The 71,536-nt window shown below is 44.9% G+C and overlaps 2 protein-coding genes across 4 annotated transcripts; one reads left to right on the forward strand and one right to left on the reverse strand.

Moving 5' to 3' along the window:
- The first annotated feature begins 1,811 nt into the window (after positions 1-1,811).
- Positions 1,812-44,253, forward strand: Trim55 (tripartite motif containing 55). 3 transcript variants are annotated; one of them, XM_057790748.1, is made up of 10 exons: positions 1,812-2,111; positions 2,620-2,792; positions 8,657-8,822; positions 10,935-11,030; positions 22,599-22,832; positions 23,067-23,089; positions 23,191-23,315; positions 24,429-24,670; positions 25,827-26,120; positions 44,093-44,253. In XM_057790748.1, exons 1-10 carry the CDS (start codon positions 1,944-1,946, stop codon positions 44,213-44,215), a joined length of 1,644 nt encoding a protein of 547 aa, XP_057646731.1. In that variant the 5' UTR covers positions 1,812-1,943; the 3' UTR covers positions 44,216-44,253. The 3 variants fall into 3 exon arrangements, with proteins under 3 accessions (XP_057646731.1, XP_057646732.1, XP_057646733.1); XM_057790749.1 differs by having other exon boundaries at positions 24,432-24,670; XM_057790750.1 differs by having other exon boundaries at positions 25,827-26,085; positions 44,093-44,157.
- A 1,958-nt stretch (positions 44,254-46,211) lies between these two features.
- Positions 46,212-49,490, reverse strand: Crh (corticotropin releasing hormone). The gene is made up of 3 exons (XM_057791023.1): positions 49,356-49,490; positions 47,986-48,280; positions 46,212-47,288 (listed from the first exon to the last, which is right to left on the reverse strand). Exon 3 carries the CDS (start codon positions 47,272-47,274, stop codon positions 46,711-46,713), a length of 564 nt encoding a protein of 187 aa, XP_057647006.1. The 5' UTR covers positions 47,275-47,288; positions 47,986-48,280; positions 49,356-49,490; the 3' UTR covers positions 46,212-46,710.
- Positions 49,491-71,536: the final 22,046 nt, after the last annotated feature.

The raw sequence follows: 71,536 nt of genomic DNA on the forward strand, positions 1-71,536 counted from the left end.
CTTCAAAGATTCCCACCCCCAATGTCTATGAATTTGCATAATTTATTAGATAACCGAGTTTACAAATTGCAAATAAGCTGCCCATGCATCTAGAACAAGACTGTGCACGGCCAGCCACAATGACCTGCCCTTTATTGTAATTAACAACACACTGGCTGGGCGGTGGTGGCGCACACCTTTAATCCCAGCACTTGGGAGGCAGAGGCAGGCGGATCTCTGTGAGTTCGAGACCAGCCTGGTCTACAAGAGCTAGTTCCAAGACAGGCTCCAAAACCACAGAGAAACCCTGTCTCGAAAAACCAAAAACCAAAACAAAACAAAACAAAACAAAAAACAAAAAAAACCCACACTGGAAATTTTTGTGCTTTGTTTGGAACTTTTGAAATCATAGAGAAATGAGATTAAAAATTCATCACTTAAAAAAATGACATGAATTTCTCTTTCACCTTCTGTCTGACTTAAAAGTTTTATGTGCAGTCCATATCAATTACAGCCTTCACAGATCCCTGGCAAATGTCAGAATCTGTGTTTATGATGCAAGAGCAGAGCAAGAATATCAGAAATTATCAGGGATACTATTATTTTAGAAAAGAACCTTGGATGAAGGGGGAAATACACAGGCACTTTAGGAGCAGACTGGGCAGTGGATAGGATTCTATCTTCCTCTAACACATGCTAAAATGCAATTATAACATGCAATTCATATACTGGCTGCTATTCTATTGAGGACTGCTGTCGTAAACTAAACTAGATTTTTAAAGACTGTCACAGATTTTCTTTGTGTTCTGTGCTGTATGTCAGCTGGGAGGTACAGGATAAAAGTGTGAAGGATAAAAGTAGTCAACTACTGGTTAATTTTTAAAAGAGGTCTGGGGAGACGGCTCAGTGGATAAAACGCTTGCTGCACAGTCTGATGGCTCCTGTTCAGATCCCCAGAACTCACGTAAGCATCAGCTGCATGTGGCTGCCCACCTGTAAGTCCATGGAAAAGAGAGGAAGAGGAGGCCGGACTAGTCCTGCCCACCAGCTTTAGCTTCAGCTGGGAGATCCTGTCTCTACAGAGGTGGAGAGCGATGGAGGAAGCCAGCCCCATCCCTCCCCACACATGTATGTGCGCATGTTCACCCCCACACACATGAACATGCATGCATACACATAGACATGCGCAAAAAGGAAAGGCTCTTGTAGGTGCTTTCATGGTGATAGCGTCTTGAATTCAGCTTTTAAATAGGAACTTCCCTTACAACGCAATCTTGGCAGAGACGGAAAAACTTAATATCAAGAGCGGCTTTTTACATGACTGCCCTGTGAGATCAGGATGGAGATCTGCAAACAAGCTCTGCTTTCTGTCGCCGAAAAAGTTGCCATCACCTTACTTTGGGCGGCTTGTTTCCTGAAGTCTGAAGAAACAGTGTTTCTTATACAGTTACACTGCACTGTATAAGAAACAATGTTTACATTTCTGACAGTTACACCATAGGGCTGCATTCCGAAGGAGCCTGTCACCAAGTTCTTTCTAAGCGCTCCAGGAGGGCATGGCTCTGAGACCAGGCCTGTGCCTCTTTGCATGTGTTGTGGACAGCTGTGGGCTGTAGACCGCCCTCCCTTCAGAACCCCTGCTAAATGGGACTTGTAATCCCCTCCCCACCCACGCTCTTACTCTCTAGGGCAAGAATGTTGACTCCTGCTCTCCGTCACCTGTCACAATCCATCCTCCTGTCACTGGCTTATATGGACAAGTCGGCCCAAGGTCATGTGACCTTGGGGTTGCTAAAAACAGCTCCATCACCCACTCCGAACCAGGGCCTGAAACAATGTCTTCCATAGAGAGAACCATAAAGGACACTTGATCGTACAGCCCTTGGAATTATTTCCAGGAAACACTTGCAGTCGCCGTCCGGGAGCTCCCGTCCCCTGGCAGCACCCTCAGGGACGGCCAGGAGATGAGCGCTTCTTTGAATTACAAGTCTTTCTCCAAAGAGCAGCAGACCATGGATAACTTGGAAAAGCAACTGATCTGTCCCATCTGCCTAGAGATGTTTACGAAGCCCGTGGTCATCCTCCCCTGCCAGCACAACCTGTGCAGGAAATGTGCCAGTGACATCTTCCAGGTAGGTCTGTCTGCAATTTGGAGGGTGTGGAGTGCCCTCCATCCTGCGTCAAGGGTTTGAAGTCCAAGCCGGTTCCCTTAGAGCGCTCTCTGAGGCTGCTTTCAGTGCGTTTGAATTGTTTCCCCCCGGTTTGGCTGTCAAGTCCCTTCCCACCTCCAAATCCACTTGTGTCTTAATTCTAAGAACCATATTTGTCGTTAGTAAAACAAAACAGCGGCACCGAACCTGTTTAAAAATTGAAAATGAGTTACTGGCCAGGGTATGAGTGCTGGAACGTCTGGTTGAAACTTGGGGTTATGAAAATACAGGATAAAAAACGCTTATTGCTGACGAGGGTGTACAGTAGGCTTGGCTGTGGAGCAGGGGAGGCCCCAGGTTTCAGGACCACGGGCAGGAAGCTGAGGAGTCCATATTTATTGTGCCTAGTGTCAGAGCGTGAAAATAGTCTCCAAAAGGCTCCATGTGGACATTACTCAGTTCCTTTTTTTTTCTTACTTGGCAAGAACAGGCCTCTAACCCATACTTACCCACGAGAGGAGGGACCACTGTGGCGTCAGGGGGCCGGTTCCGCTGTCCCTCCTGCAGACACGAGGTGGTGTTAGACAGACACGGGGTTTATGGACTTCAGAGAAACCTGCTCGTGGAAAACATCATCGACATCTACAAGCAGGAGTCCACCAGGTAAGAGCGGCTCCGAGAGCCAAGCCTACTGGCTGCTTGGTCTGTTTGCTTTCAGCTCAATGAATCGATGCATTACGTTGTTCTTTAAATGGCTTTTCCCTGCCAGTCCTTCCCAATGAGATAGAGGTGCTCAGGGAGGAGAGAAGGAAGCTGGTGAGCCTGCTTCTGTGCCATCAAAGGCGGTCATGTTGGAAGAGGTGTCCTGCCACCCAGAGCCTTGCATTACCTTCAGTTTAGACATATTGATACACTGTAGGCTCTTTGTAAGTCCAGATCCTATGTTACAGAAAATCTCTAGTACAAACATGTATATAAGGCCAGAAACATCAATGCCCAAATTACCCCAGGTCCCAGTTGCCTTGCCTTAAAGTTGTCTAAACAACAGCAATCTTATCAATTCAAACACTCTGACATCGTCATTTGTCCTAATATTGATTCTATGGAATGCTCAAGGCAAGAGATAATGCTGGTTTTCAGGAACTTCATCTACAGAAATGGGAGAGGAAACAAACTTCCGGCTGTTTGCCTACGACTGCGTAGACTTAGCACCCACTTGCTGAGTGATTGGCGTGTCATATGTATTCATTCACTGAAATATTTGTAAAGGCTTCTTATCATCACACCACACAAGTTACACCGTCCCTTCCCTAGAGTTTATTCCTAGAAGGCACAGTGTGAAGAGCCCTCTCTCAATCCTGCATAGGTCATTTGAGTTCAAAACCTCAGCATCCGTATGGAGATCACACAGAAATGGGGCACGTGCTTACGGAACATCTGCAGGGCTGCAGATGCCATGTGCCCTTTGCGGGAAAGTTGTTCCGTTAATCTAACGGGTAATTATTGCAATTATTGTGCCCATTAGTTTCTGCTTAAGATTCAGAGCTAAATTAGATAGCACCAGGCTATAGATGGAACTGAGGGAACTGCTGATGACATATTGTGGCCACCTGTTTCCCTTGCTTCCAAATCTTTTGACAAGAAGGAAAATGGTACCAGAGTTATGGATCTGATTCCGTGGTATTTCATTGTGTTACAATTCAATAGAGGTATCCCAATGGGTACATCCATAAAATGCTCCCATGTCTGGGGCTCAGGGAACATTGCAGAAGAAGGGGTGGAAAGACTCGAAGAGCCAGCTGATCAGGGAATTTGCTGTGAGACTGTGTCAGAAGCTACACCCATAGCTGCCCCCCCAAACATGATTGCCTAAACATGAACTGAGGAAGGACAACAAGAAGAGACAGCCAAAGTGGGAGGGGAAAGACCATGAGGCTTCAGATCACTAAGAACCACAGGCGACGAAGAGTTGTTGAGAGTGGGAGAAACAGTCTTTCTCAGCAAAGAGTGCTCAAATTGGTTACCCAATTTCAAATGGTCAGTCCTGAAAACATAATAGGAGTAATGTATAGATTGAGCAGGTTTTATTTAGAAATATATATATATATATATATATATATATATAGGCACATAATGGCAATTTAAAAGGAGCTCATCAATTTGAAAGAAAGGAGGAGTAGATAAGAGGGCTTGGAGGGAGGAAAGAAAAGGGTGAAATTATGTTATTATAATCTCAAAAATAAAAAAATGGAACTTCACATTGTCTCCTTATGAGATTACCCTGGCAACTAATAACCAGACAATTTTTAAAAGGCATTTATGTGGCTATGGTTTCAGTATCACATACAATGCCTTTCCAGAACAGGGCCTCTGCAATGCTCGCTCCTTACACAGCACAGAGAAATGCCCCGCTGACAGGCTTCTGGGTTCTATCTATTGCCATTATTTTTCTGTCTCACTGCTCACCTGGTGGGAACTCCAGACATGACTGCAACAACATTTGCTATGAAATCTAGAGGACAGGAAGTATTAAAGCTTGTTGTGTTAGACCAACTACAAGACACAGCCTGTCTCACCATAAAGTCAGCCTGATGTCCCTTGAGAGGATGGGGAACAAACTGTGCAAAAACAATGAGCCAAATCTCTACCACTAAGCAAGAGCCAACTGGAAGACTGACAGTTTTGTGATTAGAAGATTCTTACATCGTTTCTTAAACTCACGTTGCTTTGGGGTGTTTTTATGTGGTAGTAGTTGCCTAGAAGGGCTTAGTCACATCTAACTTAGTTGTTCCTGAAGTCTGGAAGTCATACCAGACTTGAACCCCAAGGCTTGGGATATATTAGATGACCTTAGAATAACCTTTGGCACACAGAATAAGCTAACCCCAGCTCTAGTCTTTGGCAGTGTCAACAGAAAGGGAAAAGGCCACCGTGATGGACTTTGAAGTATCTATCATTCGACTCTGGCCTCTTACAGAACAGCTGGGGTCTTGACAAACCCTGGTCTTAGCTAGCATTCAGCATGGTGATGCACTATCCACAGTTTGGGTTGGGCAAGAGAAAGCCACTAACATGGTTAATGTTATCATTGAAAATAGAGATTAATTTGCTGCTATTATAAGCAAAATAGCTTTGTATTGTGTGTTAGACTCTATTCAAGTGCTTTACCTATGAATCAGGTGTTCCCAATAGTCCACAGAGGAGGGTTATATTATCCCTTTAACAAAATTTTTGAATGCTTATGCATGTGTGTGTGCGCATGCGTGCACATGAGTGTGTGAGATATGCATGTGTGCATGTTCACATGTGAGCAGGTGTATGTGCACGCGTGTGTGGAGGTCAGTAGTTGATCAGACGTTCTGCTCTGTTGCACTCCACTTTATTTTTTAAGACAAGATCTGTCACTGGAACGAGAGCACAGCTGGCTGGCAAGACAGGGCTTCTCCTTGGTGTCTCCATGGTTAGGATCACAGGCACAGGCCACCACACTGTTTGTTTTTAAGGATACTTAGAATCAAATACATGGCAAGTACTCTATTGACTAAGACATTTCCCAGCCCTTTTGAACTGCGCCAATAGGAATGAAAAACATAAATACTTTAATTTTAAGAGAGTCTTAATCAGGACTACAAGGCTTCTAGTAAGGGTTGTCCCCACCTTTCTGTCACATGTCCTGAACTGTCACTCCCCAAATGCAATGACTTTTAATTCTCCCAGCTACTTCCTGGTGCTTGTCACCAGTGATAATTGTGTTACTGGTTTATTTTTGAACAACATTTTTAGATATATTTACTTTACGTGTATGACTGTTTTGCCCGCGTGCATGGATGTGTACTATGTTATGTGCCTGATACCCGTGGAGGCCAGAAGAGGGTGTCAAATCCCCTAGAACCAGAGCTACGCATGGTTAGGAGCTACCATGAGGATGCTGGGAACCAAACTCTGGTCCTCTGCAAGAGCAACAAAGTGTTCTTTTAACCACGGAGCCAATCCCACCCCGTGTGTATGCTGCTGTTACGTTTCTATCTCCTGCTTTTGTTTCCAGTGTTAGGGTTGGGGAAGCCCTCTCACTGCCGGCTCCTACTCTCTACTTGGGAATTCCTTTTTCTCCCTCTAGGGTTGAATCTCTTGGACCCACGTCTTATCTGTCAGCCTACACAGTTGCTTTTATGGATCACATTTCCATATGTAATCTCTTAAAATGTCCCCTGAGTCCCTCTTTAAAGCCACCCACCTTCACAATAGCCCTTCACTGCTAGAGATTCTGGCTGCAGTTCTCAAAGCTTCCTAAGGCTCTAGGCTTCTGATAGGCTCCTGTCCAGCAGGCCAGCAGCAGAAATGCAGCTGAAGAAAGTCACTTCCGTTTTGTCTAGACATTTCCAATTTTCAGCATTTGGCTGACCTCTCCTACTTGCCGCCATCTTACATTTGCGTATATTACTTTATATATTTTTATTTCCTTGATCTCCTTTGGGAGGTTCCCACAAAAAGCATGAATAGCTGCCTCTGCTCATTCTGACACATTGAATTAGAAGACACTTCATCTTATTCCCAAATGAATGAAAACTGGGGACAAAGGTTTAGGAATGCATTTAAGGCCATACATGCATGCATGCATCAACATGTGCAGAAGTTGAGCTGGAATTAAGTGTTCAGATCACCTTAACGACAGCAGGACTAACTGAACTTCCTCATCAGATGACCTTAATACAGTGGGACTGGCTGAACTTCCTCACCAGGACTTAATGTCCACTCCTCAGTAAACACTATGGCAGCCCCAGCAACCTAGGAGACCAGAGAGAATAAGCTGTAGGTGCCCATAGTGCTGAGCAGTGAGAGGCTACTTCCAGCCTTCAGTACTGAGCCCTGAACCAAAACCGCATGCTCAGCCACAGCCACCAGAAAGTATTTATTTTACATCCTCCATTCTCTGTGCCAAACTTGTTTCAGGTCTGTTATTTGGTGTAAGTGGTCCATAGGTTTTTCTTATTTAGAAGAGATTGGTGCCTCTAGGCCCATGCTGTTCCTACACGAAGCAAAAACAAAACAACAAAATTAATAATAAATAAAGGAAGTACTAATAAATAAAGGAAGTATTATGGAAAAAATGAGTAAATTGTATCATGAACAAAAATAAAATATAACCTTCTGGCTGTTTCCACATGTTCAATAACCGTGTTTTCTGCGTCGCCTGAGCTCTGTGATGTCATATCCCCACAAGCTGGCCATGGTGCGCTCGGGACATGGGGAGGGAAGCAAGCCTGTGCGGGGAGGTGAGGGGGGAGATTCCAGCAGATATGCACCAGACTGCTCCAGCAAAACCGCAGTTAACACCATGTGCAGGCATAGAGGCCAACTCAGAGCCGGCAGAGGCCAACTTGTGACTCCTGTTCTCAGATAACCCCCGAGTCCCAGCCGATGCTGGATTTCCCACTTTCAGTTTCTTCTGATTTTATCAGCCATTCATCGAACACCTGTTTCAGCTGTGTGGGAAGCGCTGCTCTAGGCACAGGGTGTACAACAAAAAAGACAACCACCGACTGCGGCTCACCTTCTGGTGGAGGAGGAGACAGGCCTGGGAAGGGAAGCAAATCTGGCCTTTCATGACCATGCTTTCGGACTTGAGTACCAAATAAACGGGTGAAGCGGGAGGCTGTCGATTTCATAAACGTATACAGCTTCAGGACCAGAGAAAGATTCCTCTTGCAAACACTAGGATCTTGGACCTGGAATCTCATGAAGCTTCCTTACAAGATCTAGAGCTTTCCCGACATTTATTTCTGCCAGTGTCCTGTACATGAAGTTCTACCCAGTACAGTAGCGATGTAGCACCGCGCCCCCTACCTTCTGGGTCTGGTACTGCAGCTACAGAATCCCACACACCAGCACTGGGGTGCTCCAACACTTGGAGGCATGACTCACAGGAGAGAGTGTGTTTCACATCACACACACTACATGTTTACACAGTGTGCGTATGTAATCCACACGTATACTTTCATGTGTTAATACTTGGAATTCTTTTTACAGGTAATTCCCAGTTCAGCTGCCCTACTATATTTTGATTTTTAGAAATACTATCCATTCCTTGCTAAAAGAATTCTTTGTTTAGGGGCTGGAGAGATGGCTCAGAGGTTAAGAGCAGTGCCTACTCTTCCAAAGGTCCTGAGTTCAATTCCCAGCAACCACATGGTGGCTCACAACCATCTGTAATGAGGTCTGGTGCCCTCTACTGGCCAACAGGCATACACACAGACAGAATATTGTATACATAATAAATAAATAAATAAATAAATAAATAAATAAATAAATAAATATTAAAAAAAAGAATTCTTTGTTTAGATAGCCCTGTGGGTTCTTTTAAGAAGGAGATTTCAACAGCAACTGAGAAAAAAAAAAGTAGTACCAAATGGAACACGAGAGACTCTGGTATTCTTTTGGTCAGGGCTGGGGGTAGTCAGGGCTACTGCGTTTGCAATGCTTGCCACCGATAGATGTCGATACATATTTATCTTCCTACCTCACCCCAGGCCAGAGAAAAAGTCTGAGCAGCCCATGTGTGAGGAGCACGATGAGGAACGCATCAACATCTACTGCCTGAACTGCGAGGTGCCCACCTGCTCCCTGTGCAAAGTGTTCGGCGCTCACAAGGACTGCCAGGTGGCTCCCCTCACCCATGTGTTCCAGAGGCAGAAGGTAGGAATCTCACTTCTCTGCGCCGCCCCTTCTAAGCACCCGGAGCAGCTCTGCCTCGCCGAAACAGGAGCTCAGCGGAAGGCAGGCTATACGTGGAAGGCCCCATGGGAAGGAGTCCTGTAGTTTCTCTCGTACTCAGTTCTCTCCAAGATTGAGGTGCTAGCCAGAGAGGGAGGATGCTAAGGTTTAGGAAATGGGGCAGAAGGACTGGGTGACTGTGACCTTTGGAGGTTGCTGAAGATACGTTGTGTTAAGGAGGCTGGCCAAGTGCCAGCTGCTAAAAATGACTCAGAGTTAAACTACAGCGAAGAATTCAATGGTCTTCACTTTCCCCTAGAAGAATTTTGGTCGTTCATCAATACAGTGTTCCCGTGTTCTCACCCCCGTTTCTCACCCACCCCTGGTATGGGAGAGTCACAACCGTGGCACACAGTGACAGAACACGGCTTGAGGTCTGGGCCTCCTGCTGGCCTCCAAGTCGCCTGGGCCAATGCTAAAAGGCACCCTTCGAATGTTCCTCCTCCCAGGGACCGGATCTGGGGCTCCCCATTCTGAGCCTGTGCAGTCTCCTCACCAGCTCAGGGACCCTGCTTCCTGTAGCAGCCGCCTAGAACTCATGAGTCTATGAAGATAAAGGGGTACACTCGTTGGGGGCTCAGTCACATATTCTACTTAACAGTCACTGATTTAAATTCTGTCTCAAAAGCCAGAGCTGGAATCAGTTTGGAAGCCAGACTCGTGCGACACCTGTCGCAACCAGCAACCTTAATTCTCTTTTGTTGCTGTTGTTTATTTTCAGCTTCATTTTATTATCTTTGATTCCTCCTCTCCTTGCCCCCATGGTCTAGTACAGTACAGCTGCTTGGTATCTACTTTTGACTACTTCCCTCAGAGGCCCGGGAATCCACGGGATGGGCAGAGGGACGGGAAGTAGGACTCCCACGCCTTTCCTCTTTGGTCAGCATAGCTTCACATTCACTATAGGTTTCCATGTTCGCTTCCACATGTAGAGAAGACTGCAGGTTTTTGTTGTTGGTTTTGTTATTCTCAAGACAGAATTTCTCTGTGTAACTGGAACTTGCTTTGTAGATCAGGCTGCCTCAAACTCACGTAGATTCAACTACAGTTTCAAATGCTTGACAACCAGGCTTACTAGGGTTTGGCTTAGACCCCTCCTTTAATTCAGGTTCAAATTGGTTGTATGTCCTGCTCAATAACCTGGAGGAGTTCAGGTCAGAGGGCTAGGCTTCCCAAGTCCCCACTCAGTGTGCCTTATGGCTCCATGTCCGAGCCAGAGGAGGGTTAGCAGGAAGAGAAGAATACGTGTTGGGTTAAAAGAACACAAGAATTTTAAAGTTGTAATATCCTTGCTAAAGCTGGCTTCATGTTACAGTCTAAGTTTGTGCAACAGTTTATGAACATTTCTGCACTATATTAGCATAGTAGGATTGCAATATACATGTGCCCAATAGATAAATATTTATTGCATTTATTGCTCAAGTAAAATTAATCCTGAGCTGCACTAGACAATTCATTTGAGTTCCCAATATTTGAGAAATATGTCACATATTTGAGTCTGCCACACCGTCCTAGATATGAACTGTTTAGAATTTTCCAGCTTGAATATACTTATGATTATTCTTCGTGTTTTTAACTTAATCCACAAAAAACATGGAACCTTGTCTCACAGAGAGCCAGCATTTGCTTACAGTATCAAGAGGTTCCCAGGTTTCCCAGGATGAGCCCCACCTCAGTCTTTAGATGGGATTAATTACAATTCCTGGGTCTTGTATGAGGAGTGACTTAATTCACATCTAAATTAATAATGACAGAAATTGTGGCTTTCCTTGGCCATCTTCATCCTCAGACTTTTTTTCTGGGGCCAGAGGGGCATCACTGAGCCACCCTGCCATTCTAAACTGGAGATTTAGGTCACCAACAGCTTCTGTTCTTGGCCCACAGTGAGACTATGTCTCGTGAGAAATCCACCAGCTTGTTTGTGGGCTTGTTTACTCCTTAGGGTTTAAATCCCCCAGAGGATAATGCTGTGACCAGCCCATGATCATCCAGTCTAGGAAACCCTTAATAACTGGAGTCTGTTTTCTCTGCTAGTCGGAACTCAGTGATGGCATCGCTGTGCTTGTGGGAAGCAACGATCGGATGCAGGGAGTGATCAGCCAGCTGGAGGAAACCTGTAAAACAATCGAGGTAGGTCAGCTGACTCACAGGGACCCAAAACCAGTCCCGATAGCCCTACAGGCGAGTGGTTGTCTCAGTGACACACTAGAGACCCCATCTCAATGTTCCGTTCTTCCCCTATAGAATGGCCTCCTTCCTGGCACTTAAGGGGACTTAGCTCATGGCTTGATGAGGTAGATTCTTACCATAGTTGTTCAGGCAGTAATAACTGTGTGTGTGCTCTTCCTCAGTCAACTCCTTTAGAAAGGTTAAATGGAAGGGAACACTGTTGCTATTATTTAACAAGATTTCTTGGTGGAAACCCGGAACAGTCTTCGGAAATGCTAAGGGTCCTCCAGGAAGTCTTGTAAAGGCCTGAGCTGCACAGCTGTGCCCTCATAACAGTCATCATGGGGGACCCCAAGGAGGAGAAAGATCTCCCCAGTTGTGGCTAGCAGGCTGGAGAATTAACCACTCAGCTTCCGGTGCACAGTTCTCGTTGCTGCTTGCTAGGCCTCTCTCGTTGCCTGTTATTTCCTTCTGTCCCCATTTCCTGAAGATAACGGTTCTGACAGACGCTGGATCATCTCTGTGTGCGTTCTCATAAAATAGGTATTTTTTTATGTATGTGTCTTAGTTACTTATCTATTACTATGAAGAGACACCATGACCAAAACAGCTTATAAAAGGAAGCAGTTAACTGGGGGCTTGCTGAGAGTTTCAGAGACAGAGATAGAGAGAGAGAAAGAGAGAGAGAAATTGAGACTGGGCCTGGTGTGAGCTTTTGAAACTTCCAAACCTACCCCCAGTGACACACCTACTCCAACAAGGCCATACCTTCTAATCGTTGCCAAAATAGTTCTACCACCTAGGGACCAAGCATCCAAATATGTGAGAGCAAACCATCACAGCCTTTGAGTTTCACAGATATCACGGCATCGTGGCTTCTTTGTGTTTTGAACCAAGCATTTTGCTTTTAAGATGCATTTATGTTCCTGTAAGCATGAAAGACAACAGTCACACTTATTCTGCAGAGCTTACAGGCATGAAGATGCTTAGCACGGTGGCTGGCATAAAGTGTGTGATCTCATTACCTTCCTATTACCGAGGTCAAGTCTATTATTATAAGTTTAAGTCCATGTCCGGGGGGGATGGCTTCAAGATTTCATTAGTTATCATTAGCCCATCTTAGATTTACACATCATTAAAATCAATTTCCTTTCTTCGCCACACTCATATTATTGAAAAGATCTTTGATATATGAAGATTCACTTACAGAGGGAATATTATCTCCTGGTGAAGAGTGTAAGCGATTCAGAAATGGGCAATGGAAACTGTTTTCTCTCTACTTATTTACAGTGAAGATCAGTCACCAAAATCAGCACGCCAATATGAGGCTGCATTGAGTCTGGTGTGTATAAATAGCCTGTTGCTTGTGTTGAACGAGGCAGTCTCTAGCCACCTCCTAGAACTGTGGCTCCTCCTCTTTGCAGAGAGGCTGGCTTCCTGTCTGGGATAAAGACGTTAAATGATGTGTGTAAAGTCCTGTGGACCACTGAAGTCTTGGGCGAGGGAAACAACTTCACCCTGGCTGTGTTTAGGAAGGACAATAGGTCACCAGTCACAGAGGCTAGCCAGGGTCTCAGCAGGAAACAACCGTCTCTAGTTACGCTTGAGAACCAGCCAAGAAAGTACAGGTTTAAAGCTAATTCAGCAGGAAGGGTTTAGTTAGGGACAGTATGGAGAGCAGCCGAGGTCAGAACCATCACCCCATTTTCACTGGTAACGTCACCATCTAATTCAGCACACTTTTCTAAGTCTTTCCACAGAGCCCTAGGGAAGGGTATGCTATCACTCCTTCCGACTCAGGAAGACAGTGGCTGTATTTAAAGTGCTCATCGTCACACCAGGCTTGGTGACTGGCACCCCTAATTCCAGCTTCTCAGAAGGGTGAGGCAGAGTGATTAGAAGTTCTAGACTAGCCTATATAAAAATAAAATAAAATAAGAATAAAAAGAGGCCGAGGAGAAAGAGTGATTTTCTAGCACACAAAAGCACGGAGTCCAAAGCCCAGTTCTTTGAGGAAAGATTAATCTGTCCACACTCACACGTTTATTTCGGCCATTTGTCTTATTAAGGAAATAAGAATTTTTTAAAGCACCATGAGCATAGGGTTATGCATATTGTATAGGATATACAGATTCATACCTGACCATGTTAAATGCCTACATCCATATCTAACCAGTACTTTCATGGGGGGGAAATGCTAAAGGGCTAGGACCTTTAAGTAGCAGGACTGGGGTGAGGGGGTTGTTTGTTGTTTGTTTGTTTCTGATCAGTTATCACTCCATAGCCCAGACTGGCCTTGAACTTGTGGTAATGTCCTTCCTCAGCCTCCTAAATGCTGGAATTAGAGACATAAGCCATCATGTCTCAAAAATTTCAATGTCTTGCTTATGTATTCCCGCATTTTCCAGCTTTGTGAGTCCCATATTTTTAATAACTGGTAATACCAGGCAGGAATGAACAGATGTAGTCACCAGGTGGGAATGAGCAGATGTGGTAACACCAGGCAGGCAGGAATGAACAGATGTGGTCACCAGGCGGGAATGAGCAGATGTGATCTTGCCAGGTGGGAATAGGTAGATGTGGTCACCAGGTGGGAATGAGCAGATGTGGTAACACCAGGCAGGAATGAACAGATGTGGTCACCAGGCAGGAATGAGCAGATGTGGTCTTGCCAGGAGGGAATAAGTAGATGTGGTCACACCTGGTGGGAATAAGATGTGGTCACACCAGGTGGGAATAAGATATGGTCACACCAGGTGGGAATGAGCAGATGTGGTCACACCAGGTGGGAATAAGATATGGTCACACCAGGCGGGAATGAGCAGAGGTGGTCACACCAGGTGGGAATGAGCAGACATGGTATGGATAAGCATGGTTCTTTCTCACCAGTTTAGGTGTTTCAGGTGGAGATGGAGGGGCCCCCTCAGAGCCACATGGAGAGCTTTAACTATAATTCCTATGCTCTGTTTTAAAAGGCCTGCGATCAGGCCAACCTCCATCTTGTTCACCTATAACCCAGAAAAGCCCTGACGTCAAGGTTGTCAACAGCAAGCATTATTTAAATGCTGCATGTCACTTAGCTATCCTCCTCACAAGAAGGAATAATACAACAGACTGAGCATCATCTGGGAGTCTCTAGAGCCTTGGCCCATACAGAGCTGTTTTGATGAGCAAGAGCACAGGTTGAGGGGGCAGAGGCTGAAGCCCAATCTGTGCACAAAGGTCCAACTTGTTCTTTTCCTAGAAATATTCTGGAACTGGAGCCCTGAATGAATGCTTGGGCTTACTAACCTCATTCCTCTTAAGGTGGTTTTTTGTTCAGTGTTATTAACTTGATGTCTCTTTTTCTATTTCTTTTTTGGGAGGGAGAGTGGAAGGGGACTTTGAAGTACTGTATCTCACGTACAGCTGCATGTCTGCAGAAGTGTCTAGATAAACACTGGAGGAATGTGGCGGAGACACGAGTGGGTGGTAGAGCCACAGGTGCCCAGCGACAAGTGGCCAGGCTGAGGTTTTATCTTCAGGCTATTTTGGACGCAGAGTTCTGCTCCTTACATGGTGAGAGCAGCGGTTATCGTCACTTCAGAATTTTCCCGTCATGCCTATAGCACAAGCCTAAACTGGGTCTGACGTTTTGTCTTACTTTGGGAGATGACATTCTGAAAGCAGCTGGGAATGGAGCGGGAAATGCTGTAGCCTAAAGAACATCAGACGTATCTCCATATTTCTAAGTCACAGAGTCTTGGAGCTGTGGCGTCAGAGAGATACCATCAATTATCCAATCTGGCCTGTCACTACCATCACAAATCATGTTTTTAAAAATTGTCCCAACATTAAGTGGTTCCCATAACTTTGAATAGTTGTAATTCGGTGTTTCCTTTGGAGGAGTTGATGAAGTAGAGAGTTGGATCATACATTTAAGTATTCATTTCTCTAAACAAATAAAATGGAAATTTTTGGGTGAAGTCAAATATTTATAGATGCAAATTTTTATAGCCATTTGATCATCTTCCAAACCCCTATTTCCTAAGAATTTATTGAATGTTTCATTGTGTTCACATAATGCTTGGAAATAGCCATGTTTTAAACATAAAAGATGCCGTGTAGTTGTTGTTTCTCTTTCTGTGGGAGATCTGCCACCCACTCCCAAATAAATACATGGAGACTTATTCTTACTTATGAATACCGGGCCTTAGCTTGTCTTGTTTCTAGCCAGTTTTTCTAACTTAATTTAAATTATCCCATTTCTTTTTTACTACATTTTGCCTCTGGGCATTTTACCTCTCTTTATTCTATATATCTTTCTTCCCTTCTTTCCCCTAGGTGGCTGCCCCTGGCCTCCTCCTCTCCTCCTTTTCTCACTCCTCCCTCTTCTCATTCTTCTTTTCTTGAGCCTAGATTTCTCCTCCTATTTATTCCCTCTGCCTGGCAGCTCCACATATCCCTCTCTCCTGCCTAGCTATTGGCTGTTCAGCTCTTTATTAGACCAATCAGGTGTTTTAGACAGGCAAAGTAACACAGCTTCACAGGGTTAAACAAATGGAACATAAAAGTATGCAACACATCTTCGCATCATTAAACAAATGTTCCACAGCATAAATGAGTGTAACATATCTTAAAATAATATTACACAACAACACTGAATTTTGGGAAATGCTTATTCTAATAGAGTATCTAGACAGTTAATCAAATGTGCAACATTAATTTTGTAGAATAATAAGTACTTAGGAAGGAAAACAGAACCAATAAAAATCCGACCATTAAGGATGAGGAGACTGCTCAGTTGGTAAAGGATGTGTCATGTCAGCATGAAGACCGAAGTTTGATACTCAGAATCTATGTAAGAAAACCCTGGAATGAGACACATGCTTGTAATCATCGTGACAGGGGAGGCAGGGACACATATGTTCTTGGGGCTTGCTAGCCAGACAGCTTAGCATAATCATCGTTTAGGTAAAAGACACTCTATTATTTTTCCATACAAAGCTTCTTTTTTCAATTTCTTGTTCAGTTTTAGCAAATGTGTTTGAGGTATGCTTGTGTGAGTAGTTTACATGGCTGTGTTTGTGTGTTCTTATATGTGTGGGTGTGTGTGAACATGTGTGCACAGAGGACTGAGGTCAGTATCGTCAGCAGTTGCTCTGCCTTATATTCCGAAGCAAGGTCTCTCGCTGAGCCCAGAGCTCACCACTCTGCTTAGTCTGACAGGCCAGGTTTCTCCAGAGAAACTGTTTCCACTCGCTAGGGTTACAGATGGGCTGGCACGCCTGCCAGGTTTTACTGGGTTCTGGGAATACAGACTGTTGCCCCCTTGACTGCGGGACATTACCCCCACAAAGCTATCTCCACAGCCCTGTACATCTTGTTTTGTATTATTGTTGATAATTTATAAAGACGACTAAAAGCAGAACTTCTCCATTTTGACATTTCTATAAAGGCTACAGCCAGCTGGTGACTTTTGGTCAGTGATGAAGACCTACCTACTTCCACGGGAATAGCTGAGTTCCTGATTTGCTTTTCTTTTCATTTGGGGTTTCAGTCTTGGTTAGAAAGAAATATTCCACCTGTCCTCATCTTACCACATCAGTGTGCACAGGACAATCTTCCCTTTATGAGATAATATCTCCTTTATCACATCCATGCTTGATTCTCCTTGGAACTGGGGTGAAGTATCCTTTTATTAAAGTATTGTAGACATGTGTAATTTGTTCTCCTAAGAAGTGAGAATGTGTAACAGTTGTGGAAGACGGGGAAAGAGTCGCTGTGCAGCCAGGGCCTTGTCATCAGAAGATACCTATCTAGTACATCAGAGGCCAGTATCTAGTGCCTTAGAAACAGTTCAGTGGCTAAGCATACACATGCAGATAAAAGGTACACACATACACACACACATACACACACTCACATACACACACACACACACACACACACACACACACACACCTAGGGGAGCACTGAAGCCAGAGACATCAAAAAGAAGAAAATGGGAAGCATGAAAGCTATATGAGAAAAAAATAAGCTTAAAACTTCACAAACTTGTATCTTTTTTCCTCTCTCTCTCTCTCTCTCTCTCTCTCTCTCTCTCTCTCTCTCTCTCTCTCTCTCTCTCTCCAGGGTTTCTCTGTGTAACAGCTATGGCAGTCCTGGAACTCACTCTGTAGACCACACTGGCCTCGAACTCAGAGAACTCCACCTGCCTCTGCCTCTGGAGTGCTGGAATTAAAGGTGTGCACCACCACCACCTGGCCATGAACCAGTATCTTAATTCAATTACTATTTAGAAGCAGGAGAGGAAGGATGGGAAATTGGTCTACTTATTCAAGTAGATAAGGTGCTATGGTAAAAAGCAAGAGAAAATCTTTGAAGGAAATAAGGTTTTGTGGAGAAGAGAGAAATACGGTTGTAATCATGCTTTTTCAGGCAACAACTGTCCTTCAGAGTTTCCTATCTGCAGACACGTGGATGCAAAGTGTTGTAAGCTACCTTTTTGGGGTGACTTCTGCGCGGTTCAGTCAGGGCAGGTTCGTATGTTCCAGAGTAGGGTGTGAGGATTAGAAGTGTTAGGTAGGAGGAACAGAGAGAAGAAAGAAACACAGAGACATAGAATAGAACCGGGAGGAAAACTCAGTGAACACTGAATGCTGAATTCACCCGCAATTAGTTTCCATACACTTTTACACCCCACTACGAAAGGGGCGGGGGAGAAGGCACAAGATGGCTTTAACCTGACACAAAGGGCAACCAGAACGGTTACTTGTGTTGATACTTAAGACATCAGCCATTATTTCCTGAGAAAAGTATTTAATGTGTGGGGCAGGAATATGCAGTGAACACACCCTAGACCAAGTATCCTGTAGGCAGCCACTCCCTATGTCAAACCCATTTTAAAAGAAGGAGCACAGGAGGTCAGGATCTCTTGTTTGTAGCCACACCTGTTGTTAACCACTTGGTCATGGTGAGGTCGGAGGTGTCAGGCATAAGTTACTTGAATTCTCAGGGCAGGAGAACTAGATGAGGTGACTCCTTCTCACAACCTGCTCTCAGCCGTGAGGGCTCTGGATCCAGAGATAGTAAGAGTTTAAGACACTGACACACACAGCGACCTTACCGGAGCTGGATAAAGCAAATGAATGGGCCAGCTGGGGTGTTACTTAGCTATGATTTAACACGCACTTAAGAGGCGTCGGCCACACAATGTATGTGAGAGTCAGACTAGAGGGAGGGTCTTTTTGCAGCAGCTCCCTCTCTCCAGCAGTTTGGCAAATAGACGATATGCCAGATGTACTATGTGCCATAGGTGCCAACAGAGAGAATGAGAGCCCAGAGATGGAAGGGGGAGATTGGGAGTGGGCGGGGCTTGTCTCTTAAAGGGACAGGATACCCAGGTGACAGGCCAGGCCAGGCCAACAGATTTACTTTTACAACATTGTGCCTGTTTTACAAATAAAACCATTAAATCATTAATATTAAATCATTCTCAAATCTGTAAAATTATGTAAAGCAAAGCCATGATTTAAATAAAACTTGTGAGTTTCCTGAGAGATTTTTGTTTCACTTAGGGATATGCTTCTGTGTCAATAGTTTGTATTTTATTTTATTTTTTTTTTCTTTGACAGATTTTTTAATTTGTACAAATTCACAGCCATTTTAAAAAATACAATTTTTGCTAGTTCTTTGAGAAGTCCGTGTAATTTTTTTTTTTATACTTTTTTACTTAAAATTTCCAACTGCTCCCCGTTTCCCATTTCCCTCCCCGTCCTCCCACATATTGCCCCCTCCCCCCGCTCCCCTCCCCCTATCCCCACTCCACTTTTCCTCCCCCTAGTCCACTCCCCCTCCCTCTCGATACTGAAGAGCAGTCCAAATTCCCTGCTCTACATGAAGATCAAGGTCCTCCCACTTCTATCTAGGTCCAGGAAGGTGAGCATCCAAACAGGCTATGCTCCCACAAAGCCAGTTCATGTATTAGGATCGAAACCTAGTGCCATTGTCCTTGGCTTCTCATCAGCCTTCATTGTCCGCCTTGTTCAGAGAGTCCAGTTTCAACCCATGCTTATTCAGTCCCAGTCCAGCTGGCCTTGGAGAGCTCCCAATAGATCAGTTCCACTGTCACAGTGGGTGGGTGCACCCCTCGTGGTCCTGATTTCCTTGCTCATGTTCTCCCTCCTTCTGCTCCTCATTTGGACCTTAAGAGCTCAGACGGTTGATCCAAATTGGGTCTCTGTCTCTCTCTCGATCCATCGCCAGATGAAAGTTCCTGTGCCATTCTCCTTGGCCTCTCGTCAGCTCTCATTGTCCACCACATTAAGAGAGTCCGGTTTTATCCCATGTTTTTTTCAGTAGCAGTCCAGCTGGCCTTGGTGAGCTCCCAATAGATCGGCCCCCCTGTCTCAGTGGTTGGGTGCACCCCTCATGGTCCTGACTTCCTTGTTCATGTTCTCTCTCCTTCTGCTCCTCATTATAACCTTGGGAGCTCAGTCCGGTGCTCCAGTGTGGGTCTCTGTCTCTATCTCCATCCATCGCTAGATGAAGGTTCTATGGCGATATGCAAGATATTCATCAGTATGATTATAGGATAGGTTCATTTCAGGTTCCCTATCCTCAGGTGCCCCAATGAACTAACTGGGGAAATTGCCCTGGGCTTCTGGTAGCCATTCCAGGTTCAAGTCTCTTGCCAACCCTTAGGTGGCTCCCTTAACTAAGGTATGAGTTTCCCTGCTCCCCCATCCAACCTTCCTTTACCCCAAATCACCCCGATTCCCCCAGTTCCCCTCATCCTCTCCTTCACACTTTTCTCTCCCCATCTCCCCTCATCCCCATCCCACCCCACCCCCCAAGATTCCCATTTTTTGCCCATCAATCTTGTCTATTTCCCATAGCTGGGAGGATATCTATATGTTTTTCCTTGGGTTTACCCTCTTGTTTAGCTTCTTTAGGATCACAAATTATAGACTCAGTGGCTTCTATCCATGGCTAGAAACCAATTATGAGTGAGTACATCCCATGATCTTCTTTTTGGGTCTGGGTTACCTCACTCAGGATCGTATTTTCTATTTCCATCCATTTGCATGCAAAATTCGAGAAGTCATTGTTTTTTACCGCAGAGTAGTACTCTAATGTATATATATTCCACACTTTCTTCATCCATTCTTCTATTGAAGGGCATCTAGGTTGCTTCCAGGTTCTGGCTATTACAAATAATGCTGCTATGAACATAGTTGGACAAATGCTTTTGTCATATGCTAGGGCATCTCTTGGGTATATTCCCAAGAGTGCTATTGCTGGGTCCAGGGGTAGGTTGATCCCAATTATTCTGAGAAACCGCCACACTGATTTCCAAAGTGGTTGCACAAGTTTGCAGTCCCACCAGCAATGGATGAGGGTACCCCTTTCTCCACAACCTCTCCAGCAAAGGCTATCCTTGGTGTTTTTGATTTTAGCCATTCTGACAGGTGTAAGATGATATCTCAAAGTTGTTTTGATTTGCATTTCTCTGATCGCTAAGGAGGTTGAGCATGACCTTAAGTATCTTTTGGCCATTTTAACTTCTTCTGATGAGAATTCTCTGTTCAGTTCAGTGCCCCATTTTTTAATTGGGTTAATTATCCTTTTAAAGTCTAGTTTCTTGAGTTCTTTATATATTTTGGAGATCAGACCTTTGTCTGTAGCGGGGTTGGTGAAGATCTTCTCCCAGTCAGTAGGCTGCCTTTTTGTCTTAATGACAGTGTCCTTTGCTTTACAGAAGCTTCTCAGTTTCAGGAGGTCCCATTTATTCAATGTTGCCCTTAATGTCTGTGCTGCTGGGGTTATACATAGGAAGCGATCTCCTGTGCCCATATGTTGTAGGGTACTTCCCATTTTCTCTTCTATCAGGTTCAGTGTGTTCAGATTGATATTGAGGTCTTTGATCCATTTGGACTTGAGTTTTGTGCATGGTGATAGATATGGGTCTATTTTCATTCTTCTACAGGTTGACATCCAATTGTGCCAGCACCATTTGTTGAAGATGCTTTCTTTCTTCCATTGTATACTTTTAGCTCCTTTATCGAAAATTAGTTGTTCATAGGTTTGTGGGTTAAAATCCGGGTCTTCTATACGATTCCATTGGTCGACTGCTCTGTTTTTATGCCAGTACCACGCTGTTTTCATTACTGTAGCTCCCGCAGCTGTCTCTCCTGGTGCCTAGATCAGATCTCCGTGCAGGTTGGGTAGTTTGTAAACAAAGGCCTTACCTTGCTTGGTGCAGGCAGGCTGGAGAGACAAAGGAAGTCTCGCCTGCCTACTTGCCCTGAGGATTTGCCCCCAGCGCCAGACAGACTGAGCTGGATGGTGTTATGTGCCCAAAGAGGAAAGGGGGCAGAAGGAAGAAGGGTTCTGGATGCAAACTGGGTGGGACAAGAAGAGAGAGGCCAATAGTTTGTATTTTAAAAACTTTCATAATCACTTGGAACTAGGCACTAAATGTAAATAGTCCCAAATATGTCTGCTATGTTCACACTGTTTGCATAAGGCTGGCTTGTAGCCGTCTATACCCTCCTCAGAATTCTTGACAGTTTTCTAGAATCATATCAATATGGAAGTCGATAATTGCCAGGGCCCTACAAGATAAAACAGCCCAACCATCTCACTGCTGCTTTCGGATAATAAGGGTTACAAATGAGAGGAGGCAAGGTTCCTCTCAAGAGATCCATAACAAAAAAAGCATGAATAGAATTGTAGTCTAAAACAGCGAATTTGGCTGCATCGAGTTGCTTGGGCTGGAGAAGGGAATCCCAGGTGCAGAGACCTGTGGGAAACTACAGAATCTCCATGTGAAAAGGGAGAGGCAAGTGTGTACAAATTAGGAAGGAGCATAATTTTTCTTCACCTCCCCTTGCCAAATATGGCCTGTAGTATGCACAATCTAAATAAAATAGGATGTAAAACCTGTTCTGATTTCTATGAAAAAGACCAGGGCTGGAAAAATGACTCAGTTGGTAAAGCGCTTGCCGTGCAAGCAAAAGGACTTGAGTTCAAATCCTCAGCGCTCACACAAATGATCAGGCACAGCAATGTGGAGGACCTGAGTTCAAATCCTCAGCGCTCACACAAACGATCAGGCACAGCAAAGGGACCTGTGATCCCAGTACTGAAGAGCAGAAACACTGTCTAAAACATATGGTGGACAGAAACTAAAAAAAAAAACACACACACACACACACACACAAAACATCGATCTTTGGCTTCCACACACATGTGCACATACTTATACATGCATTGGCACACATATGCCCACACACGTGCACAAACTTAAACATGTATTGGCACATATATACCCACATACATGGATATGAACAGACACAAAGAGAGAGAGAGAGAGAGAGAGAGAGAGAGAGAGAGAGAGAGAGAGAGATCATTGATTTGTTTAAGCAATGTGATGGAGTACTTTAATTCCGTCGGTAGATGCTCTTGTCTCCTAACGTGTCCAGATGATGGGTTCACTAGACTCTCTCACACACCGTTACTAATACCGGCCGACCCATCTCGCAGGAATGCTGCAGGAAGCAGAAACAGGACCTGTGTGAGAAGTTTGACTACCTGTACGGCATCCTGGAGGAGAGGAAGACCGAAATGACCCAAGCCATCACCCGAACACAGGAGGAGAAACTGGAGCACGTCCGAGCCCTGATCCGGAAGTATTCTGACCACCTGGAGAACGTGTCAAAGCTGGTGGAGTCAGGGATCCAGTTCATGGACGAGCCGGAGATGGCAGTGTTTCTGCAGGTAATGCTGTTGCCACCAAGAACACAAACCAAAAGGCAGGTTTTCGGTATTCTATCCACATTGCATTTCAAAATCCATTTCATTAACGAAAGGCTTCCTCCAGTTGGTATTGCTTAAGTAGAGAGGGTGGCATCTAGAAGCCCAGCTAGGAGATTCTGAGTCACAAACAGAGGACTAAATCTCACCAACTTAATGTGAACACGCCAAGTAAGCTTCTCTTTCTTGCTTTCCCAGAATGCCAAGACCCTGCTACAAAAGTGAGTACTTTGTATTTGACCGAACGGCACCCTTTTTCATTTTCGCCCAAGGCTATCGGGCTTTAGCCGGTGACAGAGAATGACACCTGTCTTTGCTGCAGGATCGCGGAAGCGTCGAAGGCGTTTCAGATGGAGAAAGTGGAGCAGGGTTATGAGATCATGAACCACTTCACAGTCAACCTCAATAGAGAAGAAAAAATTATACGTGAAATTGACTTTTACAGAGGTGTGTTATTTCTTTAACTTAGCTGTTTCAAACTATGCGGTGAGAAAGCAGTTGAGTGAGAGAAAGCGGGGAGTGTACGGAAACCCTGAAGAACGGACATCTGTAACTTCACAGGGATCACAGCCACTGGGATACCCAGTCTCACAACAGTATTACACAGCTCTTGACTGTTTATTTCTATAGTGTTTTAATGCCATTATCAAGAGTTTAACACTGGGTAAGGAAGTCCTTAATAATTGACATAAATGGTGATAATTCAACTTCAGCTCTACCCCAGAATATGAATCAGAGTGGTATAAAGGAAAAAAGTTTCAAGATGAGTCAAAAGAAAAGACAGAAGGCATCTGGGGTAGAGATGCCAGCACACAGAGGGTGAGATCAGCCAGAGCACGGAAATAGGATAGGGTCCACAAGCTGTAACTGCGGCTTTCACTCTTGGCTCAGAGTTCCCACTCTTTGAACTCTCCTGATGAAATACTTGAAAGGGAGACAGCTATGACAGCCTTGGCTCACAGGAGATAAGAAAGAGGGGGTGGAAACAGCAGCTGGCTAGACCGCTAGCTATGCCGTGAGCTTGCACCAGCCCCACAGACACACGTTCCAAGGTACATCTTCCTAATGGATTATCATGATCTGTTCAGGAGCTTGCAGATATGGTGGCTGTGGTAGAAACTTGAGCAGGTTCTGTGAGTGAGGCTGTGTGAGGGGCAGGGGACAACTTTGTGCTGGGGATGAAAGCAAGCCAATACTTCCTTCATATTGGCTCTGCTGTGGTCAATGTGAACAGCGCAAGGTCTCAGCATGACCTGGACCACTGTCAAGTGTCAATTGACATGATTTCTCTAGCCCTAGACTATAGGTGCTAGCTATTAACTGTTTCCATGGTCACCATGGTAGTCATAAAAAGGTGTTTTTTTTTTTTTTTTTTTTTTTTTTTTTGGGTTTTTCAAGACAGGGTTTCTCTGTAGCTTTGGAGCCTGTCCTGGAACTAGCTCTTGTAGACCAGGCCGGCCTCGAATTCCCAGAGATCCGCCTGCTTCTGCCTCCCGAGTGCTGGGATTAAAGGCGTGCACCACCACCGCTCATAAAAAGTTTTAAATGATCTTATCTCAGTAGAAGAGGAAGATGAAGAGGATGCAGGAGAAACAGAAGAAGGAGGAGAAGGAGAGGATGCAGCAGAAGTAGAAGAGGTAGACAATGTTCAAATCGAGTCATCGGGGGAAGAGGAGAGCCTAGAAAAAGCCCCGGAGCCCTCCCAGCTTACCTCAGAGCTCCAGGCCCCGATGCCACTTCTTGCTTCCTCTCCAGAACCACCTTCATCCATGCCACCTGCTGCAGATGTCCTGGTGACACAGGTAACCTGCCAAACGGCCTCTTTACCAAATGCTCTAAACAACATATTCTACTATAAGACACGAGAAGGTCAGCACAGTCACAACGCCAGGGAGAAACGCTCTCTAGGTGACTCAGGAGGTTCATCACCATTACAGCTGGTTGGCAAGACTTAATGTAATGCCATTTTTATACCAACAATGCTCTCAGATCTGAGGCAACCTCTGTCAAGGAAGTGTGTGTGTGTGTGTGTGTGCAAGTGCACACGCAGGAAATCAGAGCTGCTCATGGGAATGTAGTCTACCTTTGGTTGCATAGTCAATGAAAACACAGAGCACATTGTAGAAATTATACAAGGTGAGAAATGAAAGTGATTCCACCTCATAGCCTTGACTCTCATGTACAGAATAGAGGAAGTAAACAGAGAAACCGCAGGAGTTCATCTTTCCTTTGGTGGACTATCAAATGAAGCCTGGCTTTCCATCTGTTGGCCATTTTAAAGACTGTGGTTAAAGGTATCCTAGGAAAGTGGGGACTTCTGGGGCTTCTGGAAGGCCACCATTCAGTTGGGGACTTTTGTGTTGGCTTCCAGAGCAGTTCAGTGCACAGAATCCCAGTCACTGAGTGTGGTGGGGAAAGCGGGCTCATCCAAAGGGGTCCTGGTTCTGCTTCTGTGGGTTGACAGAGCCAGGACACCACAGAGAACCCAGACATGGAATTGCAATCTGTATTCTGTTTCCAAGGAATCCAGGATAAAACACTTTTTATTTCCCAGAACCTTGAACCTCTGAACATCCCGGCCACACTGGCATTGAAAGAAGGGCAGACAGTAATGAGGGCTGGGTTTGATTAATTAGGTCGGCATTGTTTTTTTTTTTTTTAAATCAGTTTTGGGGACCCACGCATAATGCCAGAGTTAATTTTGGTCAATAACTTGCCGCTTGAGGTATTTTATAAGCAAATTTTCACTCGAGGTTTCTGTTTTCTCCCTATCTGGGCTACTATCTAGCAGAAGGAAAACACAGAAGCACGTAAATGCCTGTCAGAGGCATAGCGCTGTGGCCAGCATTCTGCCCCAGCATCCCCCAGAGAGCTCAGGGTGGTCAAACCCAAAGGGAAATGACACCAACTACTTTTTCCTCTTCTTTTTTACTTGTGACCCCATCTGTTCTGATTAAGAGGGAGGTGGTGCCCATTGGCTCTCAGCCGACCACACAGTCTGAAACTCCAAGCCCTTCGGCAGCGGAAACCGCGGATCCCTTGTTTTACCCTAGTTGGTATAAAGGCCAAAACCGGAAAACCATCTCCAACCTGCCTTGCACTCCTGGGAGTGAAGGTCTGGGACAAATAGGGCCTCCTGGTGCTGAGGATTCCAGTACGCAGTCGCAGTCGGCAGGAGTGGCAGGAGCCGCAGCCAATGAGCAGGCTGCAGTGAGTGGTAAGGAATCTAGTTCGCCTGCCACCACCTCTCAGGTTAGTGTTGAAGCTCTTCTGTCTGAATGCTTCCCCACACCTGCTACAATCCTGCTGGAATAGGCGCAGTCAGAGAGCAGGGCTTTCTAGGGAGCGGAGGGAAGCCACTGCCTGGGCAAATGCAGCAACGTCTTATCCTCCAATGCTGGCTTGCACGTTAGCGTTCTACCCCAGAATAAACAAAGAACCAAACTGAACTCCCTTTGCCCATGGGTGACCTCATCCCGGGCTTTCCAGGGATGGGGCGCAAGGAAGTGTAGCCCTTAGGCATGGTGTGCAAAGACGTTTTATCTGCAGTGACTGGCTGGCTGGCGTCTCTGGTTCTTTGTGAAATTCACTCGCCCTTACTCGGCTTTTAGGATCTCCTCTTGGGCTTCCAAAGACTAATCGCCTGCTTTGGAGTCATTCCTAGCGATCACCAATATTTGAATTGGTTTAAACTTGCTCTGTAAAATAATCTGGAATTCATGCCTTCCAGAAATGTGCTTGCCATGGCCAGATAGTCTTGGCTCCATTAAACCTGCGCTTCCTAAACTTGTGTCCTGGGGGCAGAAAAACATGGAGACTTTCCTCCATTTTTTTTAGGGTCTCTTGGTAACTTAAAAAAAAAGTATTTGATAATATAGCTTGATAATTTTTTATTTTTATAATGAAAATTTGAAGTCCACGTCTTCCTTCTGTGGCTTAGTTAGATGTTTGCATGTCTCCATGAGCCAATAGAACACATCTACAGGTTCTTTCCGAGGAAGAAGGTCAGTCATCCCAGACACGGGATTCCTAAGTTAGGTGTGAGGAGTGAGTGTTGCCTGGATAGTAAGGAAGCTGTCACTCAGTGTCCATGGGCCATCCGGTGACAATGGACAATAAGCAACATGATTTTATTGTATCTGCTCAAGTGGACCCCAGACCCTCCAGGTAACAAAAGGACATCGTTTTGGAGAGTTAGGAGTGTCATGCTTTTATACCTGATCTTCATTCACAGACACAAGATGGCAAAAGTCAATGTTTTTAAAGTAACCTTTCCAGGGCCAGTTTTAGGTTAGAAAGCAACAAAACCAATGAGATGGACTGACTAGTCTAGAAATTGAATGGAGATGTCTGTATTTGAGGAGGAAGAATTGTTTTCTTTAGCGGCAAAGCAGTTTCCCCACGAGGAACGCATAGTAGGTCTTCCACTCATGACGAAAAGTTTGTCTAAATGATATTGGAGAAGCAATGTGTGATGATGTCAGTGAAGATTTCTTCTTGTTTTCTCACAGGAGTTAGCAATCTGCCTAGCACTTCTGGCTTTTCTTATTCTCCACTACATCTGGAGTCAGATTCAGTGCTTGATTTGTGCTTTAATGGGTAGGAATTATCTTCTTTTATGTTTGCTAACATCTCCTGTCTTCTCATCCATAGTAGTCCTCTTCTTTAGGCCCAGAGATGCACTTGGGTTTGGGTCTCTAAAACCATGTTCACATCAGGGCCACAAGCTCCCTCCCTGCGGTACCTCTGTAGGAGCCCCTGCACCTCTGAAGGAGACCCAGTCTGTTATCTGTTCCTGCATGGAGAACCTTGACCCAGAACAGCGACTCTGTGGGCAATTATTCAGTAATCCAGTAGGAGAGGACCCTCCAGGGTCATTATGGGAGTGCAGCTGCACGTAAGGACTCTATTCTAGTGCAGGGAGACACGGCAAAGAACCCATTCAGGAGCTAGCAGGATGGCTGTGGGGTTGAGGGTGCATTCCCTGTTTACCCAGCCAGGCCCAGGAAGTAGCTGCTATCAGGAATACTGTCCAGGGCAGTCTCTGTTCTAGACTATGACTAGGTTCCCTTTGTACCCCCCTTCTCTTCAGGGTCTTCCCCTGGAGAAGAGGTCTCTGAGACAAAGATGCTACAAGTGCAGCAGCCATTAGACCCATTGACTAAAGAGCCAGGCGTTAATGTGCACACAGCAACCGTAGAATCTAAAGCAAAGAAAAACCACTATTTTGTTTAACAGCCCCGGCCTTTTGGTTCAAGCTACATTTCTCATAGACAATCTATGAGGTTTGCCTTGGGACTGGCACCTTACTTTTTGAATAATCTTTTGAAAGCTACCCATTTAGTTAGCAATGCGTGAAGTGCGTGAACTCACATACATCGATTTTTGAGTGACAGGCCCTACTGGCCTAAGCACTTGCTCCCTTTCCCTTAGCCAAAAAGCAGTCCAGGATCCCTGGTGCTAAAAGGCAACAGCTATTTCTGGTTCCCTAACCTCCCGTGATAGGCCGCTTCATGTCTCCCTAGCCTCCCGTTCTTCAGAGGCTGTAGGAGCTCCGTGTGTACCAGTCATGTCTGTAACTGTGTGAGCAGAAGCCCCACCCACCTTCTGCCTAAGAGTCAGCTGGGGACTTGCACACACTCAAGTATCCTCAGCATGCACAGACTCTTTCCGGCTGCCTGACACCTGCTTTCACATGATTTGTGGTAAAATGGAGTCATAGACAATGGGTTTGGGGACAAAAATGGAGAGAGACGAGAACATGGTTATTGGAAGCAGGGCCTAACTGTGGATCTGAATAATTGTCTGAAGAGTCTTGTTTATGTTCCAAGAATGTGGGTTTGGAACCTTGTCGCCATGCGTCCTTACAATCCCCTCTGAGGCTGTAAGGGGAGGGTCATGCTTCATGGCTGTCCTTCACCAGCCTCATGCCATTGTCTGCTGACATTCATCTGCCTGTGTGGTGAGGTGGGAGTGAGGCAAGGGGTGGGCTTTGAGGCAGTGGGTTGTCACTGGTTGTCGCAAAGCAGGTTTGTCTGTGAGCAAAGGCTTCATCACATAGCAAAGCTAACCTGATCATAGTGGGTACCACTCCTGAGCCCCTGAAATAGGGTGTGGATAGAGCAGTAAAGATCTCACAATGACAGCCAATTCCTGGCCTCAGCACTCAGAGCCCAAGCTGCCAGGTAACTGTCTGTCCAGTGTGCATTTAGCATGTTGTAATGTCTGCCTGAACGACCCCTTCCCTTGAACTCCTTGTACGTGACCCCAGGCCTCTCCCAATTTACTGATGGTCATTACTAAATAGTTCCAGGTCACGTGGTAGTATTGCCATAAAAACTCAAACACCACAAGCTAAATTGCTCACCTTCAAGCTCACCTTGGCCCCCATGGCCAAACTGCAAACCCTCTATCCTCAGGTACTTCCCACATATCCTTCGAACGCAGGCAAGTCTTGCTTCTGTAATCTGGTCATGGAGAAAAAACAACCAGACGTCAACTCGGTCTACACTGGGGATGAAGATGCCGCTTTCTAATGGATCAAAGGCGGAGTGTCACCATCCTCACCCTCATTCCCTACGAAAAGAGTCGTTTCCAAAATTTGGATTTACCCCAGTTGTCAGCTTATCCCTTAAAAGGTGCTAGTTCTCACCCTCTGCAGGATGAACTTTGAACCTTCTCTTAACCTTATTCCAGCCAAAAAAAAAAAACTATGTAGAAACCCCAAGTTTGGCGAGGCTGCCAGAGGCAGATTGTCCCCATGTGTACCACCCTTCTGGATCATCTTTATTATACGCTTAGCTGAGGCAAAGAGAATTTGGAAGTTATAACATCTGATGCTTTTCAAGTATTTATTTAAAATTTTTTAAATGTCTAAAAGTATTTTTAGGATTTTATGGACTGTGTTTTAGTCGTATTTATCACTCTCTCAACTCTTCCCCAATTCTCACACCCCACCCCCTTATCCACCCAGCTCTGTGTGTGTGTCTCTCTGTGTTATAAATCGTTTATGACCAATTCGTTTCCCTTCAAATACCCTTGGATGTGTGGTCTTCAACTGGAGAGTGGTCAACTTACCGGGACCTGTACTCTTAGGGATCTCTCTCTCTCTCTCTCTCTCCCTCCCTCCCTCCCTCCCTCCCTCCCTCCCTCCCTCCCTCCCTCTCTCTCTCTCTCTCCCTCGCTCCCTCCTCTCCTTCCCTCCTCCTCCTCCTCCTTCTCTCTCTCTCTCCTTCTCTCTCTCTCCCTCTCACCCCGTCCCTCCCCTCCCCCTCCCTCCCCCTCCTCTCCCCCCTCCCTCCCCCCTCCCTCCCCTCCTCTCCCCCCTCTTTCCTCTCTCCCTCCCTCCCTCCCTCCCCTCCCTCCCTCCCTCTCCTCCTCCTCCTCCTCCTCCTCCTTCTTCCTCTCTCTCTCTCTCTCTCTCTCTCTCTCTCTCTCTCTCTCTCTCTCTCTCCTAGCAGCCATCACTGCCAACAGCTCTACAGTCTGGGGTGGGATTGTGTGCCCAGCTCCTTTGTCCTGGCTGGCATTTGGTCTGGGTTGGGCTTGCACAGGTGTTGTGTGTGCTGTCTCAGCCACCATGAGCTCAGGCCTGCAGCTGCCCTGCTGTGTCTGGAAGCAATGTTTCCTTGTAGTCATCCCATGCCTCAGAGGTTTGCAGTCTCTCAGGTCCCTCTTCCATAAATATTTAGCTTTTGGGATTAAGTTTTCAGCACATGAACTTTGGGGGCACATCAGAATCCTAACAACTGCCGTTGGCCAGACATCTTGTATATGGTGAATTCATCAAGCATTTATGCCTCGCTTCAGCCATTGCAAGGTCTAACATGCTTCCACTCACTGCCCTTGTTACACGTTACCTGAAGTTTACTCCTTAGTGTTAACACGGGGCTGCCCCCATCTGTGTCCTCTCCAAGTGAGCATTTTATTGTGAATGTGTGTGGTGATTAAATCCTGGCGGCACAAGGTCTCCCCGTATAGACCCAGCTGGCCTGTCACAGTGATCTCCTGCCTCCCAAGTGCTGGGTGAAGGCACGCACCACCACACCTCTCTCCGCAGTGAGATTTTCACAGAGGCGGAAGCAATAGCAGTGAAAGTTGCCTTGGTTCCTCTCCCTTCCTCCGGCCCAGTGTCTTTTAATGGCTTCCGTGGAAGAATCTATCCACATCACTCAGCTGGAGCTGCACAGGGAACAGGAGTTTCTGGGAAAATATCTCTGTCTGGGGTGGATTAGCTCAGCAGCTGCTGACTGATACTTGAGCTGGACATAGCAGGTGCTTCAAGGTCAGAGGACCACCCCTCCCCTCTTCCACAACTGCACCTGTGTGCTTGCACTTCACACACATACACACACACACACACACGAGAGAGAGAGAGAGAGGGGGGGGGGGGGGGCGGAGAGAGAGAGAGAGAGAGAGAGAGAGAGAGAGAGAAGCAGGAGGCGAGTACTGTGAAGAATGTCAACTATCTCACTAGAAGATGCAGCTACAGTGACAAGAGATGAAAACTTTGCCATGTTATAGCTCTTTGCTGTTCCAAGACTAGGCTGCCCACTGTTCCATTCTACAAACCTGAGAATAGATGTTCAAATCCTGTAGAGATTCTGCCAAGGCTGCTGGGAATGGAGACACCAATGTGATTAGGGAAAGCATGTTCATTCTACCTATGTCTGACCGAGCATTCTGCTGCTTGTGCCTCGTTTTTTTTTTTTTTTTTCACCAGGAAAATAAGGGGAGTGGATGAGCTGATTCATTTACTTAGACAACTGTAGAGAGCGAGGGCCCTAGTACTGAGAAGTTCAGAGCGTGTTTCAGGATGTTTTCATGGTGGGGGGGAGTTACAGACTTGGGCCTGGCACAAGTTACTCAGAGAAGCATAATAAGATGTGGTGCCCTGTGAACAGACAATCCTTTGCATTTACAGTTGCTGCATCCTCACAGAAGCTCTCAGCTTCCCATGCTGACTTAAATATATCTCCTGGGTACCTATTTATAGCTCAGTAGTTGCACAGTTGTTCCTCTTGTTTGTGAAGCTTTGAGTTCCGTGCGACCCCTGAAGTCCATGTAAGGCTTCTTAAACATCCGGTGGAGAACAAAAACAAAGGCACACATCAGAGGTGGTTCTAATACAAAACCGGTGACTCTGAATGGCTTTTGAAGTCAGCTTTACTGAGCTATGCTTACCCTGAAACTCACCCCATGTGAGTGTACAGGTTAAGGAGTCGTGACAAATCCGTGTCATTTTGTAGCTATCAACATGGTTATTTACAATGTTCCGGACCCCTCCCAAATTTCCCTGGCCTTTAACAGGCTTGCTTTGAAGTGTAAATCTATCTTCAGCTTTTACTAACTTCAGTTTCTCACTTTTCCTTTATGGTTTCTGCTTTTTGTTGTTCTATTTAAGAAATATTTCCTTAATTTTAAATCACGGAGGATTACACCTACTTGCTATGACTTTTTTAAAAAAATCATTTTATCTCTTAAGTTCTGGTGTAATTTCTAAGTTTCATACGCAAGGTGAGGCTGAAGGGGGTCATTCCTTGTCTTGGTTTTCGGATACCTGTCATTTGTTGCACTGACACATTTTTCTTTCCTTTGCTGAAGATTTCCCCTTCCTTCTAGAAATGTAGCTGGCCGCACATGTGAGAGTTTGTTTCTCGGTTCTGTTTTGTGCTGTTGCTCTGCGTTTTCTCCATCAGTTGGTTATTATAGTTTTACAAAACCTTCACACGAATAAGCTCTGCCACCTTTGATCTAACTTCAAAATGATTTTTACTATTTATTATTTTTACTAATCTTTTGAAGAATTAACTCAGTTTTATTGGTTTTCTTTATTTTTGGTTGGTTTTCTATTTTGCTATTTCTCTTATTTATTGTTTGTCTCCTTTCTTACTTCTTTTTTTTTTAATATTTATTTATTTATTTATTTATTTATTTATTTATTTATTTATTATGTATACAATATTCTGTCTACATGTATGCCTGCAGGCCAGAAGAGGGCACCAGACCTCATTACAGATGGTTGTGAGCCACCATGTGGTTGCTGGGAATTGAACTCAGGACCTTTGGAAGAGCAGGCAATGCTCTTAACCACTGAACCATCTCTCCAGCCCTCCTTTCTTACTTCTTATCTTTCTTTTTTTTTTTTTTTGAGGAAAGCTTGGGTTGTGGATTTGTTATCTTTCTTGTTCTTCAGTAGAAATGTTCCAGGCCATAGAACTCATTGCTTTCCCTGGATCCCACAAGTTTTAGCGTGTTGTATTTTATTTATTTTAATTTTATTCTAAACATCTCTTGATGAACGTGCTGATTTCTTCACTGAGGCATGACTTATTTAGATGAGGGTTGCTAAAGTTTGAAACATTGGGGATTTTCTCCCAGAGTTTTTTTTCTGTTTGACTTCTAATTTGATTTTGCTATGGAAACAGAATTGCTCTATCTATGCTCACCCTTCTACGTTTATTAAGTTTTACAACCTGGAATGTGACTCAGCTTGGAGAACATAAAAGTGTTCTGTGAAATGCAGAAATTTCCTGTTATGGTTGACATTTTCTATAAATGTCAGTTACAGCAATTGATGATGTTGTTCTACATCTGATTTTCTGTTACCAGCTCTATCAATGGCTGAGAAAGGAATTTGGAGATCACTTATCATACCTAAGAATTTACTTAGACATTGCAGACCTATGAGGCTTTTGCCTCTTATATTTTGAAACTTCATGTAGGTACTTTCATATTTAACATTTTAACATTGTTATGTTTCCCTCAAGAACTTACTCCAAGATGAAGTATTTCTTAATAACAGAATGTCTTCTCTGCTCGTAGCGCCCTGCTCTGAGGTGTGTATAGATGATTCTCATCCGCTTGTACAGGTTGTGGCTGCCATGTTTTGTATAAACCATGGGTGGTGGTGCAAGGGAGGACCCTGAAGGAGAGTGGTGTTGGATAGCAGCCCTCAGGGAAAGCTTCCTGGCCTGGGTCCAGCACACCTAGCTTCCCTTCTTCCCTCAGCCATGCGCAGAGCTGAGGGCAGCACAGGGCCGAGGGCAGCACGTGCCGGGATGGTTGAGAGACTTAAGCACCTGAACTGAACTTCTTGGTCTAGTGATCCATTTTGCAGGGCTCTGCTTTCAGTTTTGATTTCAGCTGATTTATCAGCTAACATCTCTCTCTGAGCATGTTCATGGCACACCTATGCCCGAGGTTGTCCCTTAAGGAATTTTGAGTGAATACCTAGAAATGGAATTGTTAGGTTGTATGGTTGTTGTGTGGCTAACTTCACTAGAAACTGTTAGCCTGTTTTCCACAGTCTGTTGGTTTTGTGCTTCCACTAAGAATGGAGGTGTCCCAGCTCCTCTCCTCTCCATGTTAGCCATTCTAATGCATATGTGTGATCTTCCTTCTGGTTTAATTCACAATTTCTTGACAATTAGTTCTGTTGAGCATCATTTCATATGCACACACTGAAGTTTGCCGTAGAGCCACAGAGGCTCCTGTGTTGTAGGTGGGTGACTTCAAGCACTAGATGGCCTGTCGGCAGAGAAGGACCTGATCCCAGTGCCCAAAGAAGATGTGGTCTGTTCTGTATCTCCGGTTCATTCTATCTGACATATCTCAGTAGCAGTGTGGGTCTCAGTAGCAGTGTGGGTCCCCCCTACCTTAAGGGTCATCACTCTCATGGAGAAGGGGATTGTGCACAGGTTAAATTCAGTGACCTATTACAGTCAGAAGCAATGGGAAAGAGTCAGCAAGGAAATGCAACTCATAGCTGACTGATTTACCTATCATCCAGAATCTAGAAAATGTACACGCTATAAAGATGTTCCCAAAAGAAAAAAAATAATTAAGCTGATGAAAGAAGAGAGAAAAGGAAATAATATGAAAAGGGCCTGGAAGGAGGAAGAAAGAAAGAACTGCAAAGGGTAGAAAGCTAAGCAGAAGGCTGTGCCTGCAGCTAGTCCTTATTTCTTAGGCGCTCAGAGCAGCTCTGTTTCCAGAGCTGCACCCCTATCCAGTAGCGCACCACCCAACGTTCCCATTTTTCCAGGCCAGGATGAGCAACAGGCCAAAGTTCCAAGACTGTCAGCCAGTGAAAAGCTCTGTATTTACACCCAGTGCTGCAGGCGAAGAGATGAAATCATGTTTATACAATGATCTTTGAGACTAACCCGTCCACCATGGCTTCATAGTAAACATCCCTCCAACTGCCACTGGAGGCTGAGGTAAGAAAAGCAGGCAGCAAGAGGGCCAGGAAGCGTCTATATTTGAGATTTGTTTCACAAGGTATTCATCGCGTTTAAAAAATAAAGAAAGCAAGCAAACATAGACAGGAGACCACAGACATGATTTCCCTTGAGTGTGACTCTGTCTTGTGTTCTTTGAAACGAGCTCCTTAATTTTCCAAAGCAAACAGAAGTGAATGAAAATTCAGCCATGTTCCCTAAACTTAATTGAGTGACTCAGGGTATCAAGTTATTTTCAAGCAGAAGCCCCTGCTGAGATGGCTTGCTGTGCATTTTACAAGACGCAAGCTTACATGTCACTGTTCTGCAGGCGTGCTTGTGTTGGGTTTCCCACCGGTGCTGCTCAGGAGTGGCCTCCGCTTGCTGGGTAGCATTGTCGGGATTTAGTCATCCTAGCAGCTATGGGATGTGACGGGGAGATGCAGACACTTTTATGTAAAATCCCTGTAAGGGGGATTAAGGTTTTCCACAGCAAGCAAGTTTCAGTGAGGCCATCCCATTAACACTGCTTTTGCATTGATGTCTCACAACACTGCAACTCCACTTATTTTTGTACTTTTTCCCCTTCTGCTGAGAAAGTGACATTCTAATAACTACCAATTTGCTTGTTTTACTGAAAGGTCAAATACACAAACCAATCCTGAAATTACAGGTTCTCTTTCACGGGCGCAAATAGTAAATGTCACTTTAATGGAGAAATAAAATGGATACATCCATTTTTTAAAAAAGTCAAATACTATGTAAACTGTTTGCAGCTATGTCTTGAATTCATTTCCCCAGGTTTTGTGAGTAGGCACTGGGGAGGGCTCTAGAGAAGCTTGGCAGTGGGGAGGGCACTAGGGGAGCTGGGCAGTTGCAAGGGTTCTAGGGGAGCTGTTAAGACAGAGATGGTCGAGTCTGTGTCTTATACTTTACAGTAGTGTGCTTTTCCGGTTTAACTTCAGACCCCTTCTAGTCCTGTTTTCTGCCTGTTATTTTGTCTTCGCTTGTGTATCTCAGTGATTCCCATGAAGAGGAACACTGTCTAAATACATTCCAGACTCCAAGGCTCGTGGTGGGCCCGGTAACATGTGCGCACAGAGCTTCATCTCATGATTAGAGTCTTCCACAGCCAATCTTTAGTTTAATCCACACACCAGCTCCGCACAGAGATGAGGACCCTGAGGACTTACTCAGGATCACAGAGCCGCTGGGTGCTCCCTGCGTTTGTCTCCGCCCTTCACCTCAGAGTGTGGTGTGTGGTGCCAAGGAGGCCACACCAGCATTCAAGAAGAGCAGATGAGTCTCTGCTCATTGGGTAAGAGACCCCCTGCTTTGACTCACCATCCTGATCGGTTACATAGCTTTGCAAAACACCAAGGGGTCATTTGTAGGCCCTCTCTTCGGTTCATTGCAAATGAGAGTGATCCAATCCTTGAGTTATGTTTAAACTAAGACACTCCTGTCTTCCATTGTTGAGTTAGCGCTATCTTGAATCTCATATTTGATCTTTTTGCTTAGCATAATGTAGAGAAGCCCTTGTGTGAAAAGTTATGGCTTCTTCTCAGTAAGAAATAACACAAACATGGAGCCCATACAGCTGTCAGACCCATTCCTGGGAAGAAGGCTGGCTTCACATCAACACAGATAATCTGCTGTTCGCTCTGACCCTGCCATAGGAACCCTGTCTGACACAGGCAAAGCAGGACACACTCCAGCATCCTCCTCAGGACTGAGGAAAGGAGTGAAAGTGATGCTGTCGTCATGTGCCTGAGGATGCTGCTCTGGCCTTCGCTTCCCACGGAGGATCCGCTCACGACAAGGAAGCCCCCATCACCTCGCCACTCCCTGTGGGACTATACAGCCTCTCAAGAAGAGATGTTCTTGAGTGAGTGTGTGCCTCCCTGGCCTATTTGGAGAATCCCTATTTTTTCTCCACTAGCGTCCATGAAGACTGGATACACGTTTCAGAGCTCTGGGCTTCAGATGACGCACGCTGCTTGCTTTGTTCGAAGCAGGAATGCCCATGAGCTTGGGAAAGGTGTGCCTGTGGTGTTTCCAAGGCTCAGAGCCACAGAGCACACTCCGCTTGCTTTCACGATGAGCTGGCCAAGGACCCGGGCTGTCCTTATCTTCCCACTCCAAGTGTGTAACCCTTAAGCTACAAATGCTAAGCAGACCAAGGCTTGGGCTTCTTTTTGAGTAAGCATTCTGGATACTCAGGATTTCTGCTCACATCTGTTTCAAACATTGGCTTTGGTTCTCTATCCAGCCTAGCAGGTCCAGGACGGCTTCACTTTGGGAAACCTCAAGCCTTATTATTCCTCTCCACATTCGTCAAAACAAGCGGACTTTATTATAGCCAGGCAGGGGTTCTTTTGAACTGACCTAAAAAGAGTGGCATTTAACACACAGCAGTATCCAGACTCTGTCAGGTTGGATTTCTCACTGGCACCCGCTGCAGCTCTCAGACACTGGGATGTGGCAGCCTGAGTGTGGGGCACTTGGACCCAACCCCGCCCCCGCCCCCACTCCAGCAATCCCTTCACTGGCCTGGCATCATCGATCTCTCGCCGTAAGATACTGGCATCCCTAAGAAGCAGGTTGTCTGGTGGGTGCACATTAAGTCATCACCATTCACGAATGTCTCCATTGCAGTACGTCTGCTCACATGAAGAGCAGAACCGAGCTATGGTAAACTGTAACTGGGCACCTCAGGAGTGGCTCAGGGAATGCTATGCACACCCCGAGAGGCTGCCAGGCAGCTGAGGTTGCTCATGGCTGGTGGCAATGAGTTCACTTCTCCACTTTGGGCCAGCTTAAAAGAATGTCCCTCCTAGGTGTAGCTTCAGACACTTGTGTCTAAGCAAAAACCAGGACAGCACCTGTTCAGTTTTATTTCTCCAACAGAGCATGAGACAGGTGCATTAGGTCACGTGGGCTGCTGACATAACCCTGTAAGCCAGCCACATGCATGCTCTTACATGCTCCACCCAGTTAGACCCCATGATCGGCACCCGGGGTGCGGGGGGGGGGCGCTGATCTGCTCTCAAGTCAATCTGACAACAGTTTCATGATTTCAGTGTCAAGAATCTTGCCACAGATTCACTCTGGCTCCCCTGGGCCTTAATTCATCACATAGAACATAGAGATCAATCCCAAAGCTGCACTGAGTATTTTTACTTTTTTGAAACAATTTCCTACAGACAATAACCTATCAAGAGCTGTGAGTGGGGGCTGTGGGTATATAGACGAATGGCGGAGCTGATGTTTAGTGTGTGCAACGAGGCCCTGGGTCTAAGTGACAAAATAGGCCCAGATGATAGACACGTTGGCAGACGTGTAAATGTGAGATGCAGTCCCCTGTCCTCAGTTCCAAGCCCAGCTACTGTGCAAAACCCACGACAGGCGCTGCTCACGCTAGCACTGCAGCAGGGTCAGGGTGGCAAGGTGAGGAAGTCAGCAGTAGACACTCGCAGGAGAGAACACACCCCGCCCAGGGTCTGGAGCTGCTCGGCCTGTCCCGCAGATCACACAAGCTCACGGGACTTCTAAGTGCAGATTTTCATATCAAGTCACTTCTGAGAAAGGGTTGTGTCAGGGAGACGGTGGAGGGGGGAGAGCATAAAATTTACCATCATTGCCATTTCTTGTTGTAAATGGCAGCAAAGGGAACTACATTCATATTTTGTAACTAATCCTGGACAGTTTTTATCTTGCAGGAATAAAATATTATACCCATCAAACAAAAAATTTCAATCCTGCCTCCCCTGGCCCCAGGCCCTGGCAATCGCTCTCTGTTTCTGTGAACCGGCTTCTGTAGAAATCCCTTGCTTTCTTAAACTGAGCGGTATTCATTGGATGTCCATGGCACCCTGATTTATCCCCTCCTGCAGGAGGCACACTACAATTGCGTCTGCTTCTTTCCTGCTGTGAGTACCGTTGCTCTGACGTGCTATGAAACTCTGTGCAGGTTCTTTCCTTCAGCTCTTCAGAGCATATATACAGGTGTGGAATTGTTGGGCCTCCCGGTATCTGTTTGATTTTAAAAATATTTTTTCTTGCATTTACTTCAAGAGAGGACCTGTAAAATGATGCATGTGTGGGTCAGGAAAACTTGTGGGAGCCAGCTCTCTCCTTCCAGCATGTAGGTCCAGGAGGATCAAACTGAGATAATCAGGCCTGATCACAGACACTTTTACCCTCTGAACCATCCTGCTGGCCCAAGATTAATTTTGTGAGTCTCCGCTCCACTGCGCTCTGTATGACGACACCATTTCACTTTCCCACCAGCGATGAACAGTTGCTATCTCTTTGTACCTTTGCTCCTGATTTTTTGACGTTTGCGACTAATTCGTGTTTTTCTTCAACTTCTGCACACCGTCCATGACCTGGAGCTGACCTGCCGAGAGTTGGCTGCCCACCAGCCTCAGGCAGGATACATGCTCCTTAATCCCCATCAGCAAGAAGGTGACATGGGGGGTCACCTGTGACGTAGGATGATGGCTGCACAGCACACGTCTCTAGGTGGGAGCGCCTCGCCTCACCCTGCTCCCAGTGGGGTGAGGCAAGACCTCAGTGCTGTTTGCAGACATTCACTTACCCCTTCTCAAAGGACATTTGATAGCAACAGGGAAACAGGACCAAAGGGAAAGAGAGCAGCCTGTGCTTTGAGAGTCTTGTCCTACAATAGTCAGAACGCTCGGTTAAGCTCACCTAAGGAGACCGTAGAGGAAAAGTCCCTCATTCCTCCTGCTGCCTGTGTATGTGAATTCTGACCAAACTCCATTCATAACTGAGATGAAATCAAGTCTGCCTCTTTGTTCCACTTCCTGGTTTCTTTTCATGATGAAAGTTTGTATTTGTCCGATTATCTGTAGCCTGGTGATCTTTGAGCACAGTGTCAAATGATGGTTGCCCGGTTTGGCCACAGTGTTAGCGCTTTTCCTGACAAGGAAGGCACGGAGTCAGGAACGCAGGGCAGCTGGTCACATTATAGCCTCAGTGGGGCAACAGAGAGGTGGGTGCGGGCGTTTAGCAGCTTCCCCCTTTCCCTACTTTTGTTCAGTCTGGGACCACACCGTAGAAATGCTGTCCACCTTCATAGTTGGTCTTGAGTCCACGTTGAAGCCACTGTGGAGAGGCCCTCACGGGCATGAGGCGTGTACTGGTGCATCTCCTCGGCAACTCGGAATGCAACCAAGGTGACAGTGGAGATTATGCACCCCAGCCACCTAAGGAAAATGTTAGAACCTAGAAGCGACGTGGGGCTTGTTTTCCTCCTCACACAGATCAAAGCTAGCTGCAGTCAACACTTTGTTCTGCTCTATCTTGCCAACAAATGTTTGAGAGCCCAGAGCAAAGGATTCCATTTCAAAGGAAGACTGCAGGAAGAATCTATCTTTTCTGTTTGCTGTGCGGTGATTTCTCTTCCTCCTGAGATAATAATATAGAGACTGGACCACTCGAGATATATGGAAGAGCATCATAGAGGACCATCATCACCACACGCCAAAAGAGTCATGTCGTAGAAATCACCTCTGGTTCTGGGAAGGTACAATTACCATACAATTGTCTTTCCTCACTGGTGGTTCCTGATGCTCTATAATTTCAGCAGAAATAGCCCCCAGGTCATTCTGTGTGACAGAGGAGCCTCTTTGCTGTAGTAAGGAAGAAGAGGGGGTAGAGGGAAGTACAGGAGAGAGGACAGAGAGGAAGGACTGTCTGGCTAGAGAGCAGGCATGTGCAAAGTGTTTCATGTATGTTACTTTATTCAATCCTCGTGATAAGATCTCATTTTTATTTCTCAGAAGAGAACGCTAAGCCCAGGGCGCTTAAGTAACTTGTCCACGTCATACGGCTAGGAAGCAGTTGGTCTGGTGTCCTAGTCTGCTTGTCTGTCACTGTAGTCAGACGCTGACAAAAAGCAACTTGCAGAGGGAAGGTTTTGTTCGGCTTAAAAATTATAGGCCAGTCTCCAGGGAAGCGAAGGCTGGAGAGGGAGGCAGAACCCAAAGCAGGGATCACAGAAGATGCTGCTTACTGCTTGGCTCAGCTGTGGTAGTTTGAATGGAACTGACCCTCATAATCTCATAGAGAGTGGCACTATTAGGAGGTATGGCTTTGTTGGATTGGGTACGGTCTTGTTGGAGGAAGTGTGTCACTGTGGTGGTGGCTTTTGAGGTTTCCTATGGCTGGAATAGCACCCAGTGAGTCAGTTGATTTCCTGTCACCTGTAAGATGTAGGATTCCCGCCCCAGCACCGCGTCTGCCTGCACACCTCTGTGCTCCCCACCATGATCACAATGGACTGAAACTGTAAACAAGCCACTTAAATGTTTTCTTTATGAGAGTTGCCTTAGTCATGGTGTCTTTTCACAGCAATAAAAACCCTAAGACAACAGCCCCTATCTGTCTACCTAGGAATAGTACCACCCACAGTGGGCCAGGTCGCACACAGCAATGAGTGATAAAAAAAAAATGTCCCACTGATATGCTCACCAGCCCACCAGATGTAGGCAGTACCTTAACTAAGGGTATGTCAAGGTAACACCTGATGCTAAAAATGGCATCTGAGACTCAAATCTCAGTCAAGTGTCCCAGGGTTTTCCTGCTGAGATTGTTAGTAAATCCCCAGCCCAAGGAGTTGGCATGAGCATTGAAGATACTCCGGATAATCTCTGCTCTCACCGCTTCTCTGTCATTTTCTTCTCTGAAAGAGAGAATATCACTTCATATTTGGGAGGGTGCCTGGAACTATAGTGGGTACAGGAGTGGCAAACTGGTTTTGACAGCTATCAGTATCAGCAGTTCAAAATTTAAACAGCAAGTAGATTTTAATACTTTTACTTTGTCTAGAAAAGCTTTTATAAGGCAGCAAATTCCAAGAGCAACCCCGAACAGCATGTGGGCCACCCACCCCTGTCAAAACACGATAATCCTCTAGAGGAAATAGCTGGCCCTATTAGTGACTTAGTGACCCCTGCTAGCTCTCTCCGGTTGTCATAGAAATTGCCTCTCCGGAGTGGGCACTGCCTCCAAAGAAAAGACACAGCGTCCAGGCAGAGTGCCCTGCTATCTCATCCCAAATGATCAGAAGAAGCAATGCCTCGCCCTCCAGAGCTTGGCTGAGCTGCCTTGGGTTAGCATCAGGGTTAGACGGCTCTGCCGGGCAAGAGAAAATCTGGTATAGTCAGTCAGCCACGGGACTCTGAAACTAACGTCTTACTCCACCTCGGGTTTCCCTTTCTTTTTGAGTCAAAAGCTCAAGTAGCCCAGGCTAACCTTAACTCATCCATAGCTGAAGATGACCTTGAACTGCTGACCCTCCTGCCTTCACCACACCTGGCTCCACCTCAGTATCAGGGGATCTCTAACCATTACCAATAAAACCTACTTCACTTGACAGTCCAGCTTTTTGATTTTTTTTTTTTTCAGAAAACAGTGAACTTCACTATTAATCTAAAATGACCTCATAGCCCTCATTAACTTCCTACCGGGAAGCAATTTGGTCCTGTAAAAGAGAATCCTAAACCCAAAAAACTCACTATGTCTGTGCCGGTGTTTTGATTGTCACCCCAAACCTTATTTATGGTAAAATCTGGGAAGGTGCTTGCCAAGCGTTCATTTTCCTCTAGAAACTACTATCAATAGCAACAATATAGCTATACTCACCAAAGCTCTGCTCTGTATGGCATCATAGCTGCACCCCCACCCCTGGGGCTTCTGCACTGACTGCCTGTGCTGCCTTGTTGCTTCAAAGCCTTTGGCATCTCAGTACAACGGAGTTTACCAGTGAGGCATGGGGACATAGTTGACCATTTTCCCTGGGCAGAGCCCGATTCACCATGGTACCTCTACAGCCGGAGTGAACACAATCGAATTGCCAGTCTTTTTTCCACGAGACTCTGTTGTTCCATTAAGCTGTTACTTTAAAAGTTCAAAACAACAAGAAGTTCATTTGTAAGACCAAGTTGGTCAGTTAATTCAAATTTACAGCCCCATCAGCCAGATATTTAACAAAATTACCGTTTTTAGAAGTTTTGATGTTAGATTTGGTTTTGTGTGAACGTTATCAGATTTTAGCCTAGGGAAATTCCCTTCTGGATCTGCAAAGCTGGGGTGGGGTGTATGCAAAGCTGAAGGGATAGATAAACTTATGACTGTATGCATAATAATGTTTTCGCCAGCGGCATCCCCACGTCTGATTCTTGTAGACAGTCTGGCTTGCTGATATTGCCACCATCTTAGTATGTGTGCAAGCGCACTGGTGTTACACAACAGTGAACTCACCAATGGTGCATATTTAGGAAGCATACCCCATCAGGTGGCACGTGAGTGGAATCTGGTGGGAACGTCGAACTTCAGTAGTGGAGAGAGTATATAAATATGAATACACCCTGCAGTGTTGTGATATAACAACATCATTTAAATTAGGGCTCTCCCCCCTTCTCTTTCCCCTTCCCTCCTCTCTCTCTCTCTCTCTCTCTCTCTCTCTCTCTCTCTCTCTCTCTCTCTCTCTCCTCTCTCTCTTCCTTCCCCTGCCCTCTCTCTGTCTTTTATAACATGGGTGATGGAACTCAAACCTTACCTATGCGGAGAAAGCACTCTATCACGGAGCTATGAGGTAGAAATCCAGAAGGATTTTAAGCAGCTCTGCAGATTTTTGTAAACCTAGGTACCTGTTTCTATGAACGAGACTGTCTGGTCAGTCAGTTATGCGCAGCTGCACTTGGGAAAACAAGCAGGGCGGCCTGGCCCCTCCCATCAAGAGTTTCCTTCCACTGCATGCGTTATTGCTCTTCCCTTTGAATCATGAGTGTGAGTCACTTCCATGGCTCTTGACCATGCCTAAGATAACCTCAGCTTGCTTTCTGTTCCTAATAATAATTATGCTCATATAATTATTATTATCGTCCTCTCTTCTTAATAGAGCGGTGACTGGTTCAATTCCCCAAAGGTCTGCTCCCAACTCTCTCTCATCCGCATTTTCTTCTTTTGCAGATTGGATTTGAGGCCCCTTCTCCCCAGGGACAGGCATCAGCCTTGGGCAGTGCGGGTGGGGCTGATTCTGAGCCAACTCGCCACGTCTTCTCCTTCTCCTGGTTGAATTCCCTGAATGAATGACATATGTTCTGGCTGCTGCCCCCTGGCGGCCGAGGTGAGATGTGCACCAGGCCACGGGGAACTTCCTGGGTGAAATTCACCGTGATGCGCGTTTGAACGGGACCTCCGGACAGGATTTCTGAGAGAAAATAATAAACCTTTAATTCCAGATGACTTATCTAACTTTCTGAGAAAATGCATATGCTCAGAACAAAATTGCAGAAAACACTGGTATAAAGAAACTTGATCTTATGCAAATCCTTTATTATGTGGGCATCATTCTGAAGGTTGTGTAGGTGTGGTACATGTGTGCACGTCAGCTTTAAGTGGCAAGTGTTAACAAAGTGGGCACTACACTCTCGTCTCCCGTGGGCATGGCTTCTTGTTATTTTTAACACAGTCGTGTTTTTCCCTTAGCATTGCAGCTCGTTGGTGATATTCAGTGTCAGTTCAGAACTGACCGATTTATCCAAATCTCGGCATGAGAGAGGTTGCTGACCAAGGCTAGAAAGAAGGCTCCTCATTTTTACAGACGTCACTGAATGTGCAGCCAGAAGTAGTCTCTGAATTTGGCCACACTTCTGTAGTTCAGAAGGCCAAAGGTTAGGGTATCTCTTTTGACATTTTTCTAATTTTAATCACATATCTCATAATCATATTCATACATCAGACACTTCAGTTGAAGATTTTTGGGAGGAACAATCTACTTTCTTATGTGCCCATCGTAGCAGCAAGTTGATAAACTGTGGAACAGCTGCATGTATTTAAAGATATACACAATTCTCCTCCTGCCTGTCTATCATCTATCTATCTATCTATCTATCTATCTATCTATCTATCTATCTATCTATCTGTATCTCTCTATCTATCATCTATCACTGTAATGCCTTCCTCACATAAGTATAACTTTAAGTGAACTCTTAAATAAATGCTGTTTTTAAAAACCTTAGTCTCCTATGATTTATTCAATTACTCATATTATATTATTAAGTCATTAGTCAAGCATAATTCAAGGTCCTCAAGAGAAGCACCATCTTCATACATATAAATTAATTTTAAAGTATTTATCACGGGACTGAACACTTTAAAGCTGTAACTGAACTACTAGAGGCAAGTATATTGTCAAACTAATTAGATGTGCTGTTTAATTTTAGGTGCAAATAACGAAGTCCTACAAGTCACAGTTTTTAGGATTTGCAATAGGGACAAATATGAAGGGTATTTGTGTAGTTTATTAAAAATCAAAGTGTTCTTTTAAAGAAAAACTTCCCAAGTGTCCTTTTCAGCAAATACGTTTAGTTACTGCTGCAGCCAACGCAGCCTGGATAGCTGAGACTGGCAAGGGGTGCCAGGGTGGAAGAACAGCAACCTTTATTTTGCCGAGCAACCTTTTATACCTCTACTGCTTCTGTGGAGACCCACGGCCAGAAAGAACACAAACATCCTTGTCAATTACAGACCACAAGGAAGTTCCCCTGTCAGTCAGTGGGAGTGAGGGCAGCTGGATCACAAGAGTTACTTGAAGTGTTTGCATTATTAAGTTTGTCCTAGCTTATGCTGGCGAGGTAGTTCAGTAGGGAAAGGAATTTGCCTCTGGGCCTGGAAACCTGAGCTCAGTCCCTAGGACTCACACCATAGGAGCGAGCTAACTCCTGCTAGTGGTCCTCTGAAGGCCCCACATTTGCCTGCCCACCCACAGCCCCCACCCACTAACTAATTATGTTTGCATGTTAATTTCTACTGCGACTGATATTCCAGTTGCAAAATTATCAAGTTTTAGAGGCCAGAGGAACCTCTAAAATTATTTGATTTGGTCTCAGAAGAGAAACCCAAGGACATAGGCGAGCCCAGGATAGTCAGAAGGTCTGTGTGAGCTACTGGACAGATGTTGGTGTTTTCACGAGGAAATGTAGGAGATGGGGAGGGGAAGTTGTTGTGTTTTTATTTTCTTGTGCTGGGACCATTTCTTTAGACACTGAAGAGGAAAAACAAAATCACAATAACCTTTGCAGATTTTATTAAAAATATAAATATTCAACGTTCTCTTTCACAACCAAATTGACCAAGGATTGGAAAGATGTTTTATTAGTGAAACGTTTACAAGAAAAAGTTGATTCGAAGTGCTTACACATTTCATCCTGGCCACCCCTTGAGAATAAATTCTCTTCTGCGTGACCCCCAAACAAAAACAATGGGCGCCTTCCACATGCTTCTCACAAAGCTTTCCCCCTTGGGTCCACCTTTTCTGTAAGATACAGCTGCAAAGACGCTATTTGCACATGGATGCTAAGCACAGGCAATTCAATAACGCTGTTTTGCTACTGCGTACGAATACACTTTGTGCATGCTAATTAAGGGGTGTATAGGCTCTCTCCCTGTACATAGTCTATGCTTCAAGCTATATAAAAATAAACAAATGATATCAGAGCTGCGATATGGTACAGAATACTGAGTTTTAATTGTTTAATTTTTACTGGTGTGCTAAATACAGAATCGTTTTGGTCAAACGCACCATTTCATTTCCCAATGATCTCCATCAGTTTCCTGTTGCTATGAGCTTGTTGCGCTAACTGCTCTGCCCTGGCCATTTCCAAGACTTCGCGCAGGAGATGGAAGGTGAGATCCAGAGAGATGGGCGGCTCCTCGGACCTCCTCTCCCTCTCCAGCGCCCCCTGGTGTCCACCGAGGGTATCCTCTGCGCCGTGCTCCGCCGGCCCTGCGCGGCTGTCGAGCGAGCGCTGAGGCGTCTGCAGCTGCTGCAGCAACACGCGGAAAAAGTTAGCCGCTGCCTGGTTGTGCGAGGGGCGGCTGCCGCGACCCGCGGAGAGGGGCGAGGAGTCGGGCGACAGCCGAGCAACGGGGCTTCTGTTGAGGTTCCCCAGGCGGAGGAAGTATTCTTCTCCCATGCGGATCAGAACGGGCTGAGGCTGCTGGGGCTGCTCTGGCTGCAGGAAATTCAGGGGCTGCGGGGACCGCGGGGTGCCGGGGACAGGTCCCCTGCTCAGCAGAGCCCTGCATGGAGGGCTGGGCGACAGAGCCATCAGCAGGATGCCTACGGACACCAGCAGCCGCAGCCGCATGTTAGGGGTGCTTGCTGCGGCACGGAGGTGGGGGATGGCGGAGGAGAGAAGGTGGGGAAGAGAAGGAGGACTGGTTAGAGTTTAGCTCAGCTAGGAGTTGCACCCAGGCTTCCTGACACCCCCACACACAAGCCGGGCGCTGGGCTTTGGCGGCGCTGTCCGTGGTGCTGAAACTAGGCGTCCGCAAGGCTCATCTGCTAGCCAGCAGGTGACCCGTCTTTGAATACCTAGAAAGGACAGCCCCTGCCTCCTCTTCCTAAGGACCTCCCAAACGAATTCCCAAGACGGACTTCCCTGAGCCCGAAGAAATGCTACAGGTTTAAGCTATCGCCCGCCCTGATCGCCCCCTTTCGGACAGCCTTTTTTTTTCCAAATTGAAAACTGCCTCCTCCGTGTCTCCATCTCTGCCCTTACTCCTTTGCTTGGGGGTCGGGATGGACGTGGGACGTGATGGGGGAGCCATTCTTTACACAAACTGTGAGCGGTAAGGGGCAAATTGAGTGGATAAAGATGAGCAGCCGTCTAACTTTGCTTTTTGCCACATAACCACTGCCATTGGAATTTTAAGGCACAGTCGGAGACACACACACACATACATGCACAGACACAGGCACTCCCGCACAGGGGCAGCTGGCTCCGGGGCTCACCACAGTAGCTCAGGCAGTACAAAGTTGGTGGCTCCGGCCCGCCCGCCGTCTAGGTGCTGCCTACCTTCTCCTCCCTTGGCAGGTGAGACGAGCTGCTGCCTCTGCAGAGGGACCTCTCCCAGGACGCCTCTTGCAGGATCTCTTCCTCTTTGCCTTTCTCTTCTCCCTTTCTGTGCCTCTTCCCTTCCCCTTCAGCGTCTCAACGTACTTGGGCTCTGAGTTTCTCAACACCAGAGGCTGGGGTGAGATTTTATAACGTCGACCCTCTTCAGAAAGCCCGCAGCGTTTGCCTAATAAGCTGACGCTCTCTTGACAGCTCGATTGCGTGCTGCCTCTGCTCCTGCATAAATCATAGGGCCCTGCCAAGGAGCGAGGGACAGAGTTCTGCTATTTCAACACTGAATCTCACATCCAATTATATCAACAGATATTTATCGCCTCCTTGGTGACGTCAACGAGCCCTAAAATGGAAGGGCTTCTTATGACTTGTCCATTGACAAAAATTCTTGAATGAGATTATCCAAGTGTGGGAAACATACTGACCTCTTACTATGATAGGCCAGATAAATACCGGAAAAGAGATGTAGACTGGGAAAGGAGAGAAGAGGTGGGGAGAGAGGCCCATCACTACAGGGCTGCCAGGAAAATGGGCACTATTAAGAGGGGAGACCTGGACATCCCCTGATGCTCCACCGCCCCCACCTAACTGTTTTGTCAGGCTGTCCTCTCAAGAAACATCTCAGTATGTGAAATAACGTCTTTACTATGGTCCCACCATCTTCCTGCCTGGAGGAGAATGAAGAACTAGGGGGACATTGGTGCAAAGACAACCAGGTTTTAGCTTTTAACCACTTAGTTCTCCCAAGGGCAGATAAAGGAATCACGGAGCTGGGGACAAGACCAATAAGTTCTTTTGTTAAACCCAGCTCGCTGTTTTTCTTGATGAGGAAAGAGCTATTTCAATGTCGAAGGGCATACACATAGATTCTAACAAAGATCTCAGGTTCAGTACGATCTCAGGCCTTCTGTGGGGTTCCTCTCAGAGTCTAAAGTTAATCAGGACTTTTCAGTTCCCCTCAGAAGATCACAGAGACCTGTAGGCATTAAACAATTTATTCCGAGTCTATACTACAAACCCAAGGAGGGAGGCATCCATTCTAATTCATGTGTTGAGACCCTGGGGAAACATCAGTTACTGAGTCTGTGAAAAGATCTTTTGTTTCACCTCTGCATACTGCGCAACCATGAGCGCATGTACAGCAAGGCACTCAGGTTCTTTGGGGTTTTTTTCTGTTTCTTTCTCCAAATTCAAATGTGCACAAGTGTCATCAATAATTGCCCTCTGACACTGTTACCTAATGGAATGCCGGATCTACAAATCCACTCTCAATTCTTGAGTTAAATGGATATTTTATCTAAGTGGAAAGCAGTTACCTTTAATCCTGCAATTCACAGTGCTCTTACAAACTCTGGTGACTGTGATTCACTTTGGCTGTTTCATAACCTCCACGGTTGCTCTCCAAATTGTCTTGTTCCTTGTTTCTGGATATCTCTGCCATTTTCTCTGTAACTAAAGGGACAGATAATGAATGCAGATTTCAACCTCTGTTTGACATCTGCACTAATCCACAACTGTTCTAGAAACAAGAGGACAGTAGGGGCACACTGAGGATTTCCAGAGAAATCAACTCATAGCTGGAGTGATGTGCTGTGGGATTTACTTCTGATAGAAGAGAACAGAGAAAGGATCCTGTCAACTGGGAAAATGCGAGTTGTAATAAATCATGATTAAACAGTAATTTGGAGAAAAGTTGTGCTTGCATGGATACGGAGGCCTCCAGAACCTTCATTCTTGTTACTTGGGGCTTTTGAGAAGTTGGAATTCATCTCAGCGTTTGGTTTGGAGTTTGTTGTTGTGGTTTTAACTTTCCTTCATTACTTCTTATCTACTCATTCACAAACTTCACCTTATATATCACTCCAGAGAGGGAAGGCAGGTCAATGAATCCTGAGGAGGAAATAAGAAAAAGAAGTGTAACCATGGGCTTGCCAGGGAAGTCAGGGGGGTCCTTAGGGGAGAAGTAGCAAGTATAGGGCTCTGGCTAACATCCTGCCCTTTAAGACCCCTTTCCATCGGGTCATTTGGAAAGGCTGTCTTACTCTAGCTCCATTATCCTTCCTGAGTCCTTGCCAGGGGGTTTATCAGGAATATAGATTGTGGAGCATCATAATTTACCCAGAGTTAGATCGCATTAAATCAGAGAGCACTCACACTGGAAGTGAATGCTTGGTTTGAATGACAACAAGAGGTTATATAGCTTATCTGAAGTCACTCCGCTACTGAAAAAGTCAGAGTGAGAATCCAGTTCTTTTGACCACCAGCCTTACTATTTACATACGCAATATCCCAATATCCTTTGGGCTACCTTCCTCAGCAGAGGAACATGAGTGAGTTAAGATGGGTGGAATTTCGGTGAGGCAACACACATATCAGTCCTTGAGGTACCTTTTCTTGGGTTTTCCTTTTATTCCCAAGATAGGAGAGAGCAGAAATTCTCCATGCAGTCCCTCTTGGCTCTGAGTGTTCGTGTGTGCACAATGCTATTTTCATATTAGCTGAAATTTGGGTTTATGATGTAGGGTTTTAAGTGCACTGATGACTTTAAAGGGCATCAGTTTTTATCTTTTTACAGATTACAGAGAGTATGGAAGATTCTGGAAGTTATGATACAGATGTGTGAATGTAGAAGTAACAATGTAAGGCACAATCTGACAAGACTAAGCATCTAGGCTTATAAGACTCACATAAGACATCACTATTGACAGGAGCATGGAAGGACCAATGCAAATGCTCAGATCCTAGAAACATTGTCCAAAAACATGGGTACCAAATAATTCCTGCTCAAAATACTTTTTTCAGCAGCAATATAGCATAGGGTAGAATTAAATAATATGGAGTGCAGATTAATTAAACAAAAGAGAAGCAATAGAGCTGAGTATGTAACTCAGCAATAGAGCACTTGCCTGGTTCAAGCCCTAATACCACACACAGGCACATGGGTTCACACACACACACACACACACACGAGGAGAGAGAGAGAGAGAGAGAGAGAGAGAGAGAGAGATAGACAGACAGAAAGAGAGAGAGAGAGAGGAGAGAGAGAGACAGAAAGAGAGAGAGAGGAGAGAGAGAGAGAGAGAGAGAGAGAGAGAGAGAGAGAGAAAACAGGTAACTCCTGCATCTCTTTGCATCTTCATACCCTTCTATTGGCAAAATTCAGCCAAAAAATCCACTCTCCAAGTTTTCAATTGTTGAACTTAATCTACTATCTTTACTCATAGACTTCACAAATGCCTAGGATGGACACGTGGCTTAATCATTGTGGTCACTGCACTTTAGATAGATCAATAGCCACCCTTCCCCTCTATAAGATGATGGGGAAAGGTTTTCAGGAACATCGTAACTTTTAATAGTCTCTTCTAGTATCAAAGCCATATACTATCTTCATAGAGGAATCTGAAAAAGGCAGTGAAGGACACAAGCCAGGTGTGGTGGCAGATCTCTGTCCTCCCATCACCTTCAGCAAGCAGGAAGAGCACAGCTGGAAGCCAGCCTGGGCTACACTGTAAGACTCTGTCAGACAACAGCAACAACACTGCACAGAATCTCTCAGTGTGTTAGAGCCTAAAGCTAACCACACTTACCGTGTTGGTACCTGTCTCCAAGTGTTTGTAATGAGATCAGATATTTTCTCAATAGAGCTAATGCTGTGTTTTTAGTTGTGATTTCCGCTTTAACATAAACTTATGTTCTAAAATCTAAATGCAAAAAAAAAGGGTAGATTTTAAATGTTCTCACCACAGAAAATGGCGTACAGGTAAGTTAGTTCCACTCAGCTGTTCCATGATGTATACACATACTAAAACATGTTGTATATTGTGTGTGTGTGTGCAATTTTTTGGCAATGTACTTTAATCATTTAATTAATAAGTGGTTTGCTTTTGGACTATTTCTCAGATTAAGTTTAGGACCTGTATTTATTTTATTTTTTTTAAAGGAAACTGTAGGACTCAGCCAGCCATGATAAGCTTAATAGGAGCAGATCCCCCAAAGGAAGTTATTTCCAACCATTATCACCTGCCAGAGTAGAACTTGGCCCTCAATAAATTTAACAAGAGGCCTGAGTCTCAGTAGTTTACCCTAAAGCAATACCTGGTTGCAGGAAGAACCACAAACTGAGATTACCCAGGCCCCACCCAAGAACAGACCATCCAAAGGAAATTCCCAACTTTCCAACTGTTGTAGACAGGATCATCTGCCAGCAGACATTCACCAGAACACCCCTAGACAAATGCCAGCCAATCAGGGGTCCTGAACCTTAGAAATCCCTCACCCTCACATTTACTACTATGAAAACCCAACTGGGGCTCTCCTATTATTCCAATACATTGGACACATGGAGAGACTGAGTTTGCAAGCTTGTATAAAATAAAGGCTCTTTGGTTTCGCATACAGAACTCGGTCTCCTTGTTGGTTTTTGGGTGACTTCGCAGATCTGGGCATAACAGAAACAAAGTATCTTTTTTCATTTTACATACCAATCCCAGTTCCTACTCCCTCCCCTCCTCCCCTTCCCTCCACCTTCCCTTCACCCCACCCCCCATCCATTCTTCAGAGAGGGTAAGGCACACTGCTTTGGGGAAGGTTCAAGGCCCTCCCTACTATATCTAGGCTGAGCAAGGTATCCCTCCAAAGAAAATGGGTTCCAAAAAGCCAGTACAAGTAATAGGGATAAATCCTGGTGCCACTGGCAGTGGCCCCTCAGTCTACCCCAGCCATACAACCATCATCCACATTCAGAGGGACTAGTTTGGTCCTATGCTGGTTCCTTCCCTGTCTGGCTATAGTTGGTAAGCTCCCATTAGCTCAGGTAAGTTGTTTCAGTGGGTGTCCCCATCATGGTCTTGACCTCTTTGCTCACACTCTCATTCCTTCCTCTCTTCAACTGGGCTTTGGGAGCTCAGCCCAGTGCTCCACTGTGGGTCTCTGCCTCTGTTTCCATCAGTTGCTGGATGAAGGTTCTATGGTGACATTTAAGATAGCCATCAATCTGACTACAGGGCAAGGCCAGTTTGGGCACCCTCTCCTCCATTGCTTAGGGTCTTAGCTGGGGGTCATCCTTGTGGATTCCTGGCAATTTTCCTAGTGCCAGGTTTCTTGCTAGTCCCATAATGGTTCCCTCTATCAAAATATCTCTTTCCTTGCTCTCCATCTCCATAGGACCTGTATTTTTATGTTCTGCTAGAATGGATGCCCTCATCATAAAGCTCACATTTCAATAGCCACTCTCACAACATAGACTATATACTGTGTGGCAAGACAAGGGTTTTCTGCATAACTTGTCTTTTCCTGTTCAAAACACAGGGGACGCTCTCTAGCCTGTTGAATGAATTCAGTGGACACTCTCTAGCCTGTTGAATAAATGCGGTGGGCTCTCCCTAGCCTGTTGAATGCATTCAGCATGTACTTCACAGCCTACTGAACGAATGTAGTGGTCACTTCATAACCTGAGTGGCTATTCCACGGCCACTGAATGAATGCAGGACAGAAAGTTCATGCAGAAGTCCACCATCCCGACATAACTACATAGCACAACCGTATTCTGTAATTGCCCCCTTTCCACTTAAAGATATGGTGCAAACAGTTCTTGCTTGGTCAGAAACATCATCTCAGCTCCCTAACACCCCTTTATACAAAAAGTCTGGACTGTTTGCCTGGGGGCTTCACCCCAGCTTCTGGAGTTGCCTTACTCCAAACTCCATCTCTGAGAAAGCCCACCAAATGGTGACCCCTCCCTAAGGAGGGTCAAGAAAGCCCTCCAAATGGTAACCCCTTCCTAGGGAAGTGAGACCACTCCCACAGGCTATTTAAATTGCCCCCAGAAAATGAACACGTGGTCACTGGGTTTTGTGTGGTCTCCCCTTCTCTCTTCTCCTCTCCATGTTTTCCGGGGGCCACCCGGGAGTACTCCATTAAACATGGGCATCTTTAATTTGGTATGATTCGATATGATTTGGTCTGATTGGGATTATTTGCATCAGCAGAGAGGTTCGTCTAAGCAAAAATACCTAACAGTTCTCTCTGACCTAATTTTAGTGAACCATCTCCCTACAGGTCATTTCTCACAATCCAGTCCATTCTAAGATCTTGGGGGTGAGAACGTCATTACATGGCTGTAAGGAAGACACAGCTCAGCCCCTAGCAATAAATTTTATAAAATCTTACTTATTTGCTTTTGGCATAACTGGCAGACATCTGAACGTCTTGCCTTCCCAGAGGATGAGAGAGTTTGAGTCGTGTATACCTAGAATTCCAATTATCTGGCCTAGGTTCTGCCCCTATTTCAGCAGACTCCCAGAAGGCCTTCACTTTTGCTGCCTGTCAAACAAAGCCTTTCCCTTGGGATTCACTCCACCCTCTCTGTCCTCCCTCCCCTGAACTTCCTCATTTTGCTTCCTTGGATGTTACTTCACTTTTTTCCTGATATTTTTCAGAAGCATGACAAACATTCTACATATACGTGGTTCTTTACCAGGGATTATGCTTACATTATACCTTACTGGGATAGCACCGTCATTTCAGTGGCCTCAGAGAGGGGTTGATAATTCTGAATGCAGTGCAGCAAACAGATTGGGGGGCAGAGGGTAAAACAAATGGACACGCTTATACTTTCTGCTTATTAGGATTGCTCGTCTGCAAAGTTGACGTCATGGACCCGAGGTGACAGAAGTTACAGACGCAAGGATGGGATCCAGAGAACACAGAATGTTCTACCTGTGTACATCCAAACCACACTGTCCAGATTTTCTGGTGGTGACAGGGCTCCACCTCAGTTCCCACCAGCCATTCTCTCAGCATCCAGGAGTCATTCCTGGACACCTTGTCTCCTTTCCTCAGAAAACGGCAAGGACATTGTCGCCTAGCCCTCTGTTTTTCCAGAAGTTTGGAAATAACTGACTCAGGACGTCAAGAAAGAGCCACGTCTGCTTCCCTGACAAGCCCCAATCCTCTGGTCATGACAGACAAGACTGACCTTTCTATTTACATTGAAGTTTCTGGTATAGGCTCAGACAATGGCAATTTGCAGGAACTAATCATCTTACAATATAGTTGGTCCAAGAAAGAAGCCCACCAACCAAGCGTCCTGAGTAGACATTTATATTCATAAACATTACATTTAAAAATCACAGCTGGAAGCTAGCCTGGGCTACACAGTTAGACTCTGTCAGACAACAACAACAACACTACACAGAATCCCTCAGCGTGCCAGAGTCTAAAGCTAATCACATTTACCATGTTGGTACCTGTCCCTGAAGGCAAAAGACTCTGAAGAAAAAGTCCTCCAATAAGGCTCCTAGGGACATTACTAGCTTTACAGATGGGGAGAGGGGCAAAGATAAAGTGAATTTCAACATATATTTTACTGAAGAATTTTTAGTGTTTCACATGTTTATTCTGTAGTGTCCTAAATCCCAAGTCTTCAGACTCTTTAGACTGACTTGCCCACACAGCCTGCTATGGGGAGGCTAGCTGGGAACAGAGTGACCGCAGCAGCACTTTCTGGAAGGAATTTCCCTGCATTCCTTTCCTTTGGCACCTAACATTTATGCCAACAGTTAAACCTGCTAGCTATTTTCATCATTTCTGTGAAAAAAAAATGGCCTATTTTGCTCTGGAAGAGCATCTTGGGGTATGATGACCCTAAAGTTTTAGGGTGCTCAGAAATTCTTGCTCTTCAAAGGGTCAGCTCCCAGGAAGAGGCTGCCGAGTGCTCATTTGCCATTGATGGGGTGATCGAGCCTGCTTGTGGCTTTCTTGGCCACGTAAAGGTGATGCGTAGTTACTCAGTGTAGACCTCTAGGCCTGGCTCTCAGAGGGAGGGATCTAGAAAGAACCGATTGCCGTGAGAGACACTGTCTTCCTTTTTTGGAAATTCGGTTACCCAAAGGGACAGGAAGCAACAAGGCAGCCAGCGTTCAGGAGCTGTGGGTTCCAAAGATGCTTCCCTAGATCTGGGTTCATGACTGTCGGGGACTGTGAAACAAGGCGGGTTTTTTTTTTGTTTGTTTTTTGTTTTTTGATTGTTTTTTTTTCTTTTTGTTTTTAACATCTCCAAGGCTTCTCTGATCCATATATAGAAATGGGATGTTAGCGTCCATCAGGAAAGCTACAAGTGTACATGTGTGCCCTCCTTGATTCTCAGCTCGACTAGGACCTTGCCTCCCACTTCTTCACTGTCTGAGACCTAATACACATCTCTCACATGGTGAGTGTTGTCTACGGGAGGCTGACTGTTCAAGTCCTGTTTAGCAGAAAGGCCCCATTGGCCCTATAGTTCTGACAGCTAATGGATACTTGGAAGGGGGCTGTGGGAAACCCATGTCTGGAGTAAGGACTGCCTGATTTGTCACATTTTCTCTCCCCTTTTGAATACATTTTTGGACTGATCTGAGCAATAACATCCCCACGATAAGAGAAAAAGACTTTAATAGCCTCAAGCAGCAGTCAAATTTAATGGTCTTATTCATATGAAATTAAATATAGAGATATCTTTGAGTTGCACCTAATTTCCCAACTTGTTTTCTTTGTACTTTGATTCTTAATAGCTCTAAAATTCTGCCATGTGCCTTGGCACTTTTAGCTTCCCAGAAACAACAGTAATTGCAAAGGGGATTTTTTTATTTGAATGGAGAACTATAATTACATAATCAGATAGGTTTCCTCTGTAAAAAGTGCTGCTCAGTATCTGAAGAAGAATTATGCTACATAATGAAAATTTTTGTGCCCTCCGAATTCTTACATCAAAGTCTCATTCTCGTTGTTACAGGATTTGGAGGGACCTTTGTGAGAACATGAATATAGACACACCCTGAATGGGATTGATGCTCTCATAAAAGAGACAAGAATGATGGCCTCTCTTTCCCTCCAACCCTTTGTCATCCGAAAGCAAGAGGGTTCTCAGCAAACACTGTATCCACCTGCTCTTGTGTCGCACACCGTGCCCCCGTGTCTGCGCTCTGTGCACTGGCACCCAGTTACCAAGCTTCGGGCAAGGGGGCTGGAGGTTAAAATACACAGACACACACAGACAGAGAGACAGCGACACGGGTCATCCTTGAATTCCTCAAGAATGCCCCCTTTATTGTGTTCAGGGGCAGATTATATAGAGATAGCCAGGCCCCAGCCAAACCCACCAGAAACCACTCTCCTGCCATCAGGAACTCCTGAAGGTCTCATGCTCAGAGCAGCTGTAGGCACTCAGATCAGGGGATTACAAGAAATTCAGGATCTGGGGTCTCACTGCTCCCAACAATCTTGGACTTCCTATCCTCCAGAACTGAAAAATCAATTAATATTCAGCGTTTAAGTCACCTATTCCATGAACACACTAAAATAAATGACATTTTTTATGGAAGGCCCCATAGCATCTTTGCTTAAAGATTTTCTTAAGAGCAAAACTGTTCATCTAGCTTTGCAAACATTTCCTCTGAGATGGCAGCAACTAACTGTCTTACTGTTTTTCTGACGTTATTACTTCCTAGCTGTGTGACCTGGACCAAATTTCAGGTGCATTCCCCAAGCAAGGTTGGAGAGTTGTGTTCCACTTCACCTCTCTCCAGCACACAGAACTTTCCTGGTGAAGGGACTGGACGAAGAGCCAAGAGTAAAGCCATGAACCAGCTGTAGCTATAGCTGCGCATCAGGGTTGGAGGGGTATGAACTATTAAACGACCACCCTAGTATCCTCTAGAGCATTAGGAGGAATTCTCCACTGGGACCCTCCTTCCTGGGCTGAGGAACTGCTCAGAAGCTGGCCACAGCCCTTTCTGCTAAGAAATGTGGGGCACTGCAGCTCCCTCCTTCTGGGCCAAGGAAAGTACAATAATAGCTTTCTTTGTCTGTGTTTCTTCCAGAAGCTTTGTTTTTGTGCCTCTAATCCTTCATCCCAGAACCCTGCTGGGAAGTAGGAATTATTATCCACATTACTGAGATGAATAAGCAGAGGTGCAGAAAGGGTGGGTGAATTGCTTCCCGTCTCCCAGTAGGTGTGTGGAAAGAGCTGGAATTTTCTCATCTCCCCCTCTCCTTCCTATCATTCAGGCTCCCCCGGGGCCCTGGGTAGGGGTATGGCGGTCCCATGTTTCAAAGGAACAGACCCCATAGATGTGCCAGGCTTCCAGAATGTCTCTGTCCTCATCATTAACCACAAGGTGTGATGATGGAAAATGCCATACCGCTGTGCACATCCTACCAGGGAAGACTCCAGCAGCTGGCTTCCCACAAGCACCCCTTAATCACTCTGTGGCTCACAACCACATCCCTTCTTTAATTTGAGCCCTCCTTCCTCTTCTGCACCAACCATGCTGGCCGTCCTGTTCTGACATCTCGAGCAGCCACTGAGGGGCAATGGTGAAGAGCCCTTAACAAAGGTGCTTACAGAGAGCCTCGGGACAGAGCCCACTCTCCCAGCTCACATCTCTGCCCTTCAAAATACTTGTGGTGTTAATTCTTGTAGGTATATGCTGCTGCTTGTGCCTCGCACCGGTTTCTAAATTAATATTTGCTGTATAGAAAGCTGCTAATGAATGTGTACCTTTGCTAAAATCTCCAATCAACCATTTGAAATGGAAGGGAAGCAGAAAGCGACTTGTAAATTCTGTGCAATAATGAAGCAAAGAACAAGCACACATAATGAAGGCAAACAATTGCACAGCGTCCGTGTGATTCTTTTATCTTAGAAGACATAACCCTGGAAGCTGATTAGTGCTCAGCTTGGGTGAAAGACTAGCTTCTCTTCCTTCCCTCTGCTATTTGGTAGGGTCCTTGAAGCCACATTTCAGATCACAATGCTTTGCAAAGATGTTGTTGTTGCTGTGTCTGTCCTAGCCTGCTGTGTGGCTATCTTTAGGAAGTATTCTTCAGCTGTTACACACATACCTAACAGAATATCCTACATGGGGCTCAGACCACTGGACAGACAGAACTAAGAACCAAAATATTTACTATGCCCCAAGTCCTGTGCTTGATGTTGTAGAGTAAAAAGAAGAAGAAGAAAAAGATATCTTTGTGATATCCAGTGCTCAAGGAGGAAGACATGTTAGAAAACAACATTTGTTATGCGCAATCTGTGAATGGGCAAAGAGGACTTCTGTCCACGCAAAAGAAGGGGGAAAGGTCTGAGAAGAGCTCCACAGAGTAGGGGAGGGAGCGAGAGCCGAGATGAGACCAGAAGGGAGGAAAAGACGCTTAGTAAAAGGGAGCCTCTCCCAGAGAACCGAAATCAGAACGGAAGACACAAGACTGGGGCTCTGTATCAGTGTTTCTGGAACTGCCCATGGTTTCCTGCAGTGTTCAGAGAAGGACAACCTGGGAGGCAAAGGGAAAATGGCCCCCAGAGGCCAACTCTAAAGGGCCCAGTCAATGAGGACTAAATGGAAATGACATAGATTCAGACTTCAGACAGGGACCTCAAGTTGACTGGACGAGATGAGATGAACGGCAGGTGATGATAACAGATGCTTCCATGCTGACTATGTAAGGTTGAGGAGCCTAAGAATGGAAATGCCCAGTAGAAACCTTCAAGTGGATTAAGGCAATCTGGGAGCAGCCAGGATACTTGAGAACTTGTCAAACAAAAGGTTGTGACCGGACATCCTAGATCCAAGTCCCAGCTCTCTGTGAGTCTTAGGGAGACCATGTAACAGTCTGCATGTTGGTTTCTTCATGGAAGAGAAAATAGGATCCTCTTCTTATTTACTAGTGGGAGGATTAAACGAGTTGATTACATAAAGCCCTTAGCACTGCTTTTGGTCCATGTCAAGAATTTTAAAAAGTGGTAATTGTCATAAGAACTATGGCATGAAGGAGACAGGAGCTAGAGCCTGCTGGGGCAGAGGAAGATGTCCAAAGGAATCTCATTGCTTTGTCTTGGGCAGTGAGGCAGATGCTCAGCACAGGAGGGGAGCAGCGAATGAGAAAGCTGGTAGGATTTATTTGGGAACTGTTGAGAATGCAAAGTCTAGGGAACATTCAAGTAGAAATACCCTTATCGCCACTATCACAAACGTGTGAGTTCCGAAGACCAGACTGAATGGCTAGAGAGCTAGAATTTTCAGTAAGCAATTGACCTGCTGATAATAAGGGACCTGGGAAGACAGAGTAAATGAGGAGAAAAGTCAAGGAGGCAGTTTGGGGAAAACCCAGATTTAAGGGGCAGCTGAAAGAAGAGGTCAGTCTTAGGGAAACTGAGCTGTGATAGCTTGAGAATAAGAAGTAAAAGCAAAAAAGCGCAAGGTCGTGAGGCCATGGCAGTCAGAAACGTCAGAGGGAGTGTAGGAGGCTGTGGAGAGAGGGATGAGAGAGGATATCCTCTGGATTTGGCAATCTGTATGTTTGGTAATCACACTATCAGTCAATCAGGATAACCACAAACTTTACTCATGTCACAGAGAAAATTTAACATAGGATTTGGGGAAACAGGATTTGGAGAACAGGACCAGGAAACAAAGAGGAGAGGCTGGAACCTCAGAAGTGGCTCCACCAGGGGGTTAGGGGGGTTGGGGGGTTGGGAGGGTGGGGAGGTGGGGGGGTGGGGGGGTACTTCCCTCCTGATTCTGATGCCTCCAGCTCAGACAAAGAGCCTTAGGGAGCTGAAAGTCAGGGAAGGAAACTCAGCTCAAGCAGAGCTGTGGCCCTGGAAGCTTAGACGGTAAGCCCAAAAGAACAGGGGTTCTGCAGGTAGTTCTGGGGTGGTGCAGGTAGTTCTGGGGTGGTGCAGGTAGTTCTGGGGTGGTGCAGGTAGTTCTGGGGTGGTGCAGGTAGTTCTGGGGTGGTGCAGGTAGTTCTGGGGTGGTGCAGATAGTTCTGGGGTGGTGCAGGTAGTTCTGGGGTGGTGCAGGTAGTTCTGGGGTGGTGCAGGTAGTTCTGGGGTGGTGCAGGTAGTTCTGGGGTGGTGCAGGTAGTTCTGGGGTGGTGCAGGTAGGAGCCCGAGACCCATGCAGCATTGTGACTGAGTTCATGCTGATACCTACAGCAGGCAGACAGGAAGCAGAAGCCTGGTCTCCCCTCCTCTTGCTTTCAGTCTCCCTGGAGTGTCCTCTATCAGTACCACACAATGGAAGGCAAGTGACAGCAGAAAACAGATCACTGTACACTCCAGGCTCCCACAGTGGCTTGAGGCAGAGTGATGTGTCAATCCAGTCGCAATGTTTTGGAAGAAAGCCAGCTAACAGTGGACTGAGAAGCAGGAACATAGACAGTAAATATTGACTGTTTTCTTAAAAAATGGTGACTCTTTCACACCAGCCTGGCGTGCATATATGTTTTGGAAACCTCCAGGGAGGTTTTGTTGTTGCTGTTTTGTTTTTGATGGGCAGCTGGAGCCCTCCAGGCACCAGGCTGCCAGTGCTGTCAGCCCAACTAGGACAAGGGTACTTAGGTCAAACTCCCACTGTCAAGGTGTTGGAAGACACCTCAGAGTGCTCCATGGAGGCAGAGATGAAACCCAGTAAAGTTGGGTGTGTGTATGCAGGCTGAGAGGAAGCGCCGTGTAGATCTTTCCAGGGTGATTCTCTTTATTCCTTTTAGAGCAAACTCATTCTGTGAGTCCAGAAGTACTCAGCTGTTACCTTCCCCACGACACCCAGACAGAGAGAAAGACGAGTTTGTGCAGACACACAGAAACACACGCACACTCCTTTGGGGAAACAGATGAAAAAGATACAAGAGAATAAGAGAGTGGGATCACTTGCCCCGTGATTCATTGCAGGGAAGCCATTCATATTCAACTGTCTGAGTTTTTTATAAATTCATTTATTAATATTGGAGTTCTTTTTAAAAAAAGAAATTGAGAAATTGACTTAAAATGATTTATGCCCTCAAAGTAACAGTTGTTAGAATCTCTAATTTACAAAAAAAAACAATATTTAGGTGACTTTTGTTTTAAAGAGAGGAAATCCTGCTGAGAATGGCAATGTGTTGACTGAAGCAGAAGAGATGAGGAAGGACACTAGGCTAGAAGCTAACTGGGCTGGATTCCGATCCTGCCTCCATGTGTGTGCACGCGTGTGCGCATGCGTGCACACACTTACATGCTAGCATGTGTGTATGTGTTCATGCATTTGTGAAGGTGGTGTGCATGAGTATATGCATGTGCCCACACATGCAGAAATTAGAGATCAGCAGCAACGGAAGTCTTCCTGGACTGATTAGTAACATTATTGCTTTGGAAGCTGAAACAGTTTTATGGGTTTAAGAGAAAAACAATGTAAAATTAGAAAAAGAAAAGTGACTCTGAAGTTCAAGCAGGTAGCAAGTGAGATCTAGACACACCGGATAGTGAGCAAAGAAATGGAGCTGTGGACTGTGAAAGGCAAAGATGAGACTCACAAAGAATCCCAGGAAGCCTTGCAGCTGATTAACAGGACTGAAAGGGAAAGAATAACAAAGAGGAAGAAGTCATCAGAGAAATATCTCAATGGAATTTTCCAGAGTCACAGAACATGAATCTCCAAATTAAGAAGCCAAGACAATTCGCTACCAAATTTCTGTAGAAATATCTACATGTGCATACCTTTAGACTCATCATCATAAAATTTCAGTAATCAGGAACAAGAAAAGATACTGAGCATTTTAACAGAAAGATAAATTAAAAGTAGTACTATAAAAAACAAGAACATTGGCTACCTTGCTCCAGCCCCTGTGCACAAGATTGGCCAGATACCGTTAGGGATTTGAGGCCTCTCTCCACAGCATTGTCTTTAGCTCTTTGGTCAAGCCCTGGTTTCAGGAGGGTTCCTACTGTCCAGTGCTACATTTTTCTTGTAACCTCACTGAGACCAGGCTGACATTGGCATGTTGAATTTCCGTGAGCCCTCTCTGTTTGTCAGCTCTGCACAAATACAGTACAATATCCAAGCAAGCATAACCGATAAAAAGAAAAGATTTACTCCATTCACAATTTTAGAGGTTCACATTCTAAATAGGCGAACTCTTGATTTAGCCTCTCATGAGAGCAGGAGAAGGTGTCACATCATGCTTAGAGTTTCAGAGGGTGAGTCCATTGCCATCATGGCGGTGACTGTACTGTGGGGCAGACAGGCACTGGAGCAGTAGATCCACAGATTAGAGGCAGAGAAAAGGAGGGGGAGAGAGAGAGAGAGAGAGAGAGAGAGAGAGAGAGAGAGAGAGAGAGAGAGAGACTGGTACTGATACTGGTGTGAACTTTTGAAAGTTCAAAGCCAAGTGATATGCCTCCTCTAACAGGTCACACCTTCTAATCCTTCCCAAAACAGTTCCACCAACTGGGGAGCAAACATTCAAACATATGAGCCTATGGGCTCATTCTCATTCAGACTGTCCCACATATACACATCACACCCAAGCTCACAGTTGCCCTTGCTTTGAGCCCATGAATCAGTTCTCTTCTGGCTTTACTCTGTCAGATTACCTCTGATCTCCAACACCCAAGTGTCGAGCCCAAAGGTAGATGAGGAGACGCAGGAATTCTTTATTCATTTGGCTCCTCAGTCAGTGTCCAGGGAAGTCACCACACAGGCGGTCTTCTACGGTGCCTATGCCATTTCCTTCCAGGTACTTAGCACCATTTGTTCTGCAACAATGGTGAGTTCTTCCCACTGGGGTCTCCTCTCTGCCTCCATGGACATGCAGGTGTCATATATCCCGGATTAGCGGAAACTCTGCTGCCCCACCGTAAGGCACTCCTTGGAGCAGTGAGGCTGTTCTTCTCATCCCCAGTGCAGCCCTCTGTACTGGTGGCAGGGAGTGGCAGCGAAGGGTCAGGTTAATGTTGACAGAATCTTTCTCTAGGAACATAGCTACTACACCATTAAGAGTGGATACATGCAGGACGTGTGTTACTCCATGTTGTAAATCCTAAGTGGTGAGGTGATGTAATCAAAACGTACATTCTTGCTTATTTTCCCCAGCTTACTCTCGATGGGGCTTGCATGTGTGGCTGTCAGGAGTAAAGCAAACCCACAAGATCTGAAGGGCTCCCTAGAAGCTGATATTCAGAGGTTCATAATGGACAATACAAGCAGAATCTAATCAATGGTATTCAAAAAAATACAGACACATATTCAACTTCAGTGACCACATGTTCCCAAGAACTTGACGTTATAAACATAAAAATACTGCTGCTTTTTTGTGGTACAAGTACAAAATTATCTAGAAGTGGTGCAGTTACCAATCAAGCCTGTGCTTAGATACTAAAGAATCTTTATATACACACTCACAAAATAATAAACATTATTGCCGCACCGCTATTCATTATTCTAAATGGTTTGCAGCAAGATACTGTATCCCAATATGGACCCATGAGTTATGTAATGCTTTTATATTTGTAATTTAAAAAAATTATTTATTAAGATGGGGATCTGCCAAGAAAGAAATATAAAAGTAAATGAAAAATTTCCTCAAAGTTATATGACAGACACAACCTTGGTTACAGCATTGTGGATATCTATCTGTTCCAGTAAATAGAAAGGTGAGAAGTCAGGGTTACCTTTAGAGAAATAGTTCTGTAGTAGATTATAATTCAAAATCATACCAATAAAATCATACATAAATAACTTAAATGTACTTGAATTTAACATAACCTGTTATTAAACTTTAAAAATCAGTAAACTTCAATGACATTTGTTGCCACACACACAGCCTACATAGTGTGAAAGGGAGTAAACACGTTCTAGAATACTCAAACTCAACCTGTGGGATCACTTCTTTGCCCTTAAGATTAAAACTTTCTAATCATAATAAATAAATATTTATTTTTTTTTACTATTGTCTCAAAGTCATCATATGCAAGCCTCAGTCCCCTAAGTGCCGTGGTCACAGGTGACTACTACCATGCCCAGTGACTTTCTAATCAAATCATTTGTCTAAAAAGAAGCCGTAAAATCGCCTAAGTTTCCATGCGCATTGGAAAAGCCATGTTTATAGGAAATAGAGACTGTACCCCAGTTCATGAAGTGCTTCCATGAAAAGGAACTCAAGATTCAGGAAATGTGATCTTCAACACAGAAAATAAAGAGTCAAATCCTAGGGTAACAAATACAGAAATCAACTAACATATATCAAAAGAGAATAATAGAGAGTCCCTAGCAGAGGGATCCCTTGATAAATAGTCTATATAGTTCTAAACTTTTGAAATGAATAAATGATAGCAGCAAATTTATGATGAAAATAGGCAATAATAAACTCATGGAAAAAACAAAATTCTATGTAATAAAAGCAGTGTAATCATTGCCTTTCATCGATCTCATAAATTACATTTATGTAACCACCTTGGGTAAATACTGATGATTGATTTTTAAGCTTTTGTTTACAACTTATAAATAAATCATTTGATAATAAGGCCATCCAGAAGAATGCTATGCCATTGACTTTAACAACATGGAGGTATAGATTTAAATGTCAAAAACAGGAGAGAGGGAAATATGAGGAAGGTTCTGAGGGCTCAGGGAAGGACCCAAGAGATTCACTCTAGTGATTGGCAGGTGAAGTATAAAGAGAAGGGCAGAGTGCTAGTAGCCTTGTCTTTCAAAGTGTGGACAGGATTAAATCTCATAATAGAATTATACATATGTGTGTATGTGTATATAGGTAGGTGTATATGTATATGCATATATAGATGTGTGTATGTATAAGCATAATAGAATTCTTGGCTTGTAGAAACTCCAAGGACACTAGGAAAAGCTTATGTAAATTCTTGATGAAAATATTGCCTATTACAAGTGACTGCCAAACTGGCTATTCCAACTTCACGAAACTTTCCTTTAGCCTTGCTAGTCTCTATCTCTTTCCTTCCATAAGTGCATATACATTCATACACACATCTATATATGCTAAAGTTTCCACACTATCACACACAGACACTGAACAGAGAGATGACCGCTTTGGAAGGAGAGATAGGCGGTAGGTGCAATGAGGAAAATGCCTATGTTAATATTAAGTGATAGGTGCTGGATAACAAATAAAACTGAATCTGTCAAGTCATCACCTCTTGTTTGATTTGAGGAGCAATTGTAAAAGAAACTTTTTTTATTAGAAGTGTTTGTTTTAAAACTATATCCTCTTTATTTCTTTAAGAAATTAATTCTAAGTCTTAAGAAGTTCCAAGTATGTCTGGGCAGGATGACTTTGAAGGCACCCTTCACGCCTGAAAGTCACATAAGCTGCTCCTGAAGCTCCCCTCACCCTGCAGGAGCCCTGGAACTTTGCCTTCCAGAAAGTCTGGCATATACCCAAGCTATTATTCTATCTGAAGGCAGTCAGGCCACTGGGAACCTCTTGAACATTATTTTGATAAATGTCAAGTTTTCACTCTTGACCTTATTTTGTCTCCTCAACGTCTCTATTAAATAATTATTTCAATCATCCGCATCTCAAAGATGAGATTCAATGAAACTAATTAACTGTCGTGAGTGGCATGGGCTTCAGATTACCACAATGCATTTGAACATATGGACTCATTCAGTTCATTTCCCTGCACCTGAGGTGTGAGGACACATAGGAAAAAGTGGGAAAGAGGTTCTCCTCAAGGGCTGAGATGTCTGGAAATGCAATGCCTTCCATTAGAGGCTAACACTTTGGGGAATCTGATGGAGGTTAGAAACTGTAGCTACCAGTGGTCTGAGAGGACACTCACCAAGGTTCTCATTAAAGGACCCAGAAGACTTACCTTGCCAATTAATACCAACTTAGTGTATAACATCTGGAAGGCACTGGGCACAACCACTGGGGCCCACAGCAGCATCTGTCTTCTGTCTTGACATCTTTTGCAAGCCCCACATTATGGTGAAGGCTACTCCTACATTCCTTATTCATACTGTAGGAAGGGGAATGCTTCCAGGACAAGTGATCTTGGGGAGGAGGGAAACCTAGGGAATGTTCTAGATGGGATTCCTTTGATGCCTGCCAGAGAAAGCATTTGCCTTTCCAGAGAGTGCTGGCCCACACAGGCTGCCTACAATGAATTCATTTTTGGTGCACAAGGCTACAGAATCTTTAATGAAAGTGTTTCACAATAATAGAATCCTTGGCTTGTAGAAGCTCCAAGGACACTGGAAAAAGCTTATGTAAATTCTTGATGAAAATATTGCCTATTACAAGTGACTGCCAAACTGGCTATTCCAACCTCACAAAACCTTCCTTTAGCCTTGCTGGTCTCCATCTTTTCCCTTTCACCTTTATGCATCCTCAGTTCTCCTCCCTGAAGCTACCCACCCGGGTATGGGCTCCATGGCCGCTCCCCTGACTGAGATACAACAGCATTGCCCTTTAGGACTAGTTTTCCTTCTTCATCCTCTCCGAGTCACACCAGATTGCTGGTTGAGCGGACAGCACCATTTGCATGTATTGATGTGGTTTTCTCCAGTCACATTTGCATTTTCAAGAGGTTTTGATGACTAAGTCTACACAACTGAAAGATGAAAGACTCTGTGGACCCTGGGGCAGGTAAACTTATGCCATAACTGCTTCAGAACAAATGAACCAGAGTCCTCAAATCTTCTTGTGGGAGTAATACATGCCCTTCATGTACAGTGATACATACATGGCAGACTATAGTCTTATGGTTCTAGTATGTAAATACGGCATATTTTTTCTTAGCTCCCTACCTATCTCTCAATTTTATGTTTTAATATTGCTTCAACTTTATAGTCGAGTCTCACAGGTTTCAGTAAGGCCAACTTCATCATGGTTTTACTACGCAGTGAAATAGACTCAGGATAGCTAGAACTCACTCCCATCCCTCTCCCCTAAAATACAGAAAGTCTCTTTGATATGTGAATTTATGTTTTTAATTCACATTTTAAAACTACTCAAATGAGACATAGTCAGAATACTTTTAAAGACTCAAATTCAGACAGGGAAAACAGGAAATAAAAAGACAACAAAAAATATTAAGAAAAGAGACACTAACAAAAATCTCCTGGGACCCATTTTCATTAGATTTATATTTTGAATGAGAAAGAAACTGGCATGCTTAGAATAATCGTGGGTTTCTTTCTCTTCTTCCTTTTCGTAGGCTAGATATATAAGCTTGAGTAGATATGCAATAAACTATTTATAACATCATTTTTGTCCTAGTTCACTTATGACTAACCCTAAGTACTTAAGGGAGTATGATGGTTGGGTAGATACAGAAGCAAACTTCTCAAATAAGAGTTGTTTCTTCCTGGAACCCAAAGCCTGAGTCCTGTAGAATCGTGAGACATTATTACAATAGCTTCTGATGGAATATATGAGAGAATCCTAGAATCCTGTGGCCTAAAGTGCAGTTAGGAGGCGGGTACTCAGGTCTGGATAGCAAGGCCACTATGCAGGGGGCCTCCCTGGGCATCACTTGAAGGTCTAACAGGCAATTTTTAAGCTCTGTACATATCATGAAATTCTTCCACATGGACTCTTATCTTGAAACTTTGGGAAACAAACCCAGTTACCACTCTCTGCTGCGACTGTATAACACCCACATTACAAAAATTCCTTGTCTCCCTCAAGATGAGTCTTTTACACAGCAGGGCTGCCCCAAAGCCTATCATTTTACCAACACTTAAAAATATTTTCTCAACATTCTCAGCCGGTGCTCAAAATTGGCCTGATATATATAGAGCCTCCTTTGTGGAATAACAAGATTATTTTTATCGTTTTCCGATTCTCTAAAGCCCGACCTGTCACCAAAGAACTTCTAAAAATACCAGGATGATAATGATCTCCTTCGTCATCCCCCTGTGCGCTTATGGCTTCATTAGGAGGGCTGGAGTTTTATTTATTTTCTGAGATGTCTGTCCAATCATGACACACATTTCATTGCTTCAAGAACACCTAGGAACGTGTTTTTGCCATCTGGGTTTTGTTTCCACCTTTACAGGAAAGCGTTTTCACGAAGTATTCCATTTAATTCAATCTCTTTTTGTTGTTGTTGTTGGTTTTTTTTTTTTTTTAAATCACACCTTTGAGTTGCAAGTATATTGGGATGGAGTCTGGAAAACAAGTGCTCACTGAGGAAAATAATTTTGTTCTTTTGCTAAATCTCATTGAACTCAGCAGCAGCAACAGCAATGAGCACCTACTGTGTGCTAGGAATAGAAGGAGGAAAGCAGAGCTCTTTGCCCTCAGGTATCTTATTGCCACTAGGGTAGACAGCTTCATGAAGGGATAACAAGGACATGCTGTAACTAGGGCTATAAAATATTGCTATTTGTATAAGCGTACAAGAATAGGTACATCAATAAAGGGCCACTTGGACTAGCCAAATGATTTGCAGGTAAAAGCAGTTGCAGTCAAACCTGACTACCTGAGTTCAATGTCAAGGACCCATGTGGTGGAAGGAGAGAACTGACTCCCCAAAGTCATCCTCTGACCTAGACTGGACCTGATCTAAAAGCCTCCTCCCTGGGGACTAGCTTCAGTGGTACCAAAGAGTGGCATTCAAACTTCCAAATTAAGGAAGCGACCATAGTCCTACCCAACTAGGATGTCTATAAACCACAAAAACAACCAGCGTAGCATAATGACCCTAAGGGTTCAATAGTGTCATGTGTAACTTGGCAGTAACCAACAGCTCTCTAACTGGATACAGGACTTGGTCAGCATGAAAAAAGATCGTGCCTGGTATTGGAAACCTAGCCAGCTGCCCAGGGCTAGGAAAGTCCTGCATCTTGGAGGAGGAGAGCCCACAGCTGCCACTTTACGAAACCAACATAACCCCTAACGTCATTCATAGCATTTATCCTTGTACCCACAGGTATGTGCAGTCTCACCCTTCATCAGGGAACTCTTTGCAACAGATGGAGATCATCACAGAAAATCATAGCCAATCAAAATGCAGAGCTGTGAAGACCAGTGCCAAGAGATACATCTACAACACAACCCTTGTGCCTAAGGCTTGGGGATCATTGAAGAAGGGACAGAAAGGCCATACAGAGGGTCAGGAAGTTTTCTGTGAGGTTGTGTCCTGTAGAAATGTCATAGAAGCTTTACTCATGAAGTCTCACCAACATAGCTGCCCAAACATGAGCTAAACAAGGACCATCCCAATAAACAGGATAACATGGACGGGGAAAGCTCATGAGGCCTCAACCCTAGACAAAGAGCTACGAACAACTAAGGAAGTCTGAGAGCAGGAGAAACAGCCTTTGTCAGGGAAGAGCACACCAACTGATTATCCAATGATCGGTCCTGAAAACACACATATTATATGGCCTAAGCAGGCTGCATTTTCATACATTCACACACACACAAACATACACATAACAACAATTCAAGAAAAAGAAGCCATGAATTTGAGTGAGAGGGGTTGACAGGAGGAAAGGGAAGGGAGTAATGATGTCATTATAATCTTAAAATCATATCTAACTGTCCTCTGACTTCCATGTGTGTGCCAAGGCATATATATCTGCTACACATGTGCCACATGTACATACATACATGCACACATTACATAAATAACGGCAGGGAGCTGGGGAAGTGACCCAGGAGTCAAGAGCACCTGCTCTTCTTCCGGTGGACCCAGGTTTGGTTCCCAGCACCCACGTGGAGGCCTACAACTGTCTCCAATTCCGGGGAATCCAATACCTTCTTCTGGCCTCTGAGGACACTACACACACTTACAATATACATACATGAATGCAGACAAACAATTATAAGCATAAAATAAAAACAAATAAGTCATCTAAAGCAAGGCCAACAAAAACTGCCGGTCAGAAAGGAAATATAATGGGAAAACAAACAAGGTTTTTAATAGATTCTGACACTGTCTTGCTGCTCAGGGATGAGACTGCATATCACTCTTTGTGTATCTTCTGTTGAAAAAAAAGAAGCTTATTTTAGAGAGTTGTTGGAAGCATCTGCTCCTTGAGTAGAATTTAGAATGCATTCTTGGGAGTAGGTTCTTCGACATTTATTCTTGGCTGTTGGTTTCGGTGAGTCTTTTTCAGTCACGCATATATAGAAGTGCCTACTTATTCACCCTGCGGGAACCCTGAATAGAGAGTGTCCTAACTGTCGGTGCATCAGATGGAGAGTGTCCATTACTCTAATAGCATTCTATTGTTTCATGATGCAAGGTGAAATAATTGTGTCAACTGTCATATTGTCCACTCTTTGGATAACCACTTTTCTTTGAAGTGAAGAAAAAGACAACATACACTTGTACAGGAAAGATAGCTGTTGCTCCAGTAACAGGGGAGGGGTGGAAAAAGCTCACAGAGCAGAATGATGAAGTATAGAACTATTGATATAATATACATTTTAGCTTTTCTTTTTTTCCATTTTTTTCAATACAGGGTTTTTTTGTGTGTAACATTTCTGTGTGTAACAGTTCTGGTTGTCCTGGAATTCATTTTGTAGACCAGGCTGGCCATTAACTCCCTGAAATCCACCTGCCTCTGCCTCCCAAGTGCTGGGATTAAAGGCGTATGCCACCATTGCCCAGCTAGCTTCCCTTTACTCCATAGCAAATATTGTAAAATGCCACTGCATCATGCAGTAGTGTTAATACGCATCAGTGAATAAAAGGAAGGCATTGTGT

The sequence above is a fragment of the Chionomys nivalis genome, chromosome 16, assembly GCF_950005125.1.
Source record: "Chionomys nivalis chromosome 16, mChiNiv1.1, whole genome shotgun sequence".
NCBI lineage: Eukaryota > Metazoa > Chordata > Mammalia > Rodentia > Cricetidae > Chionomys > Chionomys nivalis.

Excerpts from the sequence above, each read along its gene's own strand:
- Trim55 (XM_057790748.1), top strand. The coding sequence starts at position 1,944 with ATGAGCGCTTCTTTGAATTACAAGTCTTTCTCCAAAGAGCAGCAGACC. Across the intron at positions 8,823-10,934 it reads ATGTGTTCCAGAGGCAGAAG|TCGGAACTCAGTGATGGCAT; the intron begins GTAGGAATCTCA and ends TTTCTCTGCTAG. Across the intron at positions 11,031-22,598 it reads AAACCTGTAAAACAATCGAG|GAATGCTGCAGGAAGCAGAA; the intron begins GTAGGTCAGCTG and ends CCCATCTCGCAG.
- Crh (XM_057791023.1), bottom strand. The coding sequence starts at position 47,274 with ATGCGGCTGCGGCTGCTGGTGTCCGTAGGCATCCTGCTGATGGCTCTG.